This window comes from Malus sylvestris, chromosome 6, assembly GCF_916048215.2.
Source record: "Malus sylvestris chromosome 6, drMalSylv7.2, whole genome shotgun sequence".
Classification (NCBI taxonomy): domain Eukaryota; kingdom Viridiplantae; phylum Streptophyta; class Magnoliopsida; order Rosales; family Rosaceae; genus Malus; species Malus sylvestris.
In genome coordinates this window covers 15,666,322-15,738,410 of record NC_062265.1, presented here as the reverse complement: position 1 = coordinate 15,738,410, position 72,089 = coordinate 15,666,322, and the positions used below count along the sequence as shown (strand labels likewise).

Here is a 72,089-nt window from a genome sequence, read left to right as displayed (position 1 = left end):
GGAAAATTTAAGGGTTAATTAGTAATGGCACGGTTAATTTGGGGCATTGTCATTCATGGTTTATCGGAAAAGCAACTGGAGATCGATTTGTATGCAAGTGTGTCATGTGTGGAAAAGGACCCTCTAGCTTGCCAATCACCCATACTTTTCCCCAATTTCATGCAACTTTGTTTCAGTCTTTGAATTACTTGTTTTTACTTTAATTTCGTCCAAAACCCAATCCCCTTTACTTTAGTGTGTCAAATTAGTTAGAATTTGTCTGAGTTTGTGTTTTTAAGTGTTTTGACTCAAGTTAAAATAAATTTTCGTCCAAAGTCATTCCTATTGTCCAGTTTGAGTATATTTAATTGTTTTAAGCTGTTTTGAGTCTTTTAAGTTTGTTTTGAGCCATTAGAGTCTAGTTAAGTATTTTTAAGTTTATTTTTGTATTTTTTAGTCAGTTTAGAGTTGATTAGCAATCCCTCCTAATCCCCAGTTTAGAACGATCCCTACTTGCATCTTTACTACAATTGTCAACAAGAGGGTTTAATTTGTGTGTTAGTTAATTTTCGCATGAAATTTTGGCGCCGTTGCCAGGGATTAGAGACTTTGCTAATCCCCCTTGTTTCTTTTGTCGTGTATTTTTTTTCTGACTTTATTTTGTTTTCTTGTTTTCTTTGTTTTGCTAATTACCATGTTTGTTTAATTTACTTATGATATTTGATTTAGTTTTCTTTCTTTGATCTCAGGTACTATAGAAGTAAGACATGGCAATTGCTAATCTTCAATCTCAAATGGCAAATCTTACTTCTCAATTGTCACAGTACATCGAAAGGACCACAATACAAAGCACCCCTACATTCGATGTGTCCTATACACAATGATATCAAGCAAATCAATGTCCTCAGACAGATTTGAGTGATCATTCAAACTCTATGTGGTGGGAATCTTAACAAGTTCAACACGAAGGACATTGGCAGCCATATGAGGATTTCTATTCACGACTTGCGCAGCCACCACAACCTCATGCCCAACCAAACTCAGGTTCGTCAATAGATTATGATCAAATTATTGATGAATTAAATTCTTTGGCGAAGGGCTCACAAAATCAAGCCAAGGAGGCTCAACAAGGAGAATATTGGTAGCCATATGAGGAGTTCCATACAACACCGATGCATCCACCACAGCCTCCTGCACAACAATTCCAATCGAATTCAGGTATGTCTTTGGATAATGATAAAGTTATTCAATTACTCATCTCTTTGACGCGGGAATTACAAAATCAAGACCAAGTGATGAGTGAATTGAAGAATCAAATGGGAGAGATTGCGGAATTCATGGGACAAATTCAAGAACAAAGTGAACTCTCCAACTCAACCATTGTCAATCCAAGGGGAGATTTTGAAATCGCTGAAGCTATCACTTTGGGAAATGGTATGGAGGTTGGATTTGAACTCAAGATGTCTAAACATAGCATAGAAGTAAACAAACAGTTGATGCTTGAAGAGGAGGAAGAAGACACACCCATGGCAAGGGAAGAACAACCCTTGACGCAGGTCCTTAAAGCTTTCATGCCATGAAATTCAGGTAATGTTGTTCCAAATTCAATTCTTTCTAACCCTATTCCACCAAATGTCCATTTTCCTCGCAAGTTCATGATTTCCAAGGAAGAAGAGAGTGAAAAAGACATCGTGGAAACCGTCCCAAAGGTGCCAAGTACTATCCCGATTCTTGTTACAACAAAACAAGTTCCAGAATGTGTTGAATTTCTTGAAGAGAATTGTACATCAAGAAGAAGGATTCAAGAGAAAGAAGTAGCCAGGGAAGATGTAGAATGCATCAAAGAGGATGTATGTGAGACAATAAAGCCCAAAGAAGTTTAGTTTTATGACACAGGACAAGTCACAACCATCAAATTAAATTTGGCCAAGTCCAACATTCCTGAAACTTTCAAAGAAGTGTTTATTCTTGAGTTCATGTAGGAGCAAACAGGTAAGCCACCTCCCCGAATTTCAATTTTGTTTTATACTAATTTGTTGTTAATGATTCAGGCACCCACTCTAAAATTTAAACCATTACCGGATCATTTCAAGTATCACCTTCCCTTCAAAGATCAATTCCATGTCGTGGGCTCCAATGACGCTTGAATGGAGGTATTCGTTCGGCTACAAGACGTTAAACCAAGCACTTCTTGGGAGGCAACCCATGCATTCAACTAGGGAACGATGGAATTGTCACTCCAAAACCAGATTTGCGTCCCTAAACCCTTCTCTTTACTGCATTTCTTTTGCCATGCTTGTCATGCTTGTTAGTTGTTTGTTTATTTGTTTATGTATATGTCTTTGTTTGAAACATTGAGGACAATGTTTGGTTTAAGTGTTGGGGGGGTAAATAATTGTTTTTTTTATGAAAATTCGTGGGATTCTATCACCTATCACTTCTAAAGTTGTTTCTCACTGTTTTTATGTGTTTTTAGTGTGTTTTGAGCTGTTCTAGTATGTTTTGAAAAGAAAATACAAAAATTTGAAAAAGTTTTGAAAAACAAACCAAAAAGAGTCGTTTTTGTGTGTTTGTGTCTTAGGGTACCTTCCAACACAATGATGAGGATTTGGTTTTTAATTGCATGACTGTTAAAGAAAGTTACAAACATGGATGGAAGTTTGATATGCTCGTTGGTTTATGCTTGGTTGTAGTTATAGTGTACGAATTCACATGTAATCACAAAGGAAAAAAATCAGTTTTTGTAACATGCTTGAAGGAAGGAACTCAAACAAACGCTACATCCCTGAGAGATTTGAGCCTAAACGTTGTTTGGAGAGTTATTAATCTGTGATTTCTTGTTTTCTAAAGTCGTTGCATGATCTCATTATTCTTTGCTTGGTTGCTACTTAGAATGCGTTTTATCATTTAAGTTCCAAATACTAGAACTCATGCCCGTTTCATTCAAAGCTTTAAATTGAGTGCTAACATATAACAAGATGAAGTTGTTTAGTAGTTACCACCATAGCCAAAAAGCCTTCATCCCATGCATTTGTTTTGTAGATTTAACCCCTTTTGAGCCTTGTTTAGCATATTTTCTTTATTAGCCACATTATCCCTACCTAGCCTAGGATAGGACTATCTATACCCTTGTTCTTAAAAGTTTAGTGGAGCATAACTTAGAGGGAATTCATTTTGATCAACATTATGCAGAAAACAAGTGTGGGGGGAGGTTATTTCCAACAAAAGAAAAAAAAACAAAGAAAATTCATGGAAAAACAAAAAGAAAAGAAAAAGTGTGTAGAAAAGAAAGAAAAGAGTTCTAAATAAGTAAGAATGAGCTCACAAGTGTTGATTATTGAAGAAAGGGTCCAAAAGATTAAATCTGGCCCTAAGTGTTTTGTGAATCTTTCCTTTGGGTTTAAAGTGGATTTTTTTATTCAAAAGTGAATTCTAAGTGTCAATTTCATTACTTTGCTTACTATTACTTTAAGAACTTTTGTTTATCCTTACCTTTCTTTGTTAGCCAATACCCTTAGCCCCGTTACAAACCTTAGACTTCTATCTTGGGTGTATGTGTTTCAATCTATGGAGTTTGGAATTGGTATGAGCATATGGAATCCCTAGTTCTTGCTTCTAAATAGTAGCATTCCGTTCATGAGATCATATATATATATATATATATATATATATATATATATATATATATATATATACATACATTAATAATTCCAAAAATTGCTATCTTTGTTTAAAACATATGTGAGTACTAGTTTTCATGTTTACATCAATCTTATCACATATACCTAGTATAGGGAGTGTAGTCAAAAAATTTGTGTGAAAATAGAGTGTATATCCGGTAAGGAATTGAGGGAATTCTCTAAGGCATGTTACTTCATTCAAAATGTTGTTTTAATTGATTAAATGCGAACTAGTGAATGGTGACTATGATTAAGTGCGCTTGAGGATAAGGATTGCTAAAATCTTTGTAAGCGGTTATCTTTGGCATGTCATGTTCATTGGAAATCCTTGAGGTAAATGTTGGAAGGTCTAGGTTATGTTTTGCTTCTTTTATTGTTTTGTTTTGCTCGAGGACTAGCAAAAGCTAAGTGCAGGGGAATTTGATAGGAGCATATATATGCGACTTGGTTAGCTTGTTTTCGTTCATTTATATAGTTAGTTTTTAGTTATTTTAGTATTTTAAACTATTTTCGTGTGTTTGTAGGTCCAAAGAGCTAAAGTAGCAAGAAGGTGCATTTTGGAGCTTTTTGGAGCAGTTTTGGGCTTGGAATGAATATCACATGCATGGAGCAAGGTGGATGGACGAATTAGAAGATCAAAAGAGGCTAGGATTATGTTGAAGTTATGAAGAAATTAATTCAAGAAAAGGAAGTAAAGGATGCAGCAATAAAGAAGGAATGTTAGCCAAGTTACTTATTTGGTCCTAACCTTTCCTAATCCTTCACCACCTAATTTCTAGCTGCAAGGAGGATCTTTAATTATTTTAGGACACTTAAATAAATGTTTTAGAAGACCTACTCCCAGTCAAAGAGGGTGCCGCACCTTTCTTACCCTTTTCCTTGCCTTGGAAGACTTTCCCCTTTTCTACATTCCCTTGCTGCAACTCCCTTTCCCTTTCTCTCAAAAATCTGCCACATATCTTCCTTCCTCTTTTCTTAAAGTTGTGCCACACCCCACATTCCCTTTCTTGATGGATTCTGACATTTATTTTCCTTTTTCGTTGTGGATTTGGTATACAAATCCATTTCCAAATTAAATTAGGTCGTGCCTTTCCCATCCCTATAAATAAAACCCTTTGCCGCATCACTTAGGGGGTTCTGATCACCACAATATCAATCCATCCACCACCACAAATCACCACTCAAACCATCACCCATACCTTGTGTCGCAACAAAGAAGAAGAAGGAGGACCATTGGAGTGCTTGTTATTCAAGTTTGGATTGCTGGATCATTCTTAGGTGTAATAATCTATCTTTTGTTTTCAATGTTAAAGTTTATTTATCTTTGTTTTACGAACATGAGGAGCTAAACTCGTTTTAGCTAGGGGAAAATTCAAAGCCATGAACATATTTGCAATATGAATTGATTACTTCCAATTGTGATTTCATAAATTGAGAATGCAATTTGCTTAATTGTTTTATTCAAAACTTATTCTCGTTTGTGGATTAAGGATGCATACTTAGTTTGCATGCATGAATTTGATGCTAGAATATAAGGGAGTTTCACATAATCGTTACAAACTTATATTCACAAGTAGTGAAGGTGGTCACGATCGCGTTAAGTTAAATTCCTAGCATGAGTAACATGATGTCATAGTTATGAATGCTTTGTCAATGCTTGTGATTTTCATAGAACTTAATGATTGTATCTCTATTATGATGTGCATGTAGGGGACTATTGAAGAATAATTTGGGTTGATGATGTGTATCCCATCCAATTCAATGATTTAAGGAAAATCTGAGGGTTAATTAGTAATGGCACGGTTAATCTGGGGCATTGTCATTCATGGTTTATCGGAAAAGCAACTGGAGATCGATTTGTATGCAAGTGTGTCATGTGTGGAAAATGACCCTCTAGCTAGCCAATCACCCATACTTTTCCCCAATTTCGTGCAACTTTATTTCAGTCTTTGAATTACTTGTTTTTACTTTAATTTCGTCCAAAACCCAATCCCTTTTACTTTAGTGTGTCAAATTAGTTAGAATTTGTCTGAGTTTGTGTTTTTAAGTGTTTTGACTCAAGTTAAAATAAATTTTCGTCCAAAGTCATTCCTATTGTCCAGTTTGAGTCTATTTAGTTGTTTTAAGTTGTTTTGAGTCTTTTAAGTTTGTTTTGAGTCATTAGAGTCTAGTTAAGTATTTTTAAGTTTATTTTTGTATTTTTGAGTCAGTTTAGAGTATATTAGCAATCCCTCCTAATCCCCAGTTTAGAACGATCCTTACTTGCATCTTTACTACAATTGTCAACAAGAGGGTTTAATTTGTGTGTTAGTTAATTTTCGCATCAGTCACCCTTCACGGACGAGATCGAGCAGGCAGAGCCTCCACTTGAGTTCATCATGCCACATTTCACATCTTTCAAAGGGGATGAAGACCCGAAGAGACACTTAAAACACTATCAAAGCGCAATGATCCTCTGTCGAAACAACGATGATCTCATGTGCAAGATATTCGCCACCACTCTACAAGGCGAGGTGCAAGATTGGTTTTACACCCTGCCGCCACAATCCATCCGAAGTTTCGACGAACTTTCTTTAGTTTTCACCAAAGAATATTCATCCTATCGCTCGATCAAAAAAAAGTCCGACCATTTGTTCAACGTCAAGAAGAACCCAAATGAGTCACTTCGCGACTATGTGAAGAGGTTCAAAGCAGATAAGGCAAGGATAGTCGGATGCAATGACTCGATAGCTAGAGCAACCTTCCAAAAAGGACTTCCAGCAGACCACCTGCTATTCGGAAAATTGATCATGAAAAAATATCTAACTCTGGCAAACTCTTTCACTTTGGCAGAAAAACATTTACTTTAGGACGAAGCTTGCCAATGCACATTCAAGGACTTGTAGAAGTACCCGACATCACCTCCCTACTATCCAAACCGGAAGTAGCGGAGGACTTATTCGCATGTTTGACGGTATCTAAAGTAGCAATAAGCTCTATCATTATGGGAGAAGAGTTGGGGGCCCGATTACTTGTATTCTACAATTCAAAAGCTCTCATCGATGCTATTCGAAATTCAAAAGCTAACTTTGGCGATAGTTGTTATAACCCGGAAGCTCAAGTTTTACCTTTAAACGCATACAGTCATCATCATGACGCACTATTCCGCCGAATCCAGATGCATGACAATAAAGGCGTAGACCCTGGCAGATGCAAAGTTTTCTGACGAACGCAACAACTTGGCCTAAAAGACACGCCAAGGGCAGACGAACACTCGAAAGAACACTCAGAAGCAAGTTTTGTCCTTGTCGCCCCAGAAGATTTTACATAAGATCAACATGTACCGGCAGTTGAGCACTACCTTCTGATGCGCGTCACACGACCCTAGCCGAACCTTGCTCTATTATTCAACTCTAGAGTGGCCCAATAGCGGCAGTTAAGTATCTCCTGCTACATGTAACATGGCCCCAGCTCCATGGCTCCCTACCGTGCCTTCACGCCTAGCCTTGACAATGTAACAAAGTGGCCTAACGACACCCCAAAGGCAGCGGAGCACACTTTAGCCGCACCTGCTCCCCCAATGGAGATTTCTGGCATTTGCATGTCGACGACGCATCTAACTACAAAGGCTCGCGAGCAGCCGGGGTTCTTGTCACCCCAGATGGCTAAATGCTCGAGCAAACGATCACTCTAAGCTTCAAAGCATCTAACAACGAAGCAAAGTACGAGGCCCTAATAGCAGGCCTCCGAATGGCAAAAGACTTGGTGATGAAGAAGCTCGCAATTCATTCTGATTCTCAACTAATCACCAGCCAGACTACTGGGGAGTACACGGAAAACATCCGAGGATGACACAATACCTAGAGAAAGTACGCAAGCAGCTTGAGGCATTTCAAACTTACACTCTCACTCAAGTTCCCCGGGCAGACAACGCCCATGAAGATGTGCTAGCCAGCTTAGGACTCCGCTCTCGACCACCAATTCAAATGCTCTATTCCGGTGGAATATCTAGACAAGCCAAGCATATAGACGGAGCCGGCAGCCAAAGTGTCATAGGTTAGTGTAACTCTTAACTGGCAAAGTTCTACTATATACTACCTGGTCAACGGCACACTCCCCACCGAAAGATTGGAGTCTAAGAAACTCCAAATCAAGGTGGCACGCTACTACATGTGGAACAACATTCTCATCCGAAGATCTTGCACTGGACCACATCTCTGCTGCTTAGCGTCTCCCGATTACTTGAAGGTTCTAAGCTCAATCCACGAAAGCATTTGTGGAAATCACTTTGGAGGTCAATCCTTGGCACGGAGGGCTCTTAACACACACTACTATTGGCCTACCATGCACCAAAATGCTAAGGAGTTAGTACAAAAGTGCGACCGCTGCTAACGCTATAAGCCGGTACCATAACTGCATGGCAGTTAACTACACCTAGAGACGAGTCATTTGCCATTCATGCAGTGGGCAATCGACCTGGTAGAACTTATACCACCTGCTACTGGGGGCAAAGGCATGATGATCGTGGCAACCGACTACTTCATCAAATGGGTAGAAGCAGAGCCTATGATGACCACAATTCAAACAGATATAGTGCTTCAATTGAAGGAACATCATTTACCGATTTGGCATCCCTTAGTCCATCGTCACCCACAACGGCCCACAATTCATAGGCAGAGATTTGGCAATGTTCTTCCAAAAGTATGGCATCAAGCAGCACATGTCCATGCCAATATATCCTCAAGGCAATGAGCAAGCCGAAGCGTCCAACAAAATGATCTTCGACTGCCTCAAGAAATCCCTCACCAACAAGAAGGGAAAATAGTCAGATGAACTCCTAAGATGTCTATGGGCATATCGTGTTGGAAATGTGCCCTAAAACCAATCATATGATGATACTTTACGGACATTTCAAATGTTAAACTAATCTAGTTTAACATATAAAGGGCAAAGATTATTGTTTGAGCCGTCTCATATAAATGTTATATGCTTAAACGATAAAGTCCAAGGAATATGTGATTGGGAGAATGCAATCTAATGAAGTTAGATTAATGAGACCATTCTTTCGTAGACACATCCTAAATGTTCCTGATCATAGGATTACCAATTGGGCATTGACAGTCCGTTAAGATCAGTACGTACTGTGTCTTCTCTCAGGGAGAGTGACTAGTCTCGAATCATTGGTGTGTGTGACATCAAGACAAGTACGTAGGTGCTCAATAAGAGAATGAGTTCACTGAACGTGATCAACGAAGAGTTCTTATATTCCATGTCACATGAGAACTCATGGTTGGGATAATGCAAAGTAGTCCTTTGACCTGAGGCATCACAGTTGTCTTGTGGTTAAGTCCTTAATCTTTGATTATGTCTAATTCACCCCCTCGGGGTGTCACGGCATCGTTGGGGTTAAGCCACTTAGCTATGGAGACAAGTGAATGCGCAACAAGGGATCTCTAACCTTCAAACAGTTGAGGGAGAATACTCTATGATATGATTTGGAATCTCTGGCCAGAGTATGAATGAGATTGGGGAATGCGTTCCAAATCACATTCAAGGAAATCATATAAACAAACGATTCACATTGGATAGTAGACATGAGTAAATAAACTATCATACCAAACAATGTGGTCAAGAGTATTAGATTAGAGAAGGACCGTATTGCATTTGTAATCCCGAACTGAATAGGTTCTCTAACCTCTTCTGATTAGCTTGGGTAACCATGACATGCTGCTAGGCATCAACCATGGTTTGTGGAAGCCCTATACGTGTATAACCACTAAAGGGAGAATTGAAAATTGTTTCAATTCACAATCGATGTAAAATGGTTTTAATCGTCCACTGCCTCGCTAAAAGGAACCTAATGGATCGCACACCATAAAAGGTGGAGATTGAAGATTAAACGGAAATGAGTAAGAATGATTAAATGGTTTAATCATTTATTTATGGCAAGGATTAATTAATATGTTAATTAATCAAACGAATAAGTTCGTTAAAGACCTCGGGATAGTTTTGGACCTTAAGGCCCAATGGGCTTCGAATGTCAAGCCCATTGACTTAAGATGTATGACAACTTAATGAATAAAGATTCACAAAGGCCCAAAAGCCCAAAAATCCCAAAGTAGGCCGGCCATGTAGATGAATTAGGGTTTTTGTTCTTTAGGTCACTTATTTGAAGGGACTATATAAATGACTTTATAGCCAAATATTCATTAATGTGATTAAGGGTTTATTTTGGGTGAAAATGGGTGAGAATTGTCTCTCCATTTTCTCTCTAAAGAGGCCAACACCTTGGAGGGTACATCTAGCAATCCTACTACTCCAAGGTCACTCATTTCTTCTACAATCTAACCTTGGTGAAGAGACTTAGAGGTTCTCAATTTTGGGAACTTGGAGAACCTATTCTTCCATCCAAATCCATGGATCTAAGAAGCAAGGAATGAAGGCCCTATCTCTTTGGGTGATTAGCCTTTGCTTATGCAAAGAGGAATCTACAAAGGTATTAATTTCAACTCACTTTGTTTTGAGTTGATAATTGGTTCACCAATCTACTAGGCTTTGAATTTCATGGTAATGTTTTGTTTTTGAGTGCATACAAGCATGATTCCGCCTTTAATTGTTAATTGCATGCTATATGATGTTGCTCAAATGAACATGTTTTTCAAAATAAATCCTTCAAGTGGTATCAGAGCCTAGGTCTAGTAGTTGGTGAATCCTTTTGGGTTTTGTAGTTCATAAGTTTATGATTTAAAAGTTGTAATTGTTACAAGCTTTATTCTTGCTTCTTTGAATGTAAATTTTGTTTGAAAATTTGCCATCTCAAATGTTGTAGATGTAGTTCATATGAGCATGAATATTGGAGCTAAAATTTGGTGTCATGATTTTAGGGATTTTCGGCCAAATCCAAAGGGTGATTTTTTGGGTTCATGTTTGTCTTGTTAAAATGGTTTTAAGGTGACTTTTGGAACCCCTAAATACCCTAGGATGTTAGCCTCATTTTGAATGATAAAAATTTGAGTTTTATTGCATGAAAACATTCATGGAGCTCTTATGGGTTTTCATGGATGTTCTTCATATGTTCTTGATGTTCTTGCCAAGAACACAAAGGTTTGTGTTTTGATTCAAAGTTTTGATTTATTTCATAAAGTTTATGATATATGTTTTTCAAATGATTTATCATGTATTTAAAGTGTTAAATATTTGTATAAATGATGATGGAAACATCAATCATCAAAACATATATTAATTTTATGAAAGTATTTAAAATGTTAAATATTTGTATAAATGATGATGGAAACATCAATCATCAAAACATATATTATTTTTATGAAAGGTGAAAGCACTACTTGATTGTTTTTGACAAAACTAATAAATCAAAACACTCACCACTCCTTTTTATCCCTAAAAACCGGCCACCCTAATAAAATAGGGTATTTTTGGGGCTTTTATGCAATTACATAAAGTTTTGATACTTTTGTGTATTTGTACTTTGACCCGAAAGTTTACGTTTTGACGTTAAGGCCTAAAAACGCTAAAGGACAAATTGTTTTGCTCCTTTAATGAAGTTTTTGAATTTATTTAAATTTTGGGTTCTAGTTGTATTTACATGAAGTAGTGACTTTTGTGTTTTTACAAAGTGACCCCAAAAGTTTATGTTTTTCGCAATATGGCCCAAAAAGTTGTGGTTATTGCATGATGGCCCAAATAGGATGAGAACAAAATTGTTTTGTCTCTTTAAATGAGAATTGGATTTTCATTTTGTTTAGCTCCACTTAAATCAATTTTATGGATACAAAAACCAAATGAAAATGTTGCATTCAATTAATTAGTTAAAGCGTTAATTAATTAAAGGATGATCATGAACCTAAGCCTAATATAATTGAGCTATGTGAAAGGCGTTTCAAATTTGTTTGAACCATGGGAATGTGTAGATTAGATTTTGGTTGTAATTTGATTTGATCAAATGTTGTAAAAGGGCATAAGTCCTTCTTTACTTTAAGGTAATTTGTTTTATGCAAATGTTGTAATGAGCATAAGCTCATCCTTTACTTTGAAGTATTTCTTTCTTGCTTTATGTGATATGCATGAAAATGAAGTAATTGGGTCCAACGCCCCTAAGACAACACGCCTTAATGTGATTAAACGCGTAACTAAAATCAATCTCCATCCCTAGACCGAGATTCAACACAAGGCTCGTGTTGAATCTAAACAAAGGTTCATAGTCATCCTAAGGCCCTAAGGCAACTATATAGTCCATCAAATAAATGCAAACCTTATGTTAGTAGTAACATATACTCTTGCTTTAAAAACCGTTTTAAAAGCATAGTGGGAGTATTATGTACAACTAAAACAATCATATGGACCAATAGTTGTAATAGGACCAAAATTGTTTTAATAGAGATTAAAATGTATATTGATATGTGATGAGACCTAAAACCCTCAACCAAACCAATATTAAGTTGATAAGCGGAGAGTGCTTAGAACACTCTTTCGTGGCCTTCCACCGTGGTAGGCTCCGATCGTTTGTGACTCGTACACCGGCTTCACCCTATAATGGGGGAGTACAAAGTGCGTGCTTACACTCAGGAGGAGTTCTATATACATACATGATGAAGTGAGGTAGGCAACGAGTTTAGCCAACATGATATAATTCTGAGGCTATGCTTGAACACCTACACGAACTAGGCATGGTGGGAATGACTTAACTAAGTACAATGACGCCAACATGATATAATTCTGAGGCATCATTTTCTAGAGGCCAAACTAGATGGGTACTTGCAAGAGGTTGTTGCAAATGAGTAAGCGTACTCTCTCATTATTATTAACGCTAGCCAACATGATATAATTCTGAGGTGGGCTTGGTAGTAGTGAGCCTCCCATAACCTACTAAGAGTTTCATCCAAAACTCTCGAATTCCAATGAGGGATATGGAATTTGCCAAAAATAGTAGGTGATGCTATTTGATTTAAAGACCCGAATCAAATGGCTTAAAATCAATCAATTTATATACGTTATGTATTTGTTTACCAATATATTTGCAAACGCTATCCAACACTTGACAAATAAAAGCCGAACGTTTAGTTTACGAACTTGGTACTACAAAACCATAGATTGTCTTTAATGGCTTGTAAAAGTACCTAAGTAGTCTCATCCTCACAATCTTCCTATTGATAATGTATCATTAGAAGAATATGTTAGAAAAGGTCTATCATAGAGAGGACAACACTTTTAATGTCATAATTCTTCAATTACAAATTGTTGTATGAAGAAATAAGAGTTGCTTTGAACAACCCTTAGTCAATACAAACACTTAGTGCTTATTTCTTTGTTAATTGAACAAAGAACTTGAGAAGTAAGCACAAGGGCATGGACACTTTATGTGCCATGATTCTTCACTTCCAAATTGTTGTATGAAGAAATGAGAGTTGCCTTGTACAACTCTTGAAAGTTTGTAATTATGTTTAGAACATAATGGTTGGTTGACAAAAATAGTCCATTAACATGGACTTATGATGATTTTGAATCATTGAGTGTTGAAGTGTTAAACCACTTAACGAGACGGAAACTAGGCAAGGACTTCACCTTTGTTTCCCTATCCTAATGGTTCACTAAGTTTATGGTAAACTATGTAGTGAACAATAACCACATACTCTCCAAATTGTTTGATGTGTATAACACAATTGAAAAAGGTTTCAAAAGAGATAGTGGGAGTTTAGGGACCATGACTAATGTAGTCAAAGGTGAAAGTCAAATAAAGAAGATAAATAACTCCAAGGGAACAAACTTTCTTTATGAAAGGATGGACATTGGAAGGGGTATTTGCAAGAAATGTCTTGCAAGTGTCAAAGAACACACCTTTCGAAGGTGTTGTAAATTGTTCTTGAATAGTTCAAAACAGTTGGTTCTTCTACTTGAATGTATGATTCCGTATTAGTAACTATGTTTTACAAATCGTTGTAAAAGTGTGACTAATAAGAAGTAGAAGATATATGAGAGAAGAAAAGGTGCTTCACATACGGAACGTGAATAAGATATAGATCTCTGCGAAAGCAGATAGTACTTACTTCCTCATATGAACTACCAAAGAAATTGGATTATAGTAATCTAATTGATTGTCTCTATAGTAGAGATGATATGGTAGTGTTAACTGTTTAGAATATAATGATGCTTAAAACCCAAAAGGTTGCAAGGTAGTGACTAATCCCAACTAAATTGTGATACCTCTAAAACATAAGTTACGAGTTGGTGAAACAAGGATGCTTTGGATCGTTAGATCCGGATCCAATACCTTCTTGTTAAAATTGTATAGAGGCGAAATGTTCGAATCTTTATTCTTTTGGAAAGAAGAAAGAATCACAAAGTTGTTGAGGTTAATTCACTTAGATGTTAGTGGTACTTGTCCACAACATAATACTACTCATGTTATATAACATTCACCGAAGATCACTCTCGGTTGGACTATAGTTTATTTTGAATAAACACAAGTCCGAATACTTTGCAAAAGGTTTCAAAGAATTCAAGAAATGTAAATAGATGAGTAAGATATCTAAAGTATTTACCTCCTTAGATTTGATCCAAGGAAAGGTAACACTTTAGATGAGTTTCCTTGAAAGATATCAAGGAAAATAGCATCATAAGATAATGTATTTCTCCATTAGGAGAAGAACGAACTTGAATAAGATTTAGTTCGTTAAATGTTATCTATTACCCATATATAGGATATATACTTCTAAAACAATATGATTGTCGATGAGAAGATCTTCCAATATTTTCATGACTCCATAAGATGTAGTTGGAAAAGAAAGACAAATCTTAAGCATGTTAAAGATTTGGGGTTGTGTGCTAATAAGCAATATTTGTTTGATAACAATCTTGTGGGATATCCTTAAATTAACTTTTGGATATCGCTTCTATAAACCAACTAACAAATGTTGTTTTGTTGGGTAGTTCATTGTAATCCTACAATGTGATTTGCCTAAAAGCAAATGAACGAGAGATAGAACTCAAAGAATGTGTTCTTTGAGAGACAAGAAAGTAATCAACAAATATAACAATCTAGTTCCTATACCACAAGCTCCAAGGTAGTCGATAAGGATTTATAAACCGTCTTAGTTGAATGGTTTTGAACTTTATGACTATGTCATAGAGTTGCACCTCTTAATTCGAAAGAAGTAAGAATGAAAATCCTTATGACTACACTGAGTGCATATACGATATATACTCAAGGAAATGGTAAAGTACCATTTGACTCGAAATAATGAAACCTTCATAGCTAATTGGTAGCTTAAGGTGACTAAAATCAAAGAAAATGGTTGACTTTGAAGAAACCATCTTTGAGATAGTCTTAGTTTCAATTAATTCGAAGATTGCTAGCTACAACTAAATGGTGATTCAATGTTTGGACATTATTAAGATAGTCTTGATAATATATGTCTAAAACTATGAATCACAAGACATGTAAGTTGTAGAGATCCATCCATCATGGATCTTAGCAAGTTAGTGGGAGCTATTTGCATTTTATGAGAAAAATGATCAAATCGTTTGATTTCTCATAAAGATGTAAATGAATCTTTTGTTTACTAGTTTTACAAAAGATTAGTGGGAGTTAATCATGTTCCTAAAAATTTAAGTATATATGATATATTAATTTTGGAAATGAAAATAATACTTCTTCGTTAAAGTTATGACTTTAATACATTATATGAAGATAGAATGTATATGGGAGATATAGTCTATATACATGGGATGGAAATCTATAATGATATATTTCATGATATAATTGGATTATATCAATCCCTAATAATAGACAATGGATGCTAGGAAGTTTCTCATATGATGATAAACTTCAATAAGAAGGACGATTCTAGTGAGACTAGCAAGTTGCCCTTCTCAAAGGGAACGTACCCTTTGACTCCCATAGAAATAATGCGTAAATTGAATCCTTTATGCATAAGCAGAAAGGTGATTTATGTATTTCATATTGTATGAAAAACATTGATATGAGTTGTACCTAGAACGGTACAAGACGATATCAGTGCAAGCCCAGGATCAGAACCATGACAACTGTCAAGTGAGTCCTTAAGTATTTAAGAAATACTAAAGGATAAATTCCTCAAAGATCGAGGAAGAATTAGAGTAACGTAATGGAAGCGTAAATGTATTAGATTATGAATCTAATCCATCATTGGATGTTTCTTCATTGCGAATGAAGAGATAAACAAATATCTCTTTATTATGACTAAAGAGATATTTGGATGGAAACATTAAAGAAATGACTTTAGTGTGTTCCATTATGAATGCAAGATATATTGCCATATAGAAGTTTACAACAATGTTGTTTGGATGGGAAAGTTCATTTATGAACTCTCTATTCGATTCCAACCAGAAAGTGTATGACACTAATGGGGCGATAGCTCAAGCCTGGGAATCAAGGTCTCATCAAGATCCGAACACAAATGAGAGACTGAACCACATGATTGAGAATCATGTATAATGGTGACGTCGATATTCTCAACGTTGCTTCTATGGATAACATATAGATATCCATTGTCTAGGCCTACTTTTCAGCCATTTATGAAATGACTACAGAAGAGGTATCATCACTGATGACCAATGCTGATTGGCTCTAGTGCAAGTGGGAGATTGTTGGAAATGTGCCCTAAAACCAATCATATGATGATACTTTACGGACATTTCAAATGTTAAACTAATCTAGTTTAACATATAAAGGGCAAAGATTATTGTTTGAGCCGTCTCATATAAATGTTATATGCTTAAACGATAAAGTCCAAGGAATATGTGATTGGGAGAATGCAATCTAATGAAGTTAGATTAATGAGACCATTCTTTCGTAGACACATCCTAAATGTTCCTGATCATAGGATTACCAATTGGGCATTGACAGTCCGTTAAGATCAGTACGTACTGTGTCTTCTCTCAGGGAGAGTGACTAGTCTCGAATCATTGGTGTGTGTGACATCAAGACAAGTACGTAGGTGCTCAATAAGAGAATGAGTTCACTGAACGTGATCAACGAAGAGTTCTTATATTCCATGTCACATGAGAACTCATGGTTGGGATAATGCAAAGTAGTCCTTTGACCTGAGGCATCACAGTTGTCTTGTGGTTAAGTCCTTAATCTTTGATTATGTCTAATTCACCCCCTCGGGGTGTCACGGCATCGTTGGGGTTAAGCCACTTAGCTATGGAGACAAGTGAATGTGCAACAAGGGATCTCTAACCTTCAAACAGTTGAGGGAGAATACTCTATGATATGATTTGGAATCTCTGGCCAGAGTATGAATGAGATTGGGGAATGCGTTCCAAATCACATTCAAGGAAATCATATAAGCAAACGATTCACATTGGATAGTAGACATGAGTAAATAAACTATCATACCAAACAATGTGGTCAAGAGTATTAGATTAGAGAAGGACCGTATTGCATTTGTAATCCCGAACTGAATAGGTTCTCTAACCTCTTCTGATTAGCTTGGGTAACCATGACATGCTGCTAGGCATCAACCATGGTTTGTGGAAGCCCTATACGTGTATAACCACTAAAGGGAGAATTGAAAATTGTTTCAATTCACAATCGATGTAAAATGGTTTTAATCGTCCACTGCCTCGCTAAAAGGAACCTAATGGATCGCACACCATAAAAGGTGGAGATTGAAGATTAAACGGAAATGAGTAAGAATGATTAAATGGTTTAATCATTTATTTATGGCAAGGATTAATTAATATGTTAATTAATCAAACGAATAAGTTCGTTAAAGACCTCGGGATAGTTTTGGACCTTAAGGCCCAATGGGCTTCGAATGTCAAGCCCATTGACTTAAGATGTATGACAACTTAATGAATAAAGATTCACAAAGGCCCAAAAGCCCAAAAATCCCAAAGTAGGCCGGCCATGTAGATGAATTAGGGTTTTTGTTCTTTAGGTCACTTATTTGAAGGGACTATATAAATGACTTTATAGCCAAATATTCATTAATGTGATTAAGGGTTTATTTTGGGTGAAAATGGGTGAGAATTGTCTCTCCATTTTCTCTCTAAAGAGGCCAACACCTTGGAGGGTACATCTAGCAATCCTACTACTCCAAGGTCACTCATTTCTTCTACAATCTAACCTTGGTGAAGAGACTTAGAGGTTCTCAATTTTGGGAACTTGGAGAACCTATTCTTCCATCCAAATCCATGGATCTAAGAAGCAAGGAATGAAGGCCCTATCTCTTTGGGTGATTAGCCTTTGCTTATGCAAAGAGGAATCTACAAAGGTATTAATTTCAACTCACTTTGTTTTGAGTTGATAATTGGTTCACCAATCTACTAGGCTTTGAATTTCATGGTAATGTTTTGTTTTTGAGTGCATACAAGCATGATTCCGCCTTTAATTGTTAATTGCATGCTATATGATGTTGCTCAAATGAACATGTTTTTCAAAATAAATCCTTCATATCGCACCACCAAAAGACGAGCAACCGATGATACTTCTTTCTCTTTGGCATTTGTCTAAGAAGCCATCATTCATCCCAATGTCATCAAGCCAAGTATCACCACTCTACTACTAAGCATTGAGCAGAACTGTAAGGAGATGGCCATAAGCTTAGATCTGGCAGAGGAGAAGCATGAACAGACCATCACCTGCATCGCAGCCTACCAGTAGTAGCTCCTCATGATAGGATTAAAAGCACACCACAAAGTAGCACACAAATGTCCTATTGATTTTCCTTATTAAAGCTAAGATTTGTCAATTGTAGCATATGAAAATAAGGGTCTTTCCCGCAAAAGATTGTTTAATCTAACTACTTAAAATGTCACAAAAACTAGGTTGCTATCCCTACTGACCAGCCATTGAAAAATAATTATTAGACCGGCTTACACTTATCTAAAGTCTACGAAATGTTATATGAACACACTAGACACACAAAGCTACACTCACACAAATATTTGGGATTTTTGGAGTTGATTTTCTATTTAAATTAAATCAAACAAAAATAGGACATAAATAGATTTTAAGTAGTTCACAAATTAAGAAAAATGAGTTAGGGGAATTGCTATCCACCACCAAATAATCATGCAAACATGTTATGTTTCATTCAAATTCCTTTTATTTCTGGATGAAGATGCTCAAGTTGGCTCAATGTTAGAACTCAACCTATCACTCTTTCTTATGTAGTATGTTAAGAGAATGACATTTTTAACTTAACTTAGTTCCTAGCATGCAATCTAGAATGGCGTGTTCATAGATTTAACAAGTAGAAATAATTAAGAACGAAAGGAGTTTGAGTCATCACAAGGCATCGTAGTACTAGCATTGTCTTACTTATCCTAGAAATTGGTTCACATGTTAATCGCAATTAACAAGTACTACTCTAGAACATATGTAGGTCCTCATTCGACAAGGGCAGGCACACACATATTCATAGCATTAGAATCCTTGACATGCTTACTGTGTATGCATCCATTGAAAACAAATAAAGAATTCATCAATGAGACAAGTAGTGAACCAATTTTCATCCATTCATAAAAGTAATTCAATGAAATGTCATAACAAACTTGCAATCATATTCGGGGCTTCAAAACAGCCCCTAACTACTAAAAATTTAGTTGCACACAATCCTTAAGTTAAAACAAAAGATAGACATGAGTTTGAGAAGATAGAACCGAAAGAAATCGACCGCCTCCTCCTCCTTTCCTTCCTTCCCCAACACTGCTTTTAAACCAATTCTTGCTGCATCATTTTCTTCTCCTTAACTCACCCACTAATAGCAATTTAATGATGACAATAAGTGAGAGGAAATGGTAAAACAATTGTAACTCTTTGGGTAGCCCTTATGCCAATTACTCCCTCTTAATCCTCATCTTTAATTCCATTCCCTTTTATATTTCAATAAGTGTCAGCTGACTTGTTCTTGGCTGCATCAGTTTTGGCTGCTAGATTTATTGGGTTTATTGCTTCCATTGCAGTTACAAACTGCTCAGCCTCTTGGTAACCTTTTAGTGTTAAAACGGCCATAACTTCCTCTAGAAAAATGATATTAACAATCTGTAAAATGCTCCAGAAAATAGACATCCGTAGCTTTCCAAGCATAGAAGGCTCATTCTCTAATGCATTCTAAACTGTTCGCAACTTGCTTCCAAAATCAGCTGATCTGCACAGGCAGTTTTGTCGAATTTGTCACTTAAAATCCCACTTGTGCTATTTTTCTTTTATTTGCTTGACAAATCCCACAAAACACAAAAACAAAGTAAATAGCACAAAAATATAAGGAACTAAGAAAAGACAAGTGAATTTGATGTAAAATATATATAAACATGAGCTTTGTTGGAAATGTGCCCTAAAGCCAATCATGTGATGATACTTTACGGACATTTCACATGTTAAACTAATCTAGTTTTACATATAAAGGGCATACATTATTGTTTGAGCCGTCTCATATAAATGTTATATGCTTAAACGATAAAGTCCAAGGAATATGTGATTGGGAGAATGTAATCTAATGAAGTTAGATTCATGAGACCATTCTTTCGTAGACACATCCTAAACGTTCCTGATCATAGGATTGCCAATTGGGCGTTGACAGTCCGTTAAGATCAGTACGTACTATGTCTTCTCTCAGGGAGAGTGATTAGTCTCGAGTCATTGGTGTGTGTGACATCAAGACAAGTACGTAGGTGCTCAATAGAGAATGAGTTCACTGAACGTGATCAACGAAGAGTTCTTATATTCCATGTCACATGAGAACTCATGGTTGGGATAATGCAAAGTAGTCCTTTGACCTGAGGCATCACAGTTGTCTTGTGGTTAAGTCCTTGATCTTTGATTATGTCAAAGTCACCCCCTCGGGGTGTCCACGGCATCGTTGGGGTTAAGCCACTTAGCTATGGAGACAAGTGAATGCGCAACAAGGGATCTCTAACCTTCAAACAGTTGAGGGAGAATACTCTATGATATGATTTGGAATCTCTAGCCAGAGTATGAATGAGATTAGGGAATGCGTTCCAAATCACATTCAAGGAAATCATATAAGCACACGAATCACATTGGATAGTAGACATGAATAAATAAACTATCATACCAAACAATGTGGTCAAGGAAATCATATGTGTATGAATTAGGGTTTTGGTTGTTTAGGTCACTTAAAGAAGTGACTATATAAATGACTTTATAGCCAAATATTCATTAAGTGATTAAGGGTTTATTTTGGGGGAAAATTGGTGAGAATTGTCTCTCCATTTTCTCTCTAAAGAGGCCAACACCTTGGAGGGTACATCTAGCAATCCTACTACTCCAAGGTCACTCATTTCTTCTACAATCAAACCTTGGTGAAGAGACTTAGAGGTTCCCTATTTTGGGAACTTGGAGAAACCTATTCTTCCATCCAAATCCATGGATCTAAGAAGCAAGGAATGAAGGCCCCTATCTCTTTGGGTGATTAGCCTTTGCTTATGCAAAGAGGAATCTACAAAGGTATTAATTTCAACTCACTTTGTTTTGAGTTGATTATTGGTTCACCAATCTACTAGGCTTTGAATTTCATGGGTAATGTTTTGTTTTTGAATGCATACAAGCATGATTCCGCCTTTAATTTGTTAATTGCATGCTATAGATGTTATTCAAATGAACATGTTTTTCAAAATAAATCCTTCAAGCTTATCACCTCACCAGCTACAACAAAATGGCCAAGATCCGGTAATTCCAGCCCGGAGATCTAGTCTTAAGAAAAGCCTTCATCATTGCTCGCAGAGAAGGCTCTAAAAAGATAGGTCCCATCTGGGAAGGTCCATACAAGATCATCAGAGTAGGTGGCAAAAGTAATTACACCCTCGCCACCATGAAACGACAAAAAGATTGAAAAGCAATGGAACGCCTACAATATGAAGAAGTACCATGTATGACCTCCTGCTACATCAAAGCCCGTAGACTCAAGCAGCTCGACGGGCACCACCTATCAAGCCGAGGACTATCCAGTTGTTATGCAGTTCCTACCTTACAACTAAGTTCTCGTTCGTTTCACTTGTTTTTCAATAAGGAATTCAGAAGTAATCACAACTTGGCTTGGCTGCATGCTTACAACAACTGATCGCTCCTGCACTTGAAAAGAATACTGTACCCTTCTTAGGGACTCATCGTAAGAATTGCGCCCCCCGAGGGACCAACCATGCTCTCCAATGCGAGAAGGGAAACTAATTACTCTCCAGTGCAAGAGGGTAAACCAATTCCCCGACACCCACATGGGTAAACTCTCCAAGACGGGAGGATAAACTTTCCACTCCAAATATCCAAACGTGGATGAGTTGGGCTGCCCTAGTATAACTAGATGCACGATGGCTTGTGCCGGGATTCCTAGAAGTAACCATAATGGTCTTTTTGAAGGCTTAGCTAACTGAAGGATTTTGGGTCTCTTAGCCTAATTCATAGGGAACCGGGCCTTAGAGACGAACTGGGCACAATACGTAGTACATCCGATGGACGGCTGCCCTGGAACCCTAAAGCTGCTACCAAGTGCACTAAGGTAGCCTATGGTTTCCCAAAGACTGCCTACGGCTTGCCCTTCGAGCAGTAAAGTTGTGCTAGACTTATACAACCACACATTCTTGTGAAAGGTTAAACAAGCTAGCGCGCATATACTAAGCTTTATCCACTACCGACATGCTACGTAGTCGATAAGCTTCACCTCTGCCAAGCGCGGAACAACCTACACCAAGTCCTAAAATGTTGTGATACTTGCTACACAACCTACGAAATTGGAGAAAGCCAAGGTTAACAGCCTAGTGGTTACGCGGACTTATCTGCTTCTGTAAGTAAGGCATCCGGCTGCCAACCTTATGGCTAACAACTTTGCAAAGTTATACACCAACACCTACAGTTGCATAAGCTACGCAAGCTTGTCTGCTTATAAAAAAGTAGCATGCCTGCCACTGGTTTATCAAGTCTAAAGGTTAGGGCATGAACAAAAAAAACGAAGATGAAGAAAAGCGAAGGAAACATGTTTATAAGCAATTAGCAAAGGCCGAAGGAGTTCACGCAAAACAAGAGCTACAAGGAAAAACAAATAAAATCCTAAAGGCTACCTAGAAGACTACAACAACTTAGACATCCTACGACTACTCGTTCGCCACACCTTCAGCAACCGCGACGTTCTTAGCAGCAGCATCATCCAGCGCTTCACCCTCGGCTGCCCCAGCCTGGGCACTAACTTCTCCAACTACTTCACCAATGGAAGCCTCAAAAGTAAAAGCAAGCAAGTCTTCCGAAGAAATAAGGAAGGTCTCCAAACCTCAAGCCCATCTTTCTCACCCTTCAGCTGCTCATTCTTCTCAAGCAAACCAACATGGACGCGCTGCAGCTCATCCACTTCCTTCTTCAAACTTTAGTTGATCTTCAGTACACCTTAAAGTTCCAACACTTAGGGTTCAAGTCTATTGACTATTCTCTTGAAGTGGATCACTTAATTATAAATAGCAATCAACTCTTCATTCTTTGCATAAGCAGCGAAATGAAGCTCAGAAACTGCAAACTCAAGATCTTGAATCTGAGGTATGTAACATCCAATCTCCTTCTCTGCACTTTCATACTTAACTTGGATCGCGTCAAGCCTAGTCTTCAAGTCAACGATCTCGTGGCGAGCGGTCTCAAGCTACAGAGAAGTGGGGGCAGAAATATTAGACCCTTTCAAAGCAACAAGCTCAGAATCTAACCTCTAGATCTCATCGGCTAAGGAATAAGCTTCAACTGCCATAGTCTTCGCCATCTCCTTGGCAACCTTGCTATATATGCATCATAGCAAGCAGAGCAGTCCTTTTATATTGGGTTGTATGCTTCGTAAAGGAACTTGGGCAAACAACCTTTCTAACACCATCAACAAACTTGGCACAAGCATCCATGTCTTTAAGCAAATTTGGTTTCAAAAGCACACAAATCTCAGCAGCCTCCCCAGAAGCAGGCTTAGTGGATTTCTCATAGCTACCTATGCGAGCAGTCTCCTTTTTCCTAGTAGGAGAAAAAGTCTCAACAGCAAAGGGAGTGGGCCTTGGCGCCACTTTAGCAGTAGAGTCCACCTTATCACTATTCATAGTAGTAAGCCTTTCCAAAGGTGAACCGGACTTAGCTCTCAACTGACATCTTGGTACAAACTTTGGCACTAGGGGTATGATAGGGCCTTTACGCTGAGCAATCCTATCAGCAATCGTACTAGCCATTCTCGACATGGTAGGTGCCACAGGCACAGATTTAGCAGCCTCATTTTTTCTTCCCATTGGAAGAAGTTATGTCAATCACAGGCATCTCGGGAGTAGGCAAACCCTCATGAGCAGCGGAGGAAGTTTTTAGTTTTTCTCAACCGGCATCTCTTGAGTAGGCGGGGAAGATCTCTTCTTTCCACCTTCATTCATAATAGGCTCTACAATAGCAATCAGATGAGCCAATGCATCCGCCTTGATCTTCTTTACCTCATATTTCGAGAGCAGTCCACATTTTTCCCGGTGAAAAGAACTAAGCAGCCAACGCCATTCACGGTACTCAGCAGGAAAGCTTAACCTAACATTCCAACAGGTAGGAAGCATGCATGCCCAGCATTCCAGCAGCTCATGAGGTCTGCGACCTTCTCCTTTCTCTCAATCATCGGCCTAGCCAGCGTCAAGACCAAAAGCCCAAAAGACATGAGCCATGCAACCTGTCTAGCACTACATCCCAGTGCTTCAATCTGCGGCCCTAGCCGCCTGAGCTGTCCATGGCTCAAGCTAAGTTAAGCAGCCTAAAGCAATGGTCCTTGCCACAACACCTCATCAACCTATGCCGAGCCAACTCCTGGCCCTTGCCAGTCGACGTGCCGCACCACCCCGACGGCTGCCCCGCAATAGCACTATCCAAGAGGAAAACAAGAAAAATTAAATTTTTCTTACATTGGTGCGGCACGAAGAAGACGAAGAAATCAACGAAAGACGGTTATTTGCACGGGCAAGATGTAAAAGATTGCTAGAGGAGGGGGAACGAATATCTTCTAAGCTCTTTCTCTCTTGTAAGGTAGAATAAATCGTTCTCCAAAGTTGATTTAATAACCCACTTAAGGTGGACTTAAACAGGCTTTGAGAGAAATTTATTTTCCTTTCCTAAAAGGATCTAATTTCCTATTAAAGAGGAAATCTACATCAAAATAGGAAGCAGTCTTATGTTTCCTAAAGCAAGAAGATCTCTACACCCGCTGCCCTTTCCTGCGAGCAGCCCAACAGGTGTGGAGGCATTTGTGGAGCCAAAAATAATCACAAGGCGACACGTGGATTTTTGGACAAAAGAGGATAAAAATACCTTTGAGGTACAACGGGATTCCTACACGGGAGTAGCGGGCATTCATCCTTCAACTAAATCAAAAGTGCCCAAAATAGGTAACAATTGAAAACCTATCTCATCAAATCCCTTCTACAAGGTAACTCCCAAAACCTATTTCATTCCATATATCTTTTACCTCTTTTTCCCTTTTTTAGCTAATCAATTAGCTATTTATTTTATTCATTCCATAACCTCCCAAAAACATTTATTTTATTATGTTAATTAGCCAATTAATATATTTATTCCTAATCAATATATTAATTGCTAATTGAATCACCAAATAACACCCAAAAAAACATCCCAAAGGCAAGCCACCTTTTCTCCAAAGGGGACCAGCCATACTCTATATAAGCTACCCAATTTTCTCCAAAAAGAGAGGTCCACACTCTTGCAAAACTCCAAAAACTCTGTAAACACTTTTCTCTCTAAATTCTAACTTTGTCATCGGAGATTCTTCGGCCAAAGCCCCCCCCATTCATCATGGGCACGTGAGGCTTTTGGCCTTAACCAAAGGTGTTAATTGTTTTGTATATGCAATTTTTTCCAAAATCAAGGAGGAAGAAATTTGCATCCACAACATTATTCTTGCTTTAAGTGCCCCCATAAACTCACTAGTAAATGGAATAAGGATTGTAGGCAGTTTTTCTGGGGTAATACCAAAAAATATAATCCAGTGAGTTGGGAAAATGTTTGTAGACCTAAACAGGCTAGAGGTTTAGGCATCAGGAACATTGAACATTTTAACAGGGCTTGTCTTGCTAAGTTGGGATGGAAAGTTCTGTTTGATAAAGATAACTGGTAGGCAAATATAGTTAGAAGGAAATATCTTAGAATTGATTCCTTTATGGAAACTAAAGCTAAGCAAAACCATTCAACTAGAAAGGCATTCTGGGTCATCTCCAAAGGTATGAGGTGGGTAGTCGGTGATGGCAAGGACATCTTGTTCTGGACCCATAACTGGGTTTTTCCTTTCCCCCTATTTCACCTCATACCAGAAAACAAATATCAGAACATTCAATGGGATATAAAGGTGGCTGAGTTCATTGTTGATGGGTAGTGGAATAGAAACACACTAAGCCAGGTAATGGATAGTGACATTGTTAGCAGATCTATGACATCCCTCTCCCTATCCTTGGCTCAAGGAACACTGTTGTTTAGGGCCCAAGTAACAATGACAAGTTCTCGGTTTAAGGCTTCTGAATAAGATCTGGAAGCAAGTTGTTCCTCCAAAGATTAAGCTGTTCACCTGGAGTCTTGTGAAGGAGAAATTACAAACTAGAAAGAGGCTTAGCAAGTTTATAACAACCTTGGATAGCAAATGTCCTTTGTGTAATAACCATGAGGAAGATCAGGATCACCTTTTCCTCCATTGCTCGTATGTGAAATAGGTATGGAACTACTCAAATGATTCTTTATTTTTAAATATTGATAGTAACCTCATGGTGAGTCAATTGCTATGTGGCTTACCACACAATGATAAGAGTACAATGAGTAGTTTAAGTAAAGCTCTAACTATCTGTTGGCAAATTTGGAATGACAGAAATGCTAGTATAAACAATGAGAAGTCATTTCATTATAGGTCTTTTACTCGCGCCATGAATATGGTTAATGATTACTTCAAGGAGAATTTAGGTCATGTAGAGAAAGCTTGCTAAAGACAATTTGATTTAAGTGGCAATGCCCAATGTGCCCTTATGTTAAAATTAATTTTGATGGCTCAGTTTCAAACTCTGGGGTAGTAGGGGGTTTCGTGGTTAGAAATTGGGAGAGCAAACCTATCCTTGCAGGGGCAATGAACTTGGGTTCTGTGACCATTAATGTTGCTGAGGCTCTAGCTTTACGGGAAGCGTTGTGATAGGGATTTTACCACCTACAAAAGTAGGGATAAAAATACTTAAAATACTTGCAAGAATACAAGGTAATTGTAGTATAGATGGCTATAGCAAGGTCATTCTCCACAGGGATTAAATGAATAATTTGTATCAAATCAAATCTTAATTAATTACTTAAAACAAAGTTTTGAAAAAAGTTGAATTTTTTATTTAAAATAATAAAACCGAATTTAATAGAAAATAATTGAATAAAATGACAAAATAAAATAAGCTAAAAGAAAACGGTTTTTGAAAATTAAATTGTAAAAGCCTAGGGTTTTGCTGTCACCTTAACAATCCTATATAGTTCTTCCAATTACTTATGAATTACACATGCATATTTTGAAGGTTAGATTTTCCTAATATATGCCTACTTGGACCCCCAACATAAAGTGTATATCAAACATGCAACCCATCTGTGGTATTCCAATCAAATCTAAACATGCATGACTCATTAAGCTTTATGAAACCTTTTGAAAAACCATATAACCCTTAAGACGTGGTATTCGTCCTAAGTGAACTCGCACATATTAATCACAAGAAGCCTTCATCAATTTCAAGGACCGACCTCCAATCAAAATTGCATCAAATTACTTTTCTAAACATCCTAATGCTAGCTAAGCATTAAGACAATTAGATAGTTTAAACCGGTGATTAATAATTCAAACATGCATGCATAATATCATAAGCAAATTGAAAAGAAACTACATATTCTTGCTAAGGCTCATGACCTCGCCCTAGCAAACGGAAATTAGTTACTAACAATCATAAACAAAATATTATTAAAAACAAGGATAGAAAACACCTTGAAAATAAACTTCAAAGCTCTCTAAAGTGTGCATGCGTTTTCTCCTCTCCCCCTCTAAACCCTAATGGCTAGAAAGCCTTATTTATACTACTAGAAAATAAAACCCTACCTAGAAAAGTTGTTAGAATAATACTTGAAAACCAAATAAATTAAAATAAATTAGGAAACATAATCCTAAATTGACTAGTAAAATTTGCCCAAAATCTGCATAATCTGAAAACAGCCACGTTTCTAGATCTTCAGGGCTCCAAAACAGGCCCAAAACGGTTAGAATTAAAGCTTGAGATGTCCTGAACATAATTGCAAAAGGCCTCAAACCCGAAAGACATCATCTTGGACACCAAAAAGCCCAAAGAATCCCAAAACGTCAGTTTGACAGCACCATGCGCTGCTCCTTTATTTCATCGCCATAAATAAACCGGTTGGTAGAAAATTATGAAACTTTGATACGATTAAGTCAACAGACTCACGAACATCTTCTAATTGGAATCACTCCAAAATTCATCCGTTTGACTACTTTTTACTCTATAGGAAGTCAAATGTCCTACATTAAGAATATAAATAAAAGTATCAAACTTTCACAAAATAAACAATAAATTAATACTAAGAATAGGATAAAACATAGATTAAAATATCAACTCATCACGTTGATCTGGGCTAGGAGGAGAAACTTGAATTATGTGGTTGTGGAGCGCGACTCAAAGCTAATCATTGATTTGGTCCGTGGGGCTTGTGGTGTGGCTTCAAACTTAAGATCCATCATTGAAGACCAGGTGGTGCGCTTCATAGAAACATATTTCTATGATATCAAATGGAGACATATTTTTAGGGAAGCAAATTTTGTTGCAAATGCCATAGCCTCTATTGGGCTTAAGAGAAAGGAGCTTTGTATTTGGGATGCTTGCCTCCCAATGGAAGCAAATATGGCTTTTCTTTTCAACTGAAATGACACTGGTTGTGTAAGGGATTTTTCTCTTTGATGTATTCCTTTTGCTATAAAAAGAAAAAAAAAAAGAGACTTACAAAAAAATTTAGCTCTCTAATCTACAATCGTGTGATTCATCAGCATCAAAAATAAAATTCAGAATATATGGTGTGAAATACAACCTTGAAATTTGTTCGGACGCAGGACCCCTCGTGGTGGTTGTTCCTCGCGTCAAATTCCCCCAAAAACCCCAATATTGAAATATTTCGGCACTCTTCCCACGCACTGTCACCCGCACACACGACACACCATTGCTTCCTCTGCTCTCTTCCTCCTCCTTCTCCAAGCTGTGTACTCTCCGACGATCCGAACACCCGATTCAATCCGCCCAACATGTCTCCAATATGACCCGGACCCGGGCCCCCGTCCCAGACACCAACCGCTCCAAAGTCACTGGCGGAGGCGGCGGCAACAGCGCCATGAGAGTTATAGTCCCTCTCAAGGGCGTCGTCCAAGGCAGGGGAGGTCTGCTTTTGGGCTCGGTCATACCGTGCGCCTTGTTTTATTTCCTCCAGCTCTATCTGAGACAACACCACTCGAACCCCAACCCCCCAACCCCAACCTGCCTACGCCTTCGCCGGAATCCGAGTCCGAGCATGCCGGACAGCCGGTGGAACTTCCCGTTCTGCCCCGGAGTGTCTCCCGGACCCTCCTCGCCCCGAGGTGCGCCGGGGGGCCAGTTTACGTATCAGGTCTGGCCAATTCAGTTCTGAAAGGTGGCCAGTCGCCGTACGACGTTGGGTTGAGGAAGGTGGCGGAAGATCCGTATGACGAGTTGAGTAACCCGAATGGGGTTATTCAATTGGGTTTGGATGAAAACAAGGTGGGTCGAGCTTGCTTTGGCTTGTATTTCTTCAAGTCTTTAGCTTTTTACAATTTTCAATTTTTTTTGTTTAAAAAAATTAAAATTTAAAAATTGGGTCTTGTTGAATTTTGGATTGTGCAGTTATCGTTGGATTTGGTTGGAGATTGGTTCCTGGAGAATGCAAAGGAAGCAATTCTGGGTGGCGGCGAGCTCGGAATTTGTGGGATTGCTTGTTACCAGCCTCTTGATGGATTGATGGAGTTAAAAGTGGTAAGTTTCATAGTACTCATATTCCAAGATTGTAATTAAAAGTATGTAAATGCCAATTGATATTAGAAGTTGTGTCCTTTGATGTAATTGTTGTATGTCAAAATTCGAATGTATTAGTTTGGTTGGTTAACGTGGGAACCTGATTTGAATTTTAACTTTGTATTTTCTGTATCGATTGTATGATTAGTTTGGTCAATATATGAAAATTGAGATTTGGCTCTGGTTTTCTGTTTGAATAACAATTGAGATGTCTGAAAACTTTTCAAAAAGTATGTCCAAGTTATGAGTCAAAATGGTTGAGTTTTTTTATGCAATATGTACCTAATGATCGAAAGTTTTGTCCGAATCCAGGTGGGATTCAATAATTTTAGGTATATCAAAATAGCAAAGTCACTTGAGACAATCGGTGTTAAGTTTCTAATTGAACATGGTTTCAATGTTTCTCCGAATGATTTATTGCCTGTAGAATACAATTAATTACTTGCGAACTTCATAGTTGATAATTTGCACAAATTGGCTAGAAAATGCTATATCTTACTAGAAAACTAGAACTAGTAGTGGTTGGTCAAATGTGAGTCCGTTTACTTATAACAGTTATAAGCACTCCATGCAGGTTGATTTTTAGGATGCATGTGCTTTTACATTATATATTTCATATGAACAGTGGCAGTCAGTTTTTTGTGCACTCTCTAATTTTCCAGACCTGTAGGCTGTGGCAGGATTCATGTCTCAAGTCATGGGGAAGTCAGTTTTCTTCGACCCCTCCCAAATAGTATTGACAGCTGGTGCAACACCTGCAATTGAGATACTAAGTTTCTGCCTAGCAGACAGCGGAAATGCATTTCTTGTTCCGGCGCCATATTACCCTGGGTAATAACTATCAACTAATGTCAACATAGAAAGTTTCTGTAGGTAAGTATCTCTGCTCTCTGGCTCTGAAGTCCTGACTTTTTGAATATGATATGCAGTTTGGACAGAGATGTAAAGTGGCGAACTGGAGGAGAGATTATACCTGTTCCATGCCGTAGTGCTGACAAATTCAACTTGTGCGTGACTGCTCTTGAACGTGCATTCAACCAGGCAAAGAAACGCGGTGTAAAGGTTCGTGGGATTATAATTTCAAATCCTTCAAATCTCGTTGGCAGTTTATATAGTTGTGAATCACTTTACAACCTTCTAGACTTTGCCCGAGAGAAAAACATACATATAATCTCAAATGAAATATTTTCTGGATCCATGCATGGTAGTGAAGAGTTTGTAAGCATGGCAGAAATTGTTGAATCGGAAGATATCGACCAGAACAGAGTTCATATAGTATATGGTCTATCGAAAGACCTTTCTCTTCCAGGTTTTAGGGCCAGCGCTATCTACTCCTTTAACAAGGATGTTCTGGCTGCTGCTAAAAAGTTGACAAGGTTCTCGTCCATTTCCTCCCCATCCCAACAGTTGCTCATCTCTATGCTTTCAGACACCAAATTCATCCGGAAGTTCATTGATACTAGTAGAGAAAGGCTTCGTGGAATGTACCTTAAATTTGTGACAGGTTTGAAGCAATTGGGCATTGAGTGCACCAAGAGCAATGGGGGTTTCAGCTGCTGGGCTGACATGAGCGGGTTAATCCACTTTTACAGCGAGAAAGGGGAGCTTGAGCTCTGGGATAGATTGTTGAATGTAGCTAAACTAGATGTAACACCCGGATCATCATGTCATTGTATTGAACCCGGATGGTTTCGGTTTTGTTTTACAACGTTGACTGTAAAAGATATTCCTGTTGTTATGGAACGAGTTTGGAAATTTTCCGAAACCAGTAAATCACACTGTTGAAGTATTGTTCATTCATTCTCCGGGTTCAGCTTGCACAGAATTTTTTTTTCTTAAGAAATACCACTTGCTGTAGACACTCTTGTTTTAGGTCAGTGCACCTGATCCAAGAACTAAGCACAATTGCTTTCTCTTGTGGTTAAAAGGGAGAAATTTTTAACCGAACTGGCCACACCGTTTGTTGGTGCTACTAATTTGATAGTCGAAATCTCATGCACCTAGTGTAAAGTAGTGAAATGATTGCCAGACACCATTTTTCTTATACACATTCAGTTTGTTTCTGTCCCCAATTCTCCGTGATTTGTTCAATTCAAAGGTTAACATCAAACAAGGTACACATGGACAGAAAACGGGTGCGAAAATCAATTTCTACATGGTATTAAAAGAAAAATACGTCTGCTGTAACATAAGTAGATACCGTGTTTTGGTGTGATAGTCACCACGAAAAATTACTCGCAATTAATTCTTATTGAAGATTTTCTCTTGGCAGTGACAATATGCAGAACTCTCTCTCTCTCTCTCTCTCTCTCTCTCTCTCTCTCTCCATTTTTTGGTCGAAATCTCTCTCATCTCTCCATTTGTGCACAAGAAACCAGAACAAAATGTTACTACATTTCTTATTAAGTATTAATTTATCCCTCAATGACATACAATAAATGAATGTTCTTATTTGCAGGATTGAAAAATGTATGAAAACAATTGATTTTGGTAAACCCCAAATGAATACAATGAATTGTATCTATTTTTCCTATATTCAAAAACCCTCCTACTCTCCCCAACTAATCCAACCATTTCAGGTAACTATCTTTCTGACCTCTGCTCCGGCGAAGATGCATCATTGATCCGATGCTGAGGCAAGAGCATAATTTATCGATTTACTTTGACAAGCTAAGCCTCCAATCCGTTTCTGATGGATTCAAGAACCTGTATAACCTCAGCCATGCTTGGTCTTTTCGAAGGGAGCTCGGATGTACAAATCAACCCTAATTTCATCATCTGGATCAGTTCATTCTCTACAAAATCCCTTAAGCTTCTGTCAAAGCAATCTGATGCAAAGCCAGTCTCCAATAATCCCCTAACATATTCACACAAAACCACCACCTCATTTGCAGTTGGACTCTCTACCGGTTTCCTCCCTGTGACCAGTTCCAAAAGAACCACTCCAAAGCTATAGACATCACATTTCTCACTTAGTCTCAGACTCTGAGCCAGCTCTGGTGCAACATACCCAACAACATTGTGGAATTTGGTTAAACCGTAGTTATCCAACATGGGAAGCAATTTACCTAACCCATAATCAGACAACTTTGGCTCATATTTCTCATCTAGTAGTATGTTGGTGGATTTAATGTTGAGATGGAGAATAGGAGGTCTACAGTCATGGTGAAGGTAGGCAAGCGCCTTAGCCGTTCCCAAAGCAATCTTAAATCGCCTACACCAATACAGTTCACTATTGCCTCTGCTAGTGCTTGGTCCCGGATAATGAAGACCGTGTAGATTGTCATACAAATTCCCATACGGGACAAATTCTGATAGCATCAACTGCATTGTCGACGACCAATAGTAACCTTGAAATGCTACTAAATTGGGATGCTGAAGGTTGCCCAGTCGTCCAATTTCTTGCTCAAATTCATCTTGATTTCTGATACTTCCCAGAGTCTCGAGCTTCTTTACTGCAATTGAGATGCCACCTTCAAAATTTGTTCTGTAGACTGTACCAATTGATCCACCACCTATTATACATTCTTTGTCAAGCAAAGCTTTTGTGCCGGACTCCCAGTCTTCATACCTTGAGGGCAAACTTTGGCTGAAGAGAACCAGCTTCCCGATTATAACATTTGAATCAGTGGAGCCAAGTGGTGTGCTCTCGACAACCAATGTCACATCGGCTTGCTTCTTTCTGTGGGCTTTGACGTTCATAATGCATACCAAACATACTCCACTAAGAATCACTGCAGCGGCAACAATTGCAAAGATGGCAGGCACACGAAGAGCCTTGGGTTTTCTCAAAGTGGGAGTGATAGTACCATTACCAGTTGCTGAGCAAGGCGTGTCCAATGGAGCACCACAGAGGAAGGGGTTATTTATAAATGCATAGGAGCCGTAACCTTGAATAGCTGCAGGAATGGTGCCTGAGAGTTTATTGGAGGAGAGATTAAAATAAGTCAACTTTGCTAGGTTTCCAAGGGAAGAAGGAATTGACCCCAAAAGTGAATTTTGTGAAAGATCCAGATATTGTAAGCTGGACAGATTTCCTACATCTGGTGGGATGCTTCCATTGAGCTGGTTTTTATGGAGGTCAAGGATTTCAAGGTTAGTCATGTTGTAAAGACCTTGAGGAATTTCTCCCTCCAACGAGTTACCAGAAACATCCCTGTAGAAACAATAAACATAAGATATTTTCGCTTAGATATAAAGACATTGCACGTAAATTTAAACAAATTTCATAATGTATTTGGACTCACAGCTCACGCAGAAACATGCAATTGCTTATATCATGGGGTATTTCACCAACAAGGTTGAGATTGTGCAAATCCAAGACCTGAAGCAGCTGAATGCTTGCAAGCTTTTCTGGAATAGTTCCGCTTATTGAATTATTACACAATTGGATCACGACAAGCCTAACCAGATTCCCGAGCACATCTGGGATGCTCCCATCCAGCTCATTGTACCCCAACTCCAAAACCTTGAGACTTCTACAGTTTGTAATACTTGGAGGAACCTCTCCGTCCAACACATTCCATGAAGCATCAAAAGACTCCATTCTCTCACTACAAGTTGTAATATCAGGAACCTTCCCGTTAAACTCATTATGCGATACATTGAAATAAGTAAGATTGCTCAATCCAAGAACCCCAAATGGTGCCGAACCAGTAAACAAATTGCTACTGAGATCCAGTAGTTTCAAGCTGTGGCAAGCCGAAAGCTGCTGCACAACGCTCCCTGACATCGCATTGCTTCTTAGTGACAAATAATTTAACCTGGGAATATTGCAAATTGGCGAAGGTATGCCACCGCTGAGATTGTTGAAAGAGAAATCAAACCCTTCAAGATTCGAGCAATTCGCCAATGATTCCGGCATTGAACCCAAAAGAGCGTTATGAGACAAAGAAACGAACTTGGTTTTGTAACAGTACTTAAACAAAGCCGATGGAATCTCCCCAGTAAAACCATTCCTTGACAAGTCAAGAAGCCTAATGCTAGGCAAGTCACCTATAAACTCTGGAATCGACCCAGATAACGCATTTGAACTAAAATTGATCTTATACAGTGTTCGAATCTCGGCATACTCATTCGGTATACTTCCCGAAAATCTGTTCCCAAACAATGTCAAAACCCTCAGGTATTTCAACCCGGACAAAGCCGGAGACAACACTCCACCAATGCTAGTGTTCAACAAAACTATCTTATCTACAAACCCAGCAGAGTTACAGAACACACCACCATAATCTTTGCAAGGATTCCCAGTAAAAACCCATGAGCCTAAACGATTGTACGGATCATTTGTTACATTCCCTTTGAATTGAAGTAAAATCTCCTTCTCAGTTACTGAAGTAACATCAATTATTGCCAAAAATAAAGCAACAACAAAGCACAAAAGGGCATGAGAAAGGCGAAAAGTATGAATCTTTCTCATGCTACTTACAAATCTATACAGTAAATGTGTGCGGTAAAAGAAGGGGTCTACCCGTTTGGCATTATGGTAATTGGATCTGAAGCAGATAAGATCTGACTGCTACTTTGCCTCCATTGTTGCACTTTCTTTCGAGTATCCGAAACGCCCCATCACGATCATGGTAAAGAAGAAAAAAATTTCACTTCTGGGTTTTGCTGGAATTGCAGAAATCTCTGAGAATTCCACCACATTTGCACAAAAAGATGAAATTTTGGCTTCTGGGTTTGTCTCAGTGGATGCTCAGGATTCAGGAACAACCAAAGATCCAAGATTTATGAAGCGTTTTGGCTTCTGGAACGAACCAAAGCACCAAAATTTTAGTTTTTTGGCTTGAAACAATGGAGGAGAAACAGAGAAAAGTAATGGGAGGTAGGGAGTTACGGGGTTAACTGTGAAAGGGAAAAGAAAATGGAGGAAAATGGTGTGTGTATGTGTGAGCTGTGGAGGGTTTGGCTTGGTTGGAAAGGAAGCAGGTGAGAGAGTGGGAGTCAAAATTTAATGTAACTGCTTATAATAGTCTGGAAATTCAGCAGTTTTTTTGCCTCCACTTAAACTGATGCTCAACCACGTGCATGCCCTCTCTCTCTCCCCTTTCTTTCTCTCTCTAACCTCTGTGTAGTTTGTAATGTCTGAACAATGATAATGAGGGAGGAGAGAGAGAGAGAGAGAGAGAGAGAGAGATGAGTGTGTGTTTCTCTCTCCAGGACCGAGTTGGGTCTGCATCTCTTTCACAGCATTCATTCTTCCCCACCAACCAAGCTACCAATTCCAGTCACTTCCATAATTACTATCCAAAGAAAACTAAAGAAAAAAAGAAGAGTGAAGAAAAAGGAAGAAGAAGAAGAGGGTGTCTCGAATTTGTCTCTACTATTGGTTGACAAGTAAACAAACTCTCTCTCTCTCTCTCTCTCCTGCTTTTGCATTGAACCGTTTTAAGTAAAGACTTTGAGTCTTTGACAAAGGAATATGATCATATTCGAATTCTGATGATCACTTTAGAGTTTTTGCTAACCTGTTATTTTGCAGTTATAAATTATTTTAAAAATAATCGTACGATATGCGATAAACAAACATTATAAAGTAGTGATTTCTACTATCTTCACAAAGAAGATCCTTGTTCTTTGACAAGACATTGGTTTTGTTTCTGTTTCTTTTATTAATTGTTTCACAAATATCATTAGTTAATTAATTACTTAATTAAGCATATTGTTCTCTCTCTATAATAATAATAAAAGGGAATATCGAGGAGAAGTCGTCTTGAACGTTGCATTTGCGCATTTTCCAGCTGGAAATGACAATCATCTGCATTAACTATGATGTCAAGTTTCTCCAACTCCTCATACTTGAGAACGACACGTGGCCAACTGGGTCAATTTCTCTGCTTTCTTTCCCCTTACTGTGAGAGTACATTTTTACATCTTTGTTTTTTTCCATTCAAACCTTGTCTCTTTGCATTTGACTAGGATAGGAAGAATCTTCTCACCAAACTTTGCAGACCCAACTCAAATTTGCTTTTAAAAGAAAATTGAAGAAGAAAAATATGTTCTTTTTATTATATATTTTTATATAATATATAACCTACTTTAAATTCAGAGTAATTCTTACTTTATTATTTTCAAATATCGTTATATTAGCTTAAAAAAATATCATGAATTCGCACTGTGCTACTCTTGAGTGTCAAAAGGATCGTTAAAGCTTAATTGCGGCGCTTATTTGATGATAAATAATTGTGCAGAAATATGACGCTGGGCACCCCAAAACAATTAAAGAAATTAATTATTTTTGGTAAAATAAAAAAAAAAATTGTTAAAAGAAATAAGACGCTAGGATGCGGGCTCTCAATCATTCATGGAACATAAGTATAGGAAAATCCCAGCAAAATTTTAATTTCAATTTTTTGCCGGGAATTGGATTTTTGTCCACGTGGCAACATATGTTACTCTTTAAGTTTTTGAAATTTTAGTTTGACATAACTTATTTCAAAATCTCGGCTCGAACCATCTTGTACACCTTGCGAGGCTAATAGAAGCCAGAATTTGGGAGAAAAACATAAATTTACGTAGGAAAGCGAGGCCAAAAAACTAAGGTAGTACAAATGCAAATTTCATGATACTTGAGAGTAGTAATGTGAGAAATATTGTTAGCTCATTTTGAATTTTTTTTTTTTAAATCGATGAAAGCTTTTTTGGTGGAAATGATTTTGGAATCAGATCATTAGTAAAAATGCAAGCAAATCTCAGATAAGCACTTAACTCAAAAACAATTCTGTGAAAATGATTTTAGTCATTTTAAAAGCACTTTTAAACGAGTCATTAATAAGTGTATAGAGGGAGACTCCAACTTGGAGGTGTACAGTAGAGTACATTTTTTAATTTTTAGTACAATATACATTCGCTTGAGCTAATTTGACTGCACCAAAATATGCGAAATACACACTGATATTACATCTGAAGTCCTAAGTTCAACTCTCTCAGTCTCCACTATAGCTTGTATAAAACAAAGTATACATAATAAAGAATGCAACATTTGGCAATTCCGTTGGTGGTCCTAATACTTTTACGAGTTTTTTTTATTTTCTGTTCTTTTTGCCCACTTAATTCCCTTCTCTATCTGCATCAAAGGTGACACACCCCATCCCGAAGGAGGGCATGCTGGCCGTCACGTGAGAGTGACGTAACACAGTACGGAAGCTTTAATATACAATTTATAAGTTGATACACCCGAAGGTGAGTCCTAATTTTGTCCAATCTGTCAGAACACCGTCGAATTCCTCGTAGTCACCACACCTTTGTGATTCCTGAACCTGGAGGGGTGCAAAACCAAAATTGAGTGGGTCAGTAAAACAATTCTTTTCCAAATCCAAACATTTCTCAAAACGTTGTAACCCCTCTCCGTAAAACCTGTATACTTTCCCAGAAATGTAAAATATAAATATACATATATATTCTCAAAACTTCATAACTACTATCTCAACATTTTTCTTTATCAATCATGCCATGCCATGTCTAATTCAACAGTTAAGTATGGATGCATCAACAATAATCATATCAGGTGCAAGAAAGTAATCAACCGGAGGCCCTCTAATAGCCTGTACGGTTGAACCTAGAGCTCAAAATCTATCACTCTCACTCTGCCGGAGTCACCTCTGTGACCCGTCCGGCCTTCTGCACACAAGTTACGCTCTAGTGCTTCTCATAAATCATTTGTGCACATAATCTAAGGTCACCCACCAGTCGGAATCTCACTAACACTCTCGCGACTGGCCTGTCGTACCCACTCCGCGTGGACTGTACGACTAGCATCTACTTGGATCCAAGGCGAGCGTGCGATGCGGTGAATACTATAAGCACTAAACTATGGTGCAGGATTTGAGCTCAATATACATCAACATCATCATAACAGAAATAAATACTCACCTGTGCGTCCACCGCACCATTTCATACATATGCATCATAAATCAATTCTTACCTGTGCGTCCACCGCACCAATTCATACATATGCATCATAAATCAATTCTTACCTGTGCGTCCACCGCACCAATTCATACATATGCATCATATATTAATTCATGCATGGCATTTCAACTCACATTTCTATATACTTTTCATATCAATTCTATGCATGGTATTTCACTTCCCGTTTTTCCACATAACTCATATGCATTTCATTTTAAACATATTTTCATTTCAATTCAATTTCTGGGAAACGTCAAGTATATATATATACGGAAAACAAAACTGCCCACTCACCTGGAGTTCGTCCAACAACTCCCTAGCACCACACATCAAGGCGTCATGACGATCGCCGCCTAGAATAGTAATCAAATCCAGGCTCAGAATTCATATCGATAGAATATATAACTTATATAAAATACGTCACTATGTTGATCGATCCGAAAGATCTGCCACTCAGATTTTAAATCCATAACTTCCAGAGGTCCACAATATATCTCTAGGATAACATCCTAAAATTTCATTACCATCCAACGGTCGGATCTCCGTCAATTTCCAAAACTAAGTGACGGTTAACATTTTATATTATGGACTTACAATTCCAATTCCGGAAGATCCGTAACTCGGATTCCCAATCCGTAAGTTCCAATAATCCTCAAATATTACGTATTACAACGTATCAAAGTTTGGTGACGATCCAAAGGTCGGATCATCAATTCACATTTTCACCTAAATGTGAAAACTATAAAACGTTATTTGAACACCTAACCAACAATCCTTAATAACTTTCTCATACGGTGCTCAAATTGGGTATATGAATATACCACGGTGATCTACTCGACGTCACGGACGTCGACATATTTTTAAAATAATTTTATTTATTTTTTTTTTAACTGTAGCACCTTCTTCTTCCTTGGGTCGCCGGACTGGTTTTTCCGGCGGCCGTTTTCTGGGCAGTTTTTCAAATTGCCATAACTTTGTCATTTCTCAACGAAATCAAGTGATTCAAAAAAGAAAGTTGTAGCCCTTGAAGAGACAAAGAGAATGGTACCTTGCAAAACACCTAGTTCGCCGTGGTTTGGCCGGAAACTGGCTCGAAAGCCTCGGAGGTCGCCGGAAACTGGGTATTTTTCAAATGAGTATAACTTCTTCAATACTCAACGAAATTGAGTGAAACAAAAAGGAAAGTTGTAGTACTGGACGAGACGAAGAGATTTATACCTACCTCGACTCCTAACTCGCCGGGGATTCGCCGGAAAACGCCTCGAAAGCTCCGGCCAAACTTTGAACTTGTCGATCTCCGTGTTCTTACGTCCAAAAACTTCCAACGAAGCACTCCGAGCTTCCTTGGGACCTCACCAAGCTTGCTATGAGCTTGGATTGTCCTAAAACAGAGTCAATTCGAAGATCATGAACAGTGCACTTTCACGGGAACTTTGAAACTAGGATTTTCCGAAGCAAAACTTACCTGAAATGGATACCATCGTGATTGTGGAGGTTCCAGGAGTTTGATGGTGGTTTTAAATCCGGCGTTGGTATTAGTTTTAGGTGGTTTTGATGGTTGCCTGTGTGTTCGAGAGGGTGAGAGAGAGAGAGTGAGGTCTGAGGAAGAGAGAGAGTATGAAGGACAGTATACGGGAAATGGGGAGGGTTTTGAGGTGTGGGGATCCCACATGTCCAAACCAATCCCAATTTCATAAAATTCCATCATAAAATTTAAGTCTAAGTCTCCACTCTAATTATCAAATTTTTTTGGAGCTTAGATATAACGAACGTGAAAATTATACCTTAATCACGTATTAGGGACATTTTCGTAATTTCATGTCCTCGGAATTAAAAATTCCGGGACGGGCTGTGACAAAAGGACCCTTGAGCAAGAAGAAAAAAATGAAAATAAATAACCAGTGGTTGCACCACACATTATTGAATTATTTGGTTGGTTAGCCTGGCAAGCACTGCATAGGATGGCTTGGTAGTTGTAAGTTTCACCTTATTATCTCTCTGCACGAATTTGCTATACACATTTGTTGTGGCATTGCATGGAATCTTCTTCTTGCCCCTGAATTCAGATGTTTTTTTTTTCATACAATTACTTATTTTATTTGGCACTTGGAACTTTTTTATATGTTTTGTTTTGTAGGATGGTAATGGGACAATAACTTGGAACAAATTCTGTGTTCTGAACAATACACAAGAGTCTTTGGTTCAATAAAATGTGCACCAATTTATATGAATCGATATGTTAGGTGCTAATGATATGTTAATTTTTCAATTTAGTGATGTAACAAGTTAATAGCATTGCACAACGTTTGACAAATTTTGGGGTCTTCGGACTTCTTAACGAGTTGCTTTAGTTTGAAGAACTTTTTTACTTTTAGGAATGTAATATATGCAGATCAAACACCACAATTATCTTTCTTTTTTTTTTTGTCTCTCAAAAAGCTCTGCCTCTCTCGGCCAACCTTAAAAATTACTTGTCAACTGCCGACCCTTCCTTTGCTAGGGTCGGTGGCAACCAAATCCTTCTAATTCTCAGCCATCTTCTCTCTTTCCCCAACCTTTCCCTCCTTTTCTTTACCTTGCTATGTTTATTTTCTGGGTTGTATTTGGTTTGAGCTTCTGTCAGTGTTCCCTGAGCTTTGTCTCAATTTACCCTGAGCTTGTCTCAGATCTGCCACTTTCCCTTGCAAATATCTTTCCTCACCGCATTTCCTTTAACATCTACCTTTGCTACTCAACTCTTTGGATGTTTCATTCATGGATCTTCTTTGGCGGCTCTCTTTGGTGGTTAGTAGCTTTTAAAGTGTTTTTTGCACTATTTGGTAGGATTCCCATTGGACTTGCACTCCATATACTTTGTATTTGATTTACTTAGGCGAAGACCTTTAGCTTCTAACACTCCCCCCCCCCCCCCAAAGGTTAAGCTTCACATTTACTCCCTCTCACAATCCAATACTAAAAAAAAGTATGACTTAAAGTTAAGTCTTGGTGTAACCCTATATTTTGTCTTTGATCTACTTAGGCGAAGACCTTTAGCTTCTAACACTTCCCCCAAAAGGTTAAGCTTCACATTTACTCCATCTTGCATTCCATTACTAAAACAAAACAAAAAAAAGGCAAGACTTAAAGCTAAGCCTTGGTGTAACCTTATGTTTATGGAAAAGCTTTCAGTTTGTTCTTCAAGCATTCTTATTGCAGTCGTTGCTCCATCATACATATCCCTTATTTCTTGGATATATACTACTCGTAGTCCTTTCTTCTCTAGAATCCTCCAAATAATTTCTCTTTCAACCTTATCATACGATTTTCCAAATCTATAAAGATCATGTGCAAATCCTTTTTCATATCTCTATATCATTCCATTGATCTTCGTAAGTGATAGACTGCCTCCATTGTCAAGTGCCCTGGCATGAACTTGAATTGATTCTGAGACTTGTGTCTCTTGCCTCAATCCATGCTCAATTACCCTCTCCCAGAGCTTCATTGTTAGCTCATTAACTTAATGCTCCTATAATCATGCAACTTTGTATGTCGCCCTTATTTTTGTAGATAGGCACCAAAGTGCTTTCTTGCCACTTAGGGCATCTAATTTGTTTTCAAAATCTTATTGAAAAGCTTTGTAAGCCATGCTATACCCATCTCTTCCAAGAACTTCCATGCTTCAATCATCATATTGTTTGCTTTTCTTTGCTTCATCTTTATCAAAGCTACGACCACTTCCTCTTTCCTCATTCATCAGTAAAAAGAGTAATTTCTACACTCTTCTGATAACTTAAACCACCCAAAGAAGTGCATTCATTGAAGAAATTATGAAAATAAGCTCTCCATTTGTCTTTAACCGTGTTCTCCTTGGCTAGAACCTTTCCATTCTCATTCTTGATACACCTTACTTCGTTTAAGTCTCTTGTCTTCATTTCCCTTGCTAGCCAGTTTATAGATATTCAACTCTACTTCTTTGGTATCTAATATACATGTCGTCAAAAGTCGCTAGCTTCGCTTCTCTAATAGTGTTCTTTGCTTCCGTCTTTGCCATCTTATAGTTGTCACAATTTTCATCAGTTCTATCCTTGTATAAGGCTTTATTAAATATATTGAAGTGATATTTGGTCTTATGGGTAGGCCTAGCAATTCCTGATACAACCTGATAACCCGACACAACATGAAACGAAATTAACTGGTGTTCAGGTTGACACGATAACGAATCAGGTTGTTATCGGGTAACCCGATAAGCACTTGTAAGATAACGGATTGGTTCGGGTATACACGTGGGTAACACGATACACGATAAGCAAAATATTAATTTTATAATTTTATAACCCTAAAAAAATACTATAATAATTATCTCTACTAATTAATAAAACACTAGTTGTCAACCAAAACTATATGAAATTACCAGTTTAACCCTCTAATTAAAACAGAACATGAATAAGAAATATGAGGTAGAAATGTAATTTCACACAACAAATTTTGCTAATTTTTTTCAAAGCCTCACCTACATGTGATCCTAACATATCTCTAATTTTTTAGTGAGACATACGACTTATTCTTTTCGCGTATTTGTGTAGTACTCGATGATACGAACGCATAGACGCCTGAGGAAGTGAATTTGGAGCTATGGGTGAGGTTTTATAGAGTCACAAATCTGAAAAGTATGTTTCTAAGGCATTTCTATTTATTATTATTATCATTATCATCATCATTATTATTATTATTATTATTATTATTATTATTATAAGTTTATTTGAGAGTAATGAAGGAATGAAAGAAAGAGAAGAAGAAACAGGGGAAGATGGGAGAAAGAAGAAAGGGTATTGGTTGCCCAATCAGAGAAGAGAGGGATAGACCAATTAGGAGGAGAGAGTGATAGGAGTGACCAATCAGAAACAGAAGAAAGGTGGGGAAATGAGAGAAGAAGAAGGGGGTGACATGGGCCCGTTCAAGCCTTCGGACTCGACTAGTTCCGCCTACTTCCTGATGGTTCACCGTCATTTTTCCGGCGATTCAAACATTCCCACTACCTGCAACCTACTTCATAACCTTCCCTCTTCCATTTCCACCCACAATTAGGATGAATTTGGTGGTAAATTGTTCAAAAAAACAAAAAAAAACCGGTGGTGGGTGCCGTGAGACTTTTGCTCGAAATCCACCAATTGGGAAACGTTTTCCTTCAATTAACACCACCATTAGACTTTCCTAGAACCCATGAATAAAGCCCAAGTAGTGATGGAGGCGTCGGAGCAAGTTTAGAGGTCGAATCGAATCACACCAAATTCTAGGGTTCCGGCAGGTTCGAGGTAAATTGGAGCCTTTCCAGGCCAAATTAGACTTGGCTACAGGTATAAAGTTTACTCTACTCTTTAAGATATTCATTCCTGTTAATTTTGGTAATTTTTGGAAATAGTTGGATTTTCTGGCGAGTCGGGGCGGCGCGTGGCCAGGGGGTTGTCGATGTTATTCTTAGGCTAAATTAGATGCCTTGAGCTCAATTTTGGTAATGTATGACGTAGGTTGATTATTGGAACCTAAATTCTCTACGTTACGTTAATAGGTCATTATATGAATTGACGATCCGATCGTTGGATCGTCACCAAACTTTAATATGTTATAGTACGTAATATTTGAGGACCATAGGAACTTATGGATTGGGATCTTCCCGAATTGGATTTGTAAGTTCATAAAATAAAATGTTAACCGCCACTTGGTTTTGGCAATTAGCGGAGATCTGACCGTTGGATCGTAATGGAACTTTAGGATGTTGTTCTAGAAGTATAATGTGGATCTTCAGAAGTAAGGGATTGGAAATCTGTGATGCGGATCTTTCGAACTGAACTACGTAGGGATGTGTGTTATGTAGGTTACATATTTTATTGATAAGAATTCTGAGTTGTGATTTGATAATTGTTCTAGTAGCCAATCGTTTGTAATACCTCTATGGTTGTGCTAGGGAATTGTAGCATGAACTCCAGGTGAGTGGGCTTTTGTTTTCAGTATATATATGCTTGCTTGGTATTTTTCCTAGAAAATGCGTTTAAATGGAATTATGTTTTGAAATGCCATGCCTCATGATTTATACTTAGATTATGAGTTAGTATAGTATGCATATTGTGATTTGACGCTGTGGACGCTCAGGTAAGTACTAGGTGAGTTATAGATTGTTAATGTGAGTTGATGAGTATGTTGAGATGAATTGAGAGCTCATAAACCTTCACCCCGGTGTTAGTGCTCCCCCCCTCATGGCCAGGGCACATGCCTTCTCGTGAAGTTTACCTCCCGCATCGCACGCTTACCTTGGATCCAAGTTTGGTGTATAGGCCTGTCGTACAGACCACTATAGGTGATTTCAACTCGTAGGCGACTCGTGATTATTCGCACAGTCTTCATGTTGATTGTAGCACTTGAGCGTATTTATTTACACCCAGGTCTGTCGTACATACCACTATAGGTGATTTCGACTCGTGTGCATGTATACTTGTTGAGCTATGGGTTCAACCGTACATGCCACAATAAGTGGATCCGGCTGACATATAACTTTCATTGATTTACTTCACCTAGTTTACTCGTTATTGATACTGAGATATTTGACATGGCATATATGTGGATTTTGCTATTTCGAGTATGGTTTCGATATATGTATATATTCTATTTCTGGGAAATTATACAGGTTTTACGACGAGGGGTTATTACCTTTGATAATTGAAATGGTTTTTGAAAAGCTTTGTTTTTGCCCACTCACACTTTATGTTTTGCGCCCCTCCAGGTTTAATTTGCTGAAAGTTCGTATCGATGAGGATTCTTTGCAAATCTCAGGATAGGTGGTTACTTCTGAGGGTATAATCCTTACCCACTCCATTATACTTACTTATGCTCTAATGTCACGTGTGAAATGGGTTCATTCTTGCTCACCAGCGCACTCTGGTATTTAGGCACTCTTAGGTTTAAATTTATTCACATTGTTTTCCACATCATCACACTTTATGGCTTCGTCACCTTCCAGGTGTCGACCAACACAGCTCGATTCGGAGTCCTAGTGGACATTCCGGGTCGGGGTGTGTTAGTTTGGTATTAGAGCATAAGTTGGGCAATATTGCATCCATCATGCGTGATGAATGCATTTTATGTTCTTGATTCTAATCTTTGAAACTTGCCACCTCGTCGATTACGAAAAATGTGTTAGTTTTTCCTAAGTTTTGGGTAGTTTTGCTGTCTTGCCAATATTTTAGAAGGTCACTCTGGCAAACATTTTTTTTAGACTTAAAGCGAAGAACTTTCCTGCCAAGGAAGATGGAAATTTGAGACTAGTTGATGGTCTTAAAGCAAGGTTAATGTATCGATGTCGGTGTATCACCAAGGAATCAGGGAGCTATAAATCAATTCCATCATTATTTTTGAGCCATCATTATCAATCTTTTCGAGATAGGAAACCATAACTAATTTTGATTCCTTGGCATTACCCATTATTATACCATTTAGTAGGATTTCTACGAAGCTTACTTTGTCAAGATTCCAAAATTGTCCTGAGTGAGAACTTGGTGCTAAAGTGGTAGCACTCGACAAAAGAAACATCTGGGGGACAGTCACTTTTGATTCCTACTAGTACTAGCCTTTCTAATCACACTAGTTATTATTTCAGATTTTCAAGAGAAAGATCGACTTTCGTTTAAGCCGTTCAAAAGTAGATTATTAATAAATTCTTCTTTCTGGCTTTGGGAATCCTAACCAATACTAGTTTTCGAATTTCTTTTGGTGATGTACTCATCATTTTGATGAGTATAGGCACCGACGTGCGAGTTGTTAGATCGATGAGTGGTGCAAAATCTTTGAGATAGTGAGTATTTTTCCCTAGAATTATGGAACCTCTCATAGGACAAATTCCTTATCAGTTGTCCAAAAACCATCACCCGAGTGGGCTTTAGTCTGTAATTAGCCTATAGTGGTGCTACTAATTGACAATATTGTCTGATATCCATGAACTGTCAACTAGTATTTAGGCGGTATGATTTCTGATATCAGAGACAAGCTAGTATTTGGAAGTGATACCCTTGTACCAAAAAGCCGATTTACAGTTTCAGGGTAGCGAACAATATTAAAATTATCGTATATATGTCAATTAGCGGCACGACTAATAGATTGATTATCAACGACTGTTGAAGCCGAAGAAACTAAATTTCGGAAAGTTAGGAGCAAGCCTTGTATTAGGACAGTAAACTCATAGATGTTTCTACCTTATCACCTATCTAGGTAAACAGAATATCTTCAGCTAGCCACCTTCTGGATCACTTCCACGGGTAGATAGGAGAGTCGAAGTATGAGTTAATTTCTCACTGTTAGAGTGATATGAGTATCGAGAAAGCTATAAAGACCTATTAGCACATGGCGTGGTGAAAGGAAATATTACAGTACGTTCTGAGGACGTACATTCAGGCGTAATATTCCAAAGCCTTACTTGAGATACTATCATCGATCTACTTTTTTATATTACACTAGTTTTCCTTGTGACTTTTTGAACAAGTCATATTTCATTGAAAGAACTTAATCACTCAAGTGTACCGATTAGGGAATTATCCAATCAAGCATTTACTTAGGGAACTTCAAACCTTTTGCTAAGGTGAAAGACTGAACCCTAGGTTTGTACCTAGACTTTGACAACTTGATCTGGTGGCGATTAGAATGCATTTAAACCTACTTCGAACTGATGGTCTAGTTGACTGACCTTTATAAATCCGAGTTTGCCTCCATGTCTGATGAGTTCGTAGTGGTCTTATCAGTGATTTTCTTATCTACCTCGATAGCGAGACCAAATTCTTTAAGCTTTGTTAATTAGCTATATACCAGATTCCTCGATTTTAAACTTTGTTTAAATTGATACTCTTCTTGAGAGATGCGATCTCAATGGATGAGATTATTATTTTTTTCTCAAAAAGCAACGGAAGAAAGTTGACATTCTCACAAAGGGTTGTGAATTCGAGATATTGTTGATCTTGTCAATTTTATTGACAATTTTTCAGTGAATTCTCTGCTGCAATATCCTTCTTCACTTTTCGGCCGAGAAAAGTTAGCTTGTTTTGAAAAGTTGGATATGAATAAAGTTTTTGGTAATCAAATTATTGTCTCAGTTCACCATTGCTCTACATTCTTCGATGATGTTGATCTTCTGGGAGATTCATGACGACGTATCTTTGGATGTTTCAGTTGTGTAGAGGTAGCATGATGGATTATCATCTATATTTCCAATGTGTAGAATTGTTTAGAATGAGCCATCTCATTTATGACTTAGAGTCGACATTTACCACCTTTGCCTGAAAATCAAATGACATTTCTCTGTGGAGAACGGGTCCAAAATCCTTATCAACCTTAGAATTTCCTAAATACATTTACTCTTGGAATGAGCTAAGTTTTCATGGTGGCAGTAAAATGACATATCTATCCTTGATCATTTTAAACTTGTTCTATCCTATTGTACTTAGAGAATTCGAGTATCGTTATGGAGTTACTCTTAACTCATCAAGAATAGTTCGAATGGTAAATCACTTTTGTTTTATGACTGGAATTGGGAAGTATCATTATACGCTCTCAGTACGAGGTATTTTTTACGGGTAGTGAATGTGAAAATCAATAATCTTGATGTCGAACCAAGGTTATGCTTATGTAGTGTTTCAATTGGTGGTAGCTTTATTTAAGTGGGAAGCCGTGTTCTTCCAGCTTCAAGGCTTTAAGTATTGGCATGATCAAATGTGGAGGTAGGAAAGGAATAAAATCAAGACTCCCTTTGATGTGTTGGAAGAGAATCTTCATTCTAGATACACCCTGCTTTTGATTAACGTTGAGAAGATTTTGAGGATATGGAGTTCAAATTCCTGGACAACCACAGTTTTTTCTAATTGCGTCCATATGATGATGGCATTATGAGAAAGCTGCTTCTAGACTTCTATACAAGTTCAAGCAAACAAAAGCCTGACGAGATTATCACCTTGGTGTATTTATATTTCATCGTGCTACATGTTTCACTTCCAAGCCTTTGGAAGTCTTTATGAAGATTATGAGTATTAGATGTTTTTAGTATCATATTTCTACCCCTAGACTAACAATTAGCCTAAAACAAGTTACTCAGACCTTAGTGGACGAATTGCATCTTTTTCATTCCACCATTATCTTTGTTGTAACATACCATTATCTCTATTTTAGTTGCTTGTAACCACAGTTACAATTTTGGGTTAGCTATGTTACCTTTGGAGTTGACATTCAGAGACCTTATGCATAGTGCATATTTGGTAGACGCTTACTTTTGTTAGAGTTATGGTTAACTACGGTTATATTCCTGATTAGGAGTATGGCATCATTTGAGTTATAATATAAATACTGTATGCGCATCTTGTGATTTACAGAAGAGTATTGCGAACAAGTATTTGAATGATTGAATTTGTGATGTAGAAAATGTTATGTTATTGACGATGTTGCCTAAGAAGGTAGTGAATGAGCACGATCGAGGCGTGTATGTGTATTTCCCAATGAGGGGCAAGATGGTAATATTGCACCCTCGGGAATTGTTACTTGCTTATCAAGACAACAGTGGGTTGTCAGTATTGCGGGCTGTAGACCGTAATATCAATAACTTATTCGTTGGGTTCGTTAAGCAAGTAAACAAGTAGGTCATTCTACGTTAGTATTTGTATTTACTTATTTCAGTAGTTATTTGTTGTTTGGGCTTGATCCCAAGATATTACATGCTTATTTTCAAAATACGTTACACTATGAGTGCATTTGTGAAAAATATTTTATGCTCGTTTTTTTATTTTAGTACAACTATTTTAACTTTACTTCACTACATACATATTCTGATGTTATGTTTTATACGTCTATTTTTGGACCCTAATATTATATTTTGGCATGGTACTGAAGGAGAAGGAAAGTTTGAGCTTGGAGGCATAAAAGAGGAATCACTGCACTCTGATCGCGATGGAATGGCATTCTCTTTTATGCAACCGCTCTAGTTTGATTTCTTCTTTATGTGTACATTTTCATACGATCTTTCGGAGCATTTTATGTATAACTAGTGATTTCAAATTTTAGGGACGAAATTTTTTTAGGTGGGTAGATTGTGACGACCCGTCCCTAATTTTATGTTTTTACAAATTTTAAAAGCATGATTTTACGAAAATGCCCTTAGAGGCAAGGGTATTGACTTCCGTTGACCAATGATTGACGAGGGTATTGACTTCCGTTGACCAATGTTTAGTGAGACATACAACTTATTCTTTTAGCGTATTTGTGTAGTACTCGATGATATGAATGGATAGACGCTTGAGGAAGTGAATTTGGAGCTACGGGTGAGGTTTTATGGAGTCACAAATCTGAAAAGTATGTTTCTAAGGGATTTCCATTATTTATTATTATTATTATTATTATTATTATTATTATTATTATTATTATTATTATAAGTTTATTTGAGAGTAATGAAGGAATGAAAGAAAGAGAAGAAGAAACGGAGGGAAGATGGGAGAAAGAAGAAAGCGTATTGGTTGCCCAATCAGATAAGAGAGGGACAGACCAATTGGGAGGAGAGAGTGATGGGAGTGACCAATAAGAAACAGAAGAAAGGTGGGGAAAGGAGAGAAGAAGAAGGGGGTGACACCAGTTGGCCTGTGCAAGCCTTCGTACCTGACCAATTCCACTCACTTCCCGACGGTTCACTGTCATTTTTTTGGCGATTCAAACCTACCCACTACCTACAACCTACTCCATAACCTTCCCTCTTCCATTTCCACCCACAATTAGGATGAATTTGGTGGTAAATTGTTCAAAAAAAAACAAACAAAAAAATAGGTGGTGGGTGCCGTGAGACTTTTGCTCGAAATCCACCAATTGGGAAACATTTCCTTCAATTACCACCACCATTAGACTTTCCTAGAACCCAGGAATAAAGCCCAAGCAGTGATGGAGTCGCTAGAGCAAGTTTAGAGCTCGAATCGAATCACACCAAATTCTAGCGTTCCGGCGGGTTCGAGGTAAATTGGAGCCTTTCCCGGCCAAATTATACTTGGCCACATGTGTAAAGTTTACTCTACTCTTTAAGATCTTCATTCCTATAAATTTTGTAATTTTTGGAAATAGTTGGATTTTCCGACTAGTCGGGGCGGCAGCCGACCGCCACCCACAGCGGCGCGTGGCCAAGGGGCTATCGATGTTATTCTTAGGCTAAATTAGATGCCTTGAATTCTGTTATGGTAATGGTATGACGTCGGTTGATTATTGGAACCTAAATTCTCTACGTTACGTTAATAGGTAATTATATGAATCGACGATTCGACCGTTGGATCGTCACCAAACTTTAACATGTTATAGTACGTAATATTTGAGGACCATAGGAACTTACAGATTGGGAATCCGAATAAATGGATCGGGAATTCGATATACGGATCGGGAATCTGATACACGGATCTTCCCAAATTGGATTTGTAAGTTCATAAAATAAAATGTTAACCGCCACTTGGTTTTGGCAATTAGTGGAGATCTGACCGTTGGATCGTAATGGAACTTTAGGATGTTGTTCTAGAAGTATAATGTGGATCTTCGGAAGTAAGGGATTGGAAATCTGTGATAAGGATCTTTCGAATCGAACTACGTAGGGATGTGTGTTATGTAGGTTACATATTTTATTGATAAGAATTCTGAGTAGTGATTTGATAATTGTTCTAGGCGCCAATCGTTCGTAACGCCTCTATGGTTCTGCTAGGGAGTTGTAGCATGAACTCTAGGTGAGTAGGCTTTTGTTTTCAGTATACATATGTACGCTTGGTATTTTTCCCAAAAAATGCGTTTAAATGGAATTATGTTTTGAAATGCCATGTAGTATACATATTGTGATTTGACGCTGTGGATGCTTAGGAAAGTACCAGGTGAGTTAAAGATTGTTAATGTGAGTTGATGAGTATGTTGAGATGAATTGAGAGCTGATAAACCTGCACACCAATGTTAGTGCTTCCACCAATGGCCAAGGCACATGCCTTCACGTGATGTTCACCTCCCGCACTGCACACTCACCTTGAATCCAAGTTAGGTGCACATGCATGTCGTACAGACCACTATAGGTGATTCCGACTCGTAGGTGACCCGTGATTATTCACACAGTCTTTACGTGATCGTAGCACTTGAGCGTATTTATTTACACCCAAGCCTATTGTACAGACCACTATAGGTGGTTCCGACTCGTGTGCAGGTATACTTGATGAGCTATGGGTTCAGCCGTACAGGCCACAATAGGTGGATCCGGCTGACATATTACTTTCATTGATTTACTTCACCTGGTTTACTCGTTATTGATATTGAGATATTTGACATGGCATATATGTGGATTTTGCTATTTCGAGTATGGTTTCGATATATGTATATATTCTATTTCTAGGAAATTATACAGGTTTTACAGCAAGGGGTTACTACCTTTGATAATGGAAATGGTTTTTGAAAAGCTTTGTTTTTGCGCACTCACACTTTTTGTTTTGCGCCCCTTCAGGTTTAATTTGCTGAAAGTTCGTATCGACGAGGATTCTTGGCAAATCTCATGATAGGTGGTTACTTCTGAGGGTATAATCCTTATCCACTCCACTGTACTTACTTATGCTTTAACGTCACGTGTGAAGTGGGTTCATTCTTGCTCACCAACACACTCTAGTATTTAGGTACTCTTAGGTTTAAATTTATTCACATTTTTTTTCCACATCATCACACTTTATGGCTTCGTCACATTCCAGGTGTCGGCCAGCACAGCTCGATTTGGAGTCCTAGTGGACATTCCGGGTTGGGGTGTGTCATATATGTACAAAATAAATAAATTTAAATCTACTTAATATATATATATATATATATATATATCTATATCTATATATACCATTGAACTTGATGGGATACAAATTCTACGAAACTAATTTCAACTATCCAACCGTCAAACTTGTTTGTATATGCTTTGAGATCGCATTAGCAAAAAATCGCAAAAAACAAACATTCAGAGATCAAGTAACGGGACAAAATTTTTCGACAGTTATTGTAACATCCCACATCGCCCAGGGGAGTAGATCATGTAAGCCGCATATGTATATTCACATCTCTACCTAGCACGAGGCCTTTTGGGAGCTCAATGGCTTCGGGTTCCATCGGAACTTCGAAGTTAAGCGAGTTCGCGCGAGAGCAATCCCAAGATGGGTGACCCATTAGGAAGTTTTCGTGTGAGTTCCTAGAAACAAAACCTTGAGTGCGTGGTCGGGGCCCAAAGCTTACAATATCATGCTACGGTAGAGTTGAGCCTGGGATGTGGTGGGGGCCCGACCCGGGATGTGACAATTTGGTATCAGAGCCAATCCCTGGTCAGAAGTGTGCCGACGAGGACGTCGGGCCCCTAAGAGGGGTGGATTGTAACATCCCACATCGCCCAGGGGAGTGGATCTTGTAAGCCTTATATGTATATTCCCATCTCTACCTAGCATGAGGCCTTTTGGGAGCTCATTGGCTTCGGGTTCCATCGAAACTTCGAAGTTAAGCGAGTTCGTGCGAGAGCAAACCCATGATGGGTGACTTACTGGTAAGTTTTCGTGTGAGTTCCCAGAAACAAAACTGTGAGGGTGTGGTTGGGGTCCAAAGCAGACAATATCGTGCTACGGTGGAGTCAAACCCAGGATATGATGGGGGCCTGAGCCGGAATGTGACAGTTATCAACAAAAAATCACGATTTAACGGTTATTTTAACTCTTGTTTTGATGATTTTTTACAGCTACCCTCCTTGACCCTATATGAATTCAATGAATGAACTTGATCTTCATTTTAAAATATTTACACTAGTGGATACCACAAAATCTTATGTTATACTTAATGAAAGTATGAATAAACTCTTAAGTGTTAGTGAATCTATTGTTTTGATAGGATACACATTCTACAAAACTAGTTTCAACGATCCAACCATCAAACATGTTTGTATATACTTCGAGATTGCATACGCCAAAAATTGCAAAAAAAAAAAAAACATTCAGAGATCAACTAACGGGACAAAACTTTTCGACGGTTATAAAAAAAAATCACTGTTTAACGGTTATTTTAACTCCAATTTTGATGATTTTTTACAGCTACACTCATTGGCCCTACATGAATACAATAAATGAATTTGATCTTCAATTTAAAATATTTACACTAGTGGATACCACAAAATCTTATGTTATACTTAATGAAAGTATAAATAAACTCTAAGTGTTAGTGAATCAATCATTTTGATGGATACGCATTCTACGAAACTAATTTCAACGATTCAACCGTCAAACTTGTTTGTATACGCTTCAAGATTGCATACGCCAAAGATCACAAAAAAAAAAAAAACATTCAGAGATCAAGTAACAGGACAAAACTTTTCGACTGTTATCAATCAAAAATCACGATTTAACGGTTATTTTAACTCTGATTTTGACACTCCTTGACTTTATATGAATACAATGAATGAATTCGATCTTCAATTAATATATTTACACTCGTGGATACCATAAAATCTCATGTTATACTTAATGAAAGTAAGAATAAACTCAGTGTTAGTGCATCTATCATTTTGATGGGATACACATTCTACGAAACTAATTTCAACGATCCAACAGTCAAACTTGTTTGTGCTTCTAGATGGCATACGCCAAAAATCGCAAAAAACAAACATTCCGAGATCAAGTAACGAGACAAAACTTTTCGATGGTTATCAACAAAAAATCACTATTTAACGGTTATTTTAACTCTTGTTTTGATGATTTTTTTACAGCTACACTCCTTGACCCTATATGAATACAATGAATGAACTTGATCTTCAATTTAAAATATTTACACTAGTGACTACCACAAAATATTATGTTATATTTAATGAAAGTATGAATAAACTCTTAAGTGTTAGTTAATCTATCGTTTTGATGGGATACGCATTCTACGAAACTAAATTCAACGATCCAACCGTCAAACTTGTTTGTATATGCTTTGAGATCGCATACGCTAAAAATTGAAAAAAAAACAAACATTCAGAGATTAAGTTGTTCGAAATGTGCCCTAAAACCAATCATATGATGATACTTTACGGACATTTCACATGTTAAACTAATCTAGTTTAATATCAAAGGCAAAGATTATTGTTTTAAGCCGTCTCATATAAACGTTATATGCTTAAACGATAAGTCCAAGGAATATGTAATTAGGAGAATGTAATTTAAAGAAGTTAGATTCATGAGACCATTCTCTTTCGTATACATATCCTAAACGTTCATGATCATAGGATTGCCAATTGGGCATTGACAGTCTGTTAAAATCAGTAAGTGATGTGTCTTCTCTCAGGAAAAGTGACTGGTCTCGAGTCATTGGTGTGATTGTCACCAAGACAAGCATGTAGGTGCTCAATAGAGAATGAGTTCACTGAACATGATCAATGAGGAGTTCTCATACTCATGTCACATGAGAACTCATGGTTGGGATAATGCAAAGTAGTCATTTGACTTGAGGCATCATAGTTGTCTTGTGGTTAGGTCCTTGATCTTTGACTATGTCAAAGTCACTCTATTAGAGGGTGTCCACGGCATAGTTGGGGTTAAGTCACTTAGCCATGGAGGCAAGTGAATGCGCAACAAGGGATCTCTAACCTTCAAACCGTTTGAGGGAGAATACTCTATGATATGATTAAGAATCTCTGGCCAGAGTATGAATGAGATTTAGGAAGTCGTTCCAAATCACATTCAAGGTAATCATATAAGTAAATGAATCACATTGGATAGTAGACATGATTAAACTATCAAACCAAACAATGTGATCAAGAGTATTGTATTAGAGAAAGACCGTATTGCATTGTAATCCTAAACTGAATAGGTTTGCCACCTCTTCTGATTAGCTTGGGTAACCATGACATACTGCTAGGTGTCACTCATGGTTTGTGGAAGCCCTAAACGTGTATAATCACTAAAGGGATAATTGAAAGTAAGTTTCAATTCACAATCGATTTGAAAGAGTTCTAATCGCCCACTGCCTCGCTAAAAGGAACCTAATGGATCGTATACCGTGTAAGGTAGAGATTGAAGAAACAACGGAGATGAGTAAGGATAATTAAATGGTTTAATTATTGATGGCAAGGATTAATTAATATGTTAATTAATCAAACGAATAAAGTTCGTTAAAGACCTCGAGTTAGTTTTGGGCCTCAAGGCCCAATGGGCTTCAAACGTCAAGCCTATTGACTTAAGTTGTATGACAACTTAATGACTAAATATTCACAAAGGTCCAAACAGCCCAATAACTCCCTATGGCCGGCCATATTGATAAAGGAGTGGGTTTTGGACTTATTACAAGTTTGCCACTCCAATGAAGGTAGGTATAAATATGACTTTATAGCCTTTTCTTCATTATGGTTTTTTTAAGAGAAAAGATGAGAACATAATGTCTCTCCCTTTCTCTCTAAGAGGCCGACCACCCTAGAGGATTTTAGCTAGCAATCTTACTTCCTCTAGGTCACTCATCTCTTCTTCAAGTCCTTCCTTGGTGTGGAAAAATTAGAGGTTCTCAACTTTGGGAACTTGGAGAATCCTTTCAACCATCCTCATCCAAGAAATCTATGGATCTAAGAAGCAAGGAATGAAGGCCCTGTCCTTGGGTGATTAGCCTTTGCTTATGCAAAGAGGAATCAACAAAGGTATAAAATCTCTCAACTCACTTTGTTCTTGAGTTGAGTCTTGGTTCACCTTTCTACTAGGCTTTGAATTTCATGGGTAATGTTTTGTTTTGAGTGCATATAAGCATGATTCCGCCTTTAAATGTTAAATGCATGTCATAGATGTTGCTCAAATGAACATGTTTTTCACAAAATTTCTTTCATAAGTAACGGGACAAAACTTTTTGACAGTTATCAACAAAAAATCACGATTTAACGATTATTTTAACTCTTATTTTGATGATTTTTTACAGCTACCTCCTTGACCCTATATGAATTCAATGAATGAACTCGATCTTCAATTTAAAATATTTACACTAGTGGATACCACAAAATCTTATGTTATACTTAATGAAAGTATGAATAAACTCTTAAGTGTTAGTGAATCTATTGTTTTGATGGGATATGCATTCTACGAAACTAGCTTCAACAATCTAACTGTCAAACATGTTTGTATATACTTCGATCCAACTTGTTTGTGTATATGCTTCGAGATCGCATATGCTAAAAATCACAAAAAATAAGCATTCAGAGATCAAGTGTAAGATCCCACATCGCCCAGGGGTGTGGATCCACTATTCCTTATATGTATATTCTCATCTCTACCTAGTACGAAGCCTTTTGGGAGCTCACTGGCTTCATGTTCCATAGGAACTCCGAAGTTAAGCGAGTTCGCATGAGAGGAATCCCATGATGGGTGACCCACCAGGCAGTTCTCGTGTGAGTTCCCAGAAAAAAAAATCGTGATGGCGTAGTCGGGGCCCAAAGCAGACAATATCGTGCTACGATAGAGTCGAGCCCGGGATGTGGTGGGGGCCCGGGCCGGGATGTGACAATTTGGTATTAGAGCCAATCCCTGGCCGGAAGTGTGCCGACGATGATGTCGGGCCCCTAAGGGGGTGGATTGTAAGATCCCACATCGCCCAGGGATGTGGATCCTCTATGCCTTGTATGTATATTCTCATCTCTACCTAGCACGAGGTCTTTTGGGAGCTCACTGGTTTCGGGTTTCATCGGAACTCCGAAGTTAAGCAAGTTCGCGCGAGAGCAATCCCAAGATGGGTGACCCACTAGAATGTTCTCGTGTGAGGTCCTAGAAACAAAACCTTGAGGGCATGGTCGGGGCCCAAAGTAGACAATACCGTGCTACGGCAGAGTCGAGCCCAGGATGTATTGGGGGCCTAGGCCGGGATGTGACATCAAGTAATGGGATAAAACTTTTCGACGGTTATCAATGAAAAATCACGATTTAACGGTTATTTTAACTCTGATTTTGATGATTTTTTACAGCTACACTCCTTGACCCTATATGAATACAATGAATGAATTTGATCTTCAATTTACAATATTTACCGCAAAAACTTATGTCATGATAATCGATGAAAATTGAGGATTTTGTAAAAGGAATAACATGCAAGCTTTGAATTCCATTGGTAAGATTTAAACTTTTAAGAAAGGCTTCAGAATCTTGAAAACAAAAACTCTTTCATTTTGCATATCCTTGCACATTTAATATTTTGTAATAGACTAGTAGTATATGGATGTTTGTTTATTAGGCTCTTATTTTAGAGTGTAGATGTAGTACTTAAACGACAAATGTGTTTTAATATTTTGAAGTAATATTTATGTGGCAATGTGTGGTATGTGCAAATTTAAGAAAAAATATATATTTTTCTTAACAGGTCATAACAGGTCGGGTCACTTTACCCATTATGTTAAGAACCTATTAAGATAACGGATGTGACACGACACGACTCGTTAAGATAACAGGTGTTACACAAAAACGACACGAACACGACAGACACGACCTGTTTGCCAGGCCTAATTATGGGTATGTCAAAGTGGTTAAATGTCAAATATGTGAAAGATGAAATGACAATCCTGGTTGTTATATGACTTCATTAAGTAGTCTAGAATCTAGTGAACCATGATCGTTGAGTTCTATTGAGTGATTCTAGAACTCTATGTTTTTTTTTTTACTAAAATGTACCATGAGAAATGTCTGAAATTAACAAAGGATGAACTACGAATGATTTGATCTCGTCTTAGGGCATGTAAGCAGTAACTTAAGGGTTAGATGCAGCCATGAGATAAAGTAAATGAAAAGATGCGACATTGTTGAATTAACGGTTTGTTTTTGGTACTTCAATAAGTGAGACTATTGACTTTGTTGATTAGGTGCTTGATATTTGTGTTTTATTGGAGTACTAAATCTAGCTTAATTTTATGTGATTGTCCTACTAAGACTTGACGTCACGTGTCGATCTTGAACATATCTTAGGATCGTGTTGTGACGATTCTTATATGTGAGAATCAACAAGAATCAATGGTTTATTGTGTTCAGAGTTTGTTCCCTTTGTCCTATCTTATTTGTTGCATCACTTGGCATTCGTGTGGGACCTATAAAACTAATTATATGATGCCACACGGATTAAAAATTGGCAATTAAAGATAAATTCTGTATAAATTGTTGGTACATTAATCAATATATAAATTGTTGGCAGAAAAGAATCAAAGATAGTCTCAAAAAAAAAAAAAAAAAATCGAAGATAAATGAATTGAAGGTATGACTTGTTTTTGGCACCAAAGAATCAGAATCTGCAACCAAAGTTGTCAAATTATGTTTAATGACTATTTTATTAACATTTCTATGATAAATTAGGTTAAAATTTATCCATTTTTGGCCAACAGAACAAAGGTTAGCCACAAAGATGGATGAGGATCCTCTTCCGATCCTCTTTGTGAGGATCATGAAGAGCACTTCATCGTGTCCATTCATTATACATCGTGCAACCAATTTTCATCAGATACTATTTGTATTCAATTTCAAATAAAAAAATTCAAAATGATTTTTGACCATAAACTTTGCAACTTAAATAAACTGTTAAATATATTAAAATTTGCTACTTAGTATTACGGTCTAATAATATTCCATTTCACTTATAAATGAGAGGTCTTACGTTCGATTATTGCCAAAGACAAATTTGAACCACATTATTGTTAGTCCATTATGAGGCTTAACGCATTCCCCAACCTCCTTAGTATAGATAATATCATTTGTTTAAATTGACATAACCTTGCATTGTAAGTAAATTATAGGTTGGAAATTTCAAGATTCCGACGTTTTCTGTTCTTTTGGTTAAACAATCTTAACATAAATCAATTTAAGGACCACTAGCAAGTAACAAGCATCTTATGGTTTCATGTCTTTCTTTATTTGAACGTAAAAAACGCACATCGAACCAGCTGACTCGTCTGATCATTCAATGAAATGATGCTACGTCAGTAACTATTTACCAATTTATCGACACACATCAACAGCTATGTAATCAAGGTATCAACGGTAGAGCGAGAGAGATACATCTAAATTAATATGCTAATGAGTAGTTCCTTATATACAGTCAAGAATCTTGCAAGAGTTCAGTTACAATCCTTGAAGCAACATTTCAATCATACAACAGATAGTTAAGGGAGAAAGAGTAAGAGCAAATCAACACTTGTTTTAAGAAAAAGTGCCTGCCATGTATAAGTGTCAAGCATGTTGAATGCATCTCCTCCGTGTCTTCCAAATTATTTATATTTTGCATCAGTTTGAAAACAATGACAACGACAGATGAAGCCGTATAATAAAATAACTTCATCCCCGCACCGTGTTTTTAGCCTGGCTTGTCCGGCAGATTAGCCCTGCAACCGAAACTAGAACTTGAACCTTATTGCAGCAGTGGCTCGTCGTCATTTTGTAATTCCTTGAGCTGCCTTTTTGCATACACCGTGAAGAAAATTGTGGTAACCACAGTCAAAGAGAAGCCAACTACAGTGAAGATTATCTGTGGCGCTGAAAGACCATGGCGCTCATGTGAAGCATCTGCCAACGTCCGTATCAGGATCCCACTGCAAAGAAAATAGGAGAGGAAGTTTGCTGATAAGTCAAAGCACAATTGGTTGGTCCAAAATATAAACGGAGCAATTTTCATGAGAAAAGACAGGAAAATGGCTTAAGTACTTCAACTAATTATATTTCACACTCCAGAAAGCAGACCAATATAACATGAACATGGGAATGTCTCTTGCCTACCAACCAGATTGGAAGAATGGTATGAATAATTAAGGGAAAATAATAACAAACTGGTTAAAAACAATGCACCGAGACACCAGATAAGACGACTTTACAATTGATTGGAATGAGGCCACTACTACTTGGTATAAATGTTTAGGCATATTCTACTGCAGTAAGCAAGCTACACAGCAGCTCCCATAGCTACCATTACCAATATTCAGAAATTAATAGTGATGTGGCGTGAAGACACCAAGTGAATGGTGGTGCAGGAAACTACTAAAGAAGGCCAGGACAGCAACTAAAGCTTTCGACCTTCCAACCAAGTGATACTATATTGTTTAATTGGTTCAAAATCCCACATTTAAATGGAGGTTCACCAACGAAACATATTTGAAACAGTTAAGATTCTTTCTCACCTTAATACAGGATCATGCACTTATATGCTTATATTTCTTAAAACTGCTAAATCAGTTCAACACACATAGAAGATCTCACTTTACAAAAACATTAATTTCCTGGACTAATGATTTGCAAACATAGAAAGAATTATACAAATAAATACAATCCATGTTACTCTGAACACATGATCCTTTCTTGTTGCCAATATACAAATACATATATTTATTCCATAAGGTGGTGTTAAAAACTGCAAGAGTCTAAAAATACAGACATGAAGGTATGGCTGAACGTATGAGTGAGAGAGAGGGAGAGTGGATTCAACATACGTGTAGATGGCGACAAATGTTTCTGGCACCATTCCCGCCAAGGACCCCAACAGGTAAGGAACATACTTGACATTTGTTGCCACAGCAGCATAATTATAGATAATATAAGGGAATGGAGAAATCCTGATTAATGTTACAGCTCGAAACTGATGAAACCAGTTTCCTTCGCCAGCCGATCTTAAAATGGATGCTCTCTTCGGATATTTTTCTAACCATCCCTGCATAAGCATAAAAAAAATGTTAAATCATATTCAGTGTGTGCAGGCAAACACACAGCATAAACCTGAAAGAAAAAACTACGTCAAATGGAACATTACGCACTTGAATTTTGTGATAGAAGAGAGAGCCAATGAAGAATGGAAGGGATACACCCACAGCTGCTGCTGATATGATTAGAAGAAATCCATAGCCATAACCAAATGCCATACCAGCCACCCACATAGAAGGTGAAGATGGTAAAAGTACAGTGGGAAATAATGCCACAGAAGCAAAGACTAGAACCACAAGCACTGGAGGACTGAATGTTCTCGTCTCCCAGTCAAGAATTGGAATAATCTCCTGTAAATGATTTCATCAATAGTCAGCTATAGTAAGAGAAATTGTATCAAAGCTAGTTGAAATAGGAAGAATAAAGAGTAAGCATTCATACAAACATTGGATTATAACACTTAATAACCACCGTGCCGTAGTCTTAATCTCCTATGTTTCTTCACCAAAGAAACAATTGTCTTGTGCAGACACCATGCAATGAATTAACGGCAACACGAAATTATTTACCAGTCTAAAATATTTGAAATCGGCTTAAATGGGAAACAGAACATTGACTATAGTGAGTGGGCTTCAGTACTTAATGTCACTACCACATAAATGACTACAGTCACCAACATTGCAAAAGTTACCGAAAATACAAGCTCCAAATTATAATCCCAAATGCAGCACATGATATTACCCATTTCATCAAAGCTTAATGCTTCACAGCAGTGTCTTACATGCCAGGAACATAGGAATTGCCACAAAAAGGAACAAGGCATTATCAAATTCACAAAAAATTTCCGAAAAAAATAAACGAAAACCATATAATCAAAGACAATGGCAGTAACAAAATCACCAGAGGTGGGTTTATTTGTATATTATAGACCAACAAATTGATGAGTTCCAGTAAAAGAAACTCACACGTTCCTTCATTAACATGTACCACCATTGCAGAAAAGCTGATACCGAATACCGAAACACAATCAACCACGGTTTTACATACAAGTCATAAGGTAACAATTAAGCAAAACCCAAAACTAAAACACAGAAGAAAGACAACAACAAAAAAACTTTATCCTACCAAGTGAGGTCGGTTATATGAATCTAAAACGCCACTGCCTTCGGTTTTCTGTCATATCTTCCGTTAAATCAAAGTGAAAAAAAAAGAAAAAAAAAAGAAAAAAAGAAAAGGGGAATGTTTACCTTATCCATGAAATAAGGTCCGACCCATTTTGCAAAAATCCCAGCCAACAACCCCAAGCACATAACCAACAATACCAACCTAACCCAATACCAAAAAGACGCTAACTTTCTCGGAGACGCCGGCTCCGCCACCGCCTCAAACCCCTCCGCCGTCCCGCAACCGCCCCGATCACCATCCCCCAACTTAGCATAGTCCCCTTTGTCGTCTTCGCCACCAACTCTCAAAATCAGCTCCGGCACCACCTCTCCCCGATCCTTAAAATCGTCATAGGACATCGAAAACCCCAAGAAATTTTATCAGGCCGCAGAAAACCCCAGTTGGTCCCCGTTTCGGTTCGAAATTGCGAGAGATTTGGGAAATTGAGGGAGTGTGTGCCCAATGTGAATGTTTGGTGATGGATCAGAGAGCCCGCGTGTACATGAAGACTGGCAGATGCGCAGAGGCGATCGAATGTACCAATTGAAATCGAAAAGCACACGCAAACAAACACCCAAACTCGAACAGCGGAAGGTGTTAATTTTTAGCATTATTAAAAAATTTGATCTCTATTACTGTATTAATTGATTTTTTTAATTAATTTGATCTGATAATTGAAAATTAATAAAAATAAGAGATAAGTATAACTGGGTGTATAGGTAGTACTGTCTACAAGAATACATGACAAACAATTGAATACAGCGATATATATATATATATATATATATATTATATGTAGATGTATTTACGAGACTGCCACCTGAAGAAATGGTAACATTTTTGTTGACTAAGACACGTGGTGGGAAGCAAAAATGTTTACCCAAAAAAAAAAAGGAAGCTTTAATGAAAAGGAATTGGGCCAACTTTTTCTTAAGCAAAAACCATGCACAACTTTTATTTAATAAAAAGGTTTGAGATTTAATAAAAATGACAAAGGGAACATACAAAAGGCCAACAAAAAAAAAAATTCCCACGGGTTGAAGCAAAGCCCAACATGCAACATAAATCTTTCTTCCAACTTTGTCCCTAACAGAAATTAACCAAAATCTGTTAACACAACTTTATATTATTTACAATATTGCCATCAAGCCTAAAAAGTCTTCTTTTTTTTTTCTTTTTTTTTTTTTTGAAAACAAAGGTATTTTATAGTTTCTTTTTTTTTTTTTTTGAAAACAAAGGTATTTTATAGTCCCTCGTATTGTTGATATATATGTTTCCTCTGAGGGACCAATGAAGAACACCAAATTCCAAGATACCAACCCTCGAACCCATACCCTACGAGGATCATGCTTGTGCACTTTCCATTAGTCAAATAAAACCAAAACTAATTTAATTTTCAATTTGTACCACGACGACTTTCTCTTGAAGTGCCGATCGTCGTCGCTCAACTCATATTCCATGGAAGCAGCATTGATCAGTCTCTATGCTTCCAGTTCCGTTGCTTGTAGCCTTGGCCATCGAAGATGACTTGTACTCGTCGTAGAACCCATTCACCAAGGACGATGACGACTCCTTGTGATAGTGATGCGCCGACGATTATCCCCACCGCCGAAGTAGCAATGGCATCAGAAGCAGTGGAGGAAGAAGAAGGCCTTCCGCTGCTTGCTCACCTCTCTCTCAGGAAAGCTTATGCGAGAGAACGCGCTTGCTTTGTGCTTCCACTCCGGCACCGCTTTTGTCGTACTAGTTGATGCTGTAGTTGATTATATATATGCAAAAACAAGACATTAGATTGTATTGCGTTTCACTTTGCGAACAATCATATATATATAGCTACAGCTTCCACAAGCTAAAATGATCTTTTAAGATTTTAAATTAGTTCAAAATTGGGACTATACTAAAACAATTTACGACAAGAGCATCTCAAATATCTCATCGGGTTAAAAGAGAAGCAGAAATTATTAGAACTATGGATTAGACACAAAGGAGGGGCAATAACTTTCCTTTCTTTTTGCGAACCCCATGCTAATTATATATACGCAAAAATGGGGTGTGTGGATATCACACTCCTATTATATAGCTCAACTTACTTCAAAATTAGTGAGACACAAAACTCCCCAAATTGAAGTCCATGAACTCTCCAGAGGTAATATTTCTTGAATTGAATACTGGTATTATCACTATTTCGTAAACTTAACACTGACTATTTCTTAAACAGAAAACGAGCACTATCACTATTTCTTAAACTGAACACGGGCACTATCGCTACTTTTTAAACTGAACACGGTTACTAACACTATTTCTTAAACTGAACACTTTTACTAATACTATTTTTTTAATCTTAACACTGACTATTTCTTAAATTAACACGGTTACTAGCACTATTTCATAAATTGAACATTGACTATTTCTTAAATTGAATACGATTACTAACACTATTTTTTTAAACTTAACAATGACTATTTCTTAAATTGACAACGGTACAATCACTATTTCATAAACTGAACACTAACTGTCACAGCTCGTCCCGAAATTCATTTATCAGTGAGGTAAAATGACAACTTTATCCTTGGACGGGAAAATGGTAGTGTATATGTGCGACATATTGAGACTTAGAGGTTGTTTTGTGGTCTTGGATTGATGACCATGTGGATCACACACACACCACACTTACTCATTTTCTCTTCTTCCCGTGCTCTTTCTTTCATCTCTCAGACTCTCTCCCTCTATCCTTCTTCTTGTACGGACAAACACCAAGGACCTCTCAAACCTCACTGATCGAGGAAGAAAATGGTACCATTGTGCTCGTGAGGACCCTACGAGTTCAAAGGTATCAATTTCAGGTAAGGAAACCTTCGATTTCACGTGGAAACCCTAGCCCCGATTTTGGTCACTATTCATATGGACGTAAATATGTTGATTTTAGGGAATTTCAAGCTCATAGAGAGCTTTAGGAGGTCTTAAGGAGGCTCGGGTTGGTTCGTTGGATAAATTTGGACGTCGGGATAGCTAGTTTTGAAGTTGATCGGATTATCAAACTTCCTCAGGTACATTCTAGTGGATTTCAAGGCTTAAAAATGGTATAACTTGATTCTACATGTTAGCTTTCCAATGGTTCAAATTTCATAAGTTTTGGTTAAGAAACGAGCGAGAATAGACGTTTTAAAGTTTTACCCAGTTTTTCGACGACCGGCGACTCGCTGGAGAAGATGACGGCATATTCCGTCAGTTTGGACGAAATATGCTGACACCATCAGTTAGTTTTAATGGAATTTGTTAGATTTTAATGGAATATTCCCTAACGATGTTTAGGGAATCCGTCAATGTGCCTGCATGTGGGCCGCACGTGAGGTCGTGCCCTCTCTGGCGTGTAAGGGCGCATGAGCCACAGAAAAATTATTTTAAAAATATCACAATATTTGTGAGGTTGTGTAGGTCACGTTGGTATATTCAAATACCAAAATTGAGCAATGTATGAGAAGTTATTAGCTAGTTTTGCCTATGTGCTTTAAAATAACGTTTTTATAGTTAATTCGCATATAGGTGAGACTTATCTCGAGGACGAGCGTATCCATGGGCTACGACGCTTCCACATACTAGTGAGTGGGCTTTTGTTTTCAGTATATATTTATGTATTTGATATATTTCCCAGAAATGCATTTTCAAGGAAAGTATGCTTTGATATAATATGCCAAATGCTTTTATATTTTGAATATGCATTTCATGGTTGCATACATATATAAATGTGATATTGTGCTTTTATATTTTGAATATGCATTTCCTGGTTGCATATATATATAAATGTGGTGTTATGGAGGCATAGGTAAGTTTAGATAAGTTATGTTTGATTATGTGAATCATCGATGATGTGATATGTGATTGAATAATGTTGAGCTCATAAAACTGCAGCTAGGGTGATTGTGATTTAGTCAGAGATATGAAGTACATGCCTGTTTATTTACGTCACCTCTCGCACTATATGCTCATATTGGATCCAACTTAAGTGCACAGTTTTGTTGTACATACCTTATTTATGGTTCTGACTCGTAGGTGACTAACAATTTATCACCTGGCTATTATGAGAGAATAGAATTGAGCATAATTATATTACACCCAATCTTGTCGTACAGACCCCTTTTTAGTGGTTCCGATTTATGTGCAGTATATTGCCGTATAGGTCATTGTAGTGACTCCGGCTAGATTGACTTTTGAGCTATGAATTCAGCTGTACAGACTACCACAGGGGTTCCGGCTAACATATCATATTTCTATGAAATCATTCTTACCTGGATTGTTTACTTTGTTATATTTTGGCATGGCATACATATGAATATGATTATGTGAAGTATGAATTGAATTGATATGATTTCATATATATTATGTATATGCTTATATTGTGGTTCTAGGAAAAGTTATACATGTTTTACAGTGAGGGTTTAGTATATTGATAAATGAAATGGTTTTGTAAAACATTTGTTTTTGCCCACTCACGTTTTCTGTTTTGCGTCCCTCCAGGTTTTAAGTAAGCTTGTTGTTGGTCACTTGAGGACGTCGGCGGTTTCGACTTATCTAAATAATAGTAGGATATTCTTGGTAATGTATAACTAGTACTTGTCCTACTGGAGTGCACCTAGACTTTATGCTCTGATTAGGAGTATTTATTGTTGTAACTAACTCCTATCACTATCTGTTTAGTAGTGCACTCTAGTAATTCAGTTTTTAATTATTCGTATAATTCTTATCATTATCGCTTCCGCACTATGCACATGGCTATGTCACTCTCACGTGACGGCCAGCATGCCTTGATCTTGGTTGGGGTGTGTCAGTTTGGTATCAGAGCCTAGGTTTAGCAGTCCTGTATAATTCTTGAATATTCTAATCCTTATGATGTCTTATGTCAGAACTATGCCGCCTTGTAGAGAGCCTCGTCAATCAGCTAAATCTAGTTTCCCTAATATTGCTCAATTAGGGGAAGCTATAGTTTCTGCCATTCATACAACATTCCGTACTCCTTAGAGGACACCTCTTGAGATAGTTCATAATCTGAAGTTGACTCACTTCATGGGAAATGAAGGTCATGAGGGGGTAGAAAAATTTCTGAATCATGTGGAGAAGACCTTTCAGGTGATGCAGAGTTAGGGGAATCTTCTTCCTGATAGGTAGGTTGAGACGACTACCTGGTTTTTGGGAGAACAGCCTGTATCCTGGTAGAGACATGAGTCTTACCAGTTGACCCTAGCAGAGATTGTGGACTGGGGAGTGTTTAAGGAGCTGTTTCAGAAAAGGTTTATTCCTCCTGCGTATATCGATCGTAAGAAACAGGATGTTTACTAATCTGTCGAGATATGATCCGGAGGTTGTTGTTAATTTGGTAGAGATGCTTCTCCTTTTCAGTTTGGGTACTAAGAAGAAATGGCGTTCCATATCGACATCGACTCACTGTGCCTCTTACCAGGAGTTTTATGAGATTCTACTGAGGATTTAGGCCTCAGAAAACATGTCCAGTGAGAGTGAGGATGAGGAAGGAAAGAATGGGGGCCAAAGACGAGATTATAAAGGAAAAGGGCAAGCATTTCAAGGACCCCACAAGACCTAGAACTTTAAGAGGAGTGGTGGCAGTTCCAACTCTTCTAATGGAGGATTGAGTACTAATATACATAGGAGATGTGGTAGATTCACTAGAGGTCCGAGGTTCCAGAGACAGAGAGATTTTGATGGTTCAGGTGGATATGGTGCTCCCTTATGCCGCAGGTGTAATAATCGGCATTTTGGGGAGTGTAGGAGAGGCAGCAATGGATGTTTTACTTGTGGACAGATGGGTCATAGGGCTGCCTAATGCCCTCAGAGTCAGCAGGGACCCCAGCAACCTTCCTTCTCACCACCTGCACTTACCCGGTAAGCTTCAGGATTTGGTGGTTACACTCAGACAGGACGAAGAGGTGCCTACCACTACCAGGGCGACGCCGCTCCCTACACCTCAGGACAGCAGCAGTACTATCAGGATCCTTAGTATTAGAGTGGGTATCCTCAGTATTAGGGATGATCTATGTCTTATCAGCCATATTTAGCTAGTGGATCTCAATGGTACCAAGGGGGACAACCCCAGCAGGGATAGATTATTGCTAGTAGTGCAAGATCTTCGAGGCAGTCGGGTTAGCAGAGGCAGGGACGTGGTATTCATGCCAACAGAGGTTGTGGTGGACGACAGCAGAATCAGGGGCGTACCCACAACATGTCACTGCAAGATGCCCAGAATAATCCAGATTTAATCATGGGTACGTTAAATATTCTTGGTCATTTTGCTAGAGTATTGATTGATTGTAGTGCTACACATTCTGTTATTTCTCATACATTTGCTCAAGTGACACAACCTCATCCTACACCTCTAGGATATAATTTAGAATTTTCTATGCTTAGAGGGGATAGATGTTTTGTGGATCGGGTATATCTAGGATGTCCAGTGATAGTACAGGATATTATTATGCCGGCTAATCTTATGCCGTTGGATATTATGGATTTTGATGTGATTTTGAGCATTGATTGGTTGCACTATAATTGTGCCAAGATAGATTGTTATGGGAAGACAGTCACATTTCATTGTCCCGGATTACCTAAAGTTACATTTGTATAAGAGCCTAGTGGGGTGAGGCATGGTATTATTTCAGCCATGAAAGCAAAGAGATTGTTGTCGAAAGGTTGTCAGCGATATTTGGCTCATGTGGTGTTGAATGATGATGCTCCTAGTAGTGTGGGGGATGTTCGTGTGGTCAGATATTTTCGGATGTATTCCCTGAGGATTTGCTTGGATTACCACCAAATCGAGAGGTGGAGTTTGTTATTGATCTGTTTCCAGGTACAAATCCTATATCTTTGACTCTTTACAGAATGGCTTCCGCTGAATTAAGAGAATTGAATATACAGTTGCAAGAGTTAGTGGATAAAGGTTTTATTCAACTGAGTACTTCACCTTGGGGAGCTCCAGTGTTATTTGTAAGGAAGAAAGATGGAACTTTGAGGCTATGCATTGATTACAGGCAATTGAATCGGGTAATCATTAAAAACCATTATCCATTGGCTCGTATAGATGATTTGTTTGATCAACTCAGAGGCGCTTGTGTATTTTCTAAGATTGACTTGAGGTCAGGTTACTACCAGTTAAAGATTAAAAATGAAGATGTCCCTAAAACCACATTCAAGACTTGATATGGTCATGATGAGTTTCTTGTGATGCCATTCGGGTTAACTAATGCACCAACAACTTTTATGGATTTGATGAATCGAGTATTCCAGCCATATTTGGACAGATTTGTTATTGTCTTCATTGATGATATTCTGGTATACTCTAAGTTTAAGGCTGAGCATGATAGACATCTGAAGTTGGTGTTGAGCAGTTTGAGGGAACACCAACTATATGTTAAGTTTAGCAAATGTGAATTCTGGTTGAATCAAGTGGCATTTTTGGGACATGTCATTTTTGCTCAAGGCATTCAAGTGGATTCTCAGAAAGTGGCAGCTGTGGAGAATTGGGAGTAATCTCGGACCGTCACCGAAGTACGGAGTTTTCTTGGCCTAGCAGGCTATTATAGACAGTTCGTTAAGGATTTTTCAGTGATTGCTTTGCCATTGATGAGGTTGACACCTAAGGATGTTAAGTTTGAGTGGGATAATAAATGTGAGCAAAGTTTCTAGCAGTTGAAGTACTATCTCACTCATGCTCATGTTCTAACGCTTCCAGATGATAGCGGTAATTATGAGGTTTATAGTGATACTTCTCTGAATGGTTTGGGTTGTGTATTAATGCAACATGGTAGGGTGATTGCTTATGCTTCGAGACAGTTGAAACCTTATGAGAAGAATTACCCTACACATGATTTGGAATTAGCAGCTATTATCTTTGCTTTGAAGATTTGGAGACATTATCTTTATGGTGAGAAATGTAATATCTTCACAGATCATAAAAGTCTTCAGTATTTGTTTACTTAGAGAGATCTTAATCTTCGACAATGAAGGTGGATTAAGTTACTTAGTGACTATGATTACACGATTGAGTATCACCCTGGTCATGCAAATGCAGTGGCGGACGCACTTAGTAGAAAGACTCCAGCCAGACTTAATGCCATCTATGATTGTCATATTCCTCTCTTAGTAGATTTGAGGTCCAGTGGAGTGGAGCTAGGAGTGGAAGATCGAGAAAAAGCCTTGCTTGCTAATTTTCAGGTTAGGCCAGTTTTAATTGACCATGTGCTTGAGGCTCAGATGATTGATGAGGAGACCCAGGAAATAATTCAAGCAAGGAACCAAGGCAAAAAGAAAGATTTTGGGATTCGAGAAACTGATGGCATGCTTATGCAGGAAAGTAGGATGTATGTGCCGAATAATGCAGAATTAAAGAAAGAAATTTTGGATGAAGCACATATTTCGGCATATGCGATACATCCAGGAGGCACTAAAATGTATCATACCATTAGACCATTTTATTATTGGCTGGGTATGAAAAGAGAAATTGCCGAATATATGAGTAGGTGTGCCATTTGCCAACAGGTTAAAGCTGAAGGGAAGAAGCCGTTTGGGTTGATGCAGCCACTTCCCGTTCCACAGTGGAAATGGTAAAATATTACTATGGATTTTGTGTACAAGCTTCCTCGCACACATAATGGTTATGACGGCATTTGGGTGGTAATTGATCGGCTTACGAAGTCAGCGCATTTTATTCCAGCGAGGGAGAAGTATTCGTTAAGCCGATTAACCAAGTTATTTATATCCCAGATTGTGAAGTATCATGGTGTGCCAGTTAATATTATCTCGGATCGGGATCCTAGATTTACTTTCAAGTTCTGGATAGCATTCCAGAAAGCTCTTGGTACGAGATTGCTTTATAGTATGGCATATCATCCCCAGACAAATGGACAATCTGAGAAGATCATTCAAACATTAGAGGATATGTTGAGATTTGCTGGAAATGTGCCTTAAAACCAATCATATAATGATACTTTACGGACATTTCACATGTTAAACTAATATAGTTTAATATAAAGGGAAAAAATTATTGTTTGAAGCCGTCTCATATAAATGTTATACGCTTAAACGATAAGTCCAAGGAATATTTAATTGGGAGAATGTGATCTAAAGAAGTTAGATTCATGAGACCATTCTCTTTCGTATACATATCCTAAACGTTCCTGATCATAGGATTGCCAATTGGGCATTGACAGTCTGTTAAGACCAGTATGTGCTATGTCTTCTCTTAGGGAGAGTGACTGGTCTTGAGTCATTGGTGTGATTGACACCAGACAAGCATGTAGGTGCTCAATAGAGAATAAGTCCACTGAACACTATCAACAAGGAGTTCTCATACTCATGTCACATGAGAACTTATGGTTGGGATAATGCAAAGTAGTCCTTTGACCCGAGGCATCATAGTTGTCTTATGGTTAGTCCTTGATCTTTGACTATGCCAAAGTCACTCCGTCAGAGGGCATCCACGACATAGTTGGGGTTAAGCCACTTAGCTATGAAGGCAAGTGAATACGCAACAAGGGATCTCTAACCTTTAAACCGTTTGAGGGAGAATACTCTATGA

General features: G+C 37.9%; 2 protein-coding genes, 1 long non-coding RNA gene and 2 pseudogenes across 4 annotated transcripts; 2 read left to right on the top strand and 3 right to left on the bottom strand.

The window, feature by feature from the left end:
* Positions 1-26,456: 26,456 nt before the first annotated feature.
* LOC126626751 (uncharacterized) lies at positions 26,457-28,616 on the top strand (annotated as a pseudogene).
* Positions 28,617-28,765: 149 nt separating this feature from the next.
* Positions 28,766-31,547, top strand: LOC126626750 (probable aminotransferase ACS10; annotated as a pseudogene).
* A 577-nt stretch (positions 31,548-32,124) lies between these two features.
* Positions 32,125-36,093, bottom strand: LOC126626749 (probable LRR receptor-like serine/threonine-protein kinase At1g12460). The gene is made up of 2 exons (XM_050296145.1): positions 33,995-36,093; positions 32,125-33,903 (listed from the first exon to the last, which is right to left on the bottom strand). The coding sequence occupies exons 1-2, from the start codon at positions 35,164-35,166 to the stop codon at positions 32,418-32,420; spliced, it is 2,658 nt and encodes an 885-aa protein (XP_050152102.1). The 5' UTR covers positions 35,167-36,093; the 3' UTR covers positions 32,125-32,417.
* A 1,389-nt stretch (positions 36,094-37,482) lies between these two features.
* LOC126625288 (uncharacterized) lies at positions 37,483-40,402 on the bottom strand. Its single transcript, XR_007624373.1, has 4 exons — positions 40,126-40,402; positions 39,883-40,042; positions 39,709-39,777; positions 37,483-39,013 (listed from the first exon to the last, which is right to left on the bottom strand). It is a non-coding gene; the product is annotated as an uncharacterized LOC126625288 (long non-coding RNA).
* Positions 40,403-59,723: 19,321 nt separating this feature from the next.
* LOC126627096 (uncharacterized) lies at positions 59,724-63,113 on the bottom strand. Of its 2 annotated transcripts, XM_050296524.1 has the most exons (5): positions 62,593-63,113; positions 62,471-62,518; positions 61,459-61,695; positions 61,138-61,355; positions 59,724-60,246 (listed from the first exon to the last, which is right to left on the bottom strand). In XM_050296524.1, the coding sequence occupies exons 1-5, from the start codon at positions 62,866-62,868 to the stop codon at positions 60,066-60,068; spliced, it is 960 nt and encodes a 319-aa protein (XP_050152481.1). In that variant the 5' UTR covers positions 62,869-63,113; the 3' UTR covers positions 59,724-60,065. The 2 variants fall into 2 exon arrangements, with proteins under 2 accessions (XP_050152481.1, XP_050152482.1); XM_050296525.1 differs by lacking the exon at positions 62,471-62,518 and having other exon boundaries at positions 62,593-63,110.
* Between the last annotated feature and the right edge of the window lie 8,976 nt (positions 63,114-72,089).

Bases quoted from the DNA above. Each gene is read 5' to 3' on its own strand.
- LOC126626749 (XM_050296145.1), bottom strand. From the start codon at position 35,166: ATGAGAAAGATTCATACTTTTCGCCTTTCTCATGCCCTTTTGTGCTTT. The intron at 33,904-33,994 runs GTGAGTCCAAAT...TTGTTTCTACAG, and splicing joins TGCATGTTTCTGCGTGAGCT to GGATGTTTCTGGTAACTCGT.
- LOC126627096 (XM_050296524.1), bottom strand. From the start codon at position 62,868: ATGTCCTATGACGATTTTAAGGATCGGGGAGAGGTGGTGCCGGAGCTG. The intron at 62,519-62,592 runs GTAAACATTCCC...AAGATATGACAG, and splicing joins GACCTTATTTCATGGATAAG to AAAACCGAAGGCAGTGGCGT. The intron at 60,247-61,137 runs GTATGTTGAATC...TTTTCTTTGCAG, and splicing joins ACATTTGTCGCCATCTACAC to TGGGATCCTGATACGGACGT.